Source organism: Anabrus simplex, chromosome 1, assembly GCF_040414725.1.
Source record: "Anabrus simplex isolate iqAnaSimp1 chromosome 1, ASM4041472v1, whole genome shotgun sequence".
Classification (NCBI taxonomy): Eukaryota; Metazoa; Arthropoda; class Insecta; order Orthoptera; family Tettigoniidae; genus Anabrus; species Anabrus simplex.
In genome coordinates this window covers 469,112,648-469,184,736 of record NC_090265.1, presented here as the reverse complement: position 1 = coordinate 469,184,736, position 72,089 = coordinate 469,112,648, and the positions used below count along the sequence as shown (strand labels likewise).

At 42.3% G+C, this 72,089-nt stretch overlaps 2 non-coding genes across 2 annotated transcripts; both read left to right on the top strand.

Annotated features, from left to right (window-relative positions):
- Positions 1 to 55,901: 55,901 nt before the first annotated feature.
- LOC136859465 (5S ribosomal RNA) lies at positions 55,902 to 56,020 on the top strand. Its single transcript, XR_010859028.2, has one exon. It is a non-coding gene; the product is annotated as a 5S ribosomal RNA (ribosomal RNA).
- A 172-nt stretch (positions 56,021 to 56,192) lies between these two features.
- LOC136859466 (5S ribosomal RNA) lies at positions 56,193 to 56,311 on the top strand. Its single transcript, XR_010859029.2, has one exon. It is a non-coding gene; the product is annotated as a 5S ribosomal RNA (ribosomal RNA).
- Positions 56,312 to 72,089: the final 15,778 nt, after the last annotated feature.

Sequence of the window (72,089 nt, the reverse complement as noted above, 5' to 3'; positions counted from 1 at the left end):
AGTCATAAACATCATATAACACTATCCTTCACCTCAATTACACACAGTTTTCTACACACAGGAGATGCCGCCCACCCTCGTCGGATCGTCTGCCTTATAAGAGCTGTAACAGCCCAGAAATAGCCACATGGAAGTTTTATAGGCAGTTATGATGCCCGACTCGGCCAGCTACGACTCTTCCCTCCTCCGCCACGAAGAAGGCAAGTCTCAAGGAGCTAAACTGTAAAGGTCTACCAGATTAATCTCGCAAACGTGGCATCCGTACCTGTACCTAACACATTAACCTAGTTCTTGGAATTTCATTCACATGTGTAAATCATTGAAAAGTGTAATTCGTGATTGGTTGTATTAATGTGTATATGTTGGTAGATTACACTTGTTATTTAAATATCTTTTACGAAGAACTAATATTTTAAGGTAATTCGACTCATGTATAAATCTTTACCAACGTTGCATTGTTTTCCTGAAGTAGCATAACATTCTTTCGCAACATTCACTTGTTTTCATGCTTGTCTTTAAAGGATTAACATCGCTGAACAGATCTAAAAGGTCAGCATTGTAATAGTTAATTTCCTTCGAACAGATTAATGAAAGATTCAGCAGCCACTTGAACTGAGTATATTAAATGCATCCTTTCTTTCGATTAATCGTTCCATCCACGGACTTGGATACGAGAATTTGTACTAATCGTGAGTTGCGAGCATTTGAATAATGAGAGAAGACTGTTTGAAACTACAGCTTTTGTTCGCAAAAGTACAAATCAAATGTGTTTGTTCGCCTCGGAGCACAGTTATTTAGTCGTCGTCCTTCTGTTTCCAGGTAAGCAGACTCACTTCCGTCCGAGATCAGTGGCTTTCGAATGATGTTAAATGCTATAAGACCATGTCTGGCGTAGAGCCAACCATTCTACCCCATCAAGTGCCGAGGTTGCGGGTAGTGGAAACGTTTACCTTCCACCCCTCCAAGAGCCTTCATTTCCTGTACGGAGATCACTTTGCTTTGCTTTGCGTTTGCTTATAAGACCATGTCACTGATTTCGGACACATTAAGTAACTCCTGCAGAACAATGTTCTGAAACCCAGGCTGCTCTGAAGATCTATAGCAATTGAAAGGACGTCACGGAAATAAAATTATTATTAGAAATACTCTTTTACATATTCAACCAAACGGAACGAAAAACATGTATTTAATACGAAACCTAAAGTACGAGATTTCCCGTGGTGGCTAAAGATATTTAATGTTATTAAGAAAAAACATTGAGATAATTACAGCGAGACTTGGCATGGTCAAAAGGTGTTTATAACGTAACCATACGAAACTTCAAAACTGATCGCAGCCAAATTCTTATAAATTCTATATGATGTGCCTAACAATTTGTAAATTTTAATTACACTCTTTCTCAACAGATCGTAAAGAGATTTATTACACATAATCATGATCATCATCATTGTACATTTCCAGTTTCCCGGACACTTTTAATGAGCCACTTCCACTTCTTCCTGTCCATATACAACTTATCATGGAGAACATCATCCACTGTCCATTCTCTGGCAATCTACAGCAACCTTGATCATGTCCATCCATCGGTTTTAGGTCTTCCTGCAGGTCTTTTCCCCTCCACCTGTCTTTCCAAATTTATTCTGTTTGTTCGTTTAGGCTCCATCCTCATCACATGCCCGTACGGCCGTAGTCTGGATGTGCCTATTCTGTCTAATAGGGATGTCTTTATTCCGGCTTCTTTCTTCACGTCCTCATTACTTAACTCGTCCATCTTGGTCTTCTGGATGGTATATCTAAGAAATTTCATCTCTGATGCTTGCAGTCTTGATGAATCTCTTTTTATGAGGGTGCACACTTCATTACCATAGGTCAATATTGGTATGAAATAGCCGTTATTCATCATCAGTCTGACCGGTTCTGGAAACATGTCATCCCATTAAAGTGTTTTTATTTGTTGGTAGAATTCTGATCCCTTTTTCACTCTGTTCGTAATTCCCTTTCTAACCAAATTATCACTGGAGATTACGCTTCCAAGGTAAGGAAAACTATCCACACACTCTAGCTGACAGTCTCGTAGTTTTACACTTGCTGGACGCCCTTCTCTGTTGACTACCATCACCACTGTCTTGGTCTCGCTGATGTTGAGGTTATATTTCTGGAACTGGGATTTCCATACGTTGAGTCTGGTCTGTACTTCCCCTTCTGCTTCACCCCAAATCATGATATCATCAGCAAAGGCCACTGCATTTAGTTTACCTAACTTTTCCTTGACGTTCTTCATTATATTGTCCATAACAGTGATGAACAGTAGTGGTGACAGTGCACATCCTTGCTGAACTCCACTCTTGGTCTCAAACTATGATGACCGACCTTCCCCAATTTTTACACAGCTAGTGCAGTCTTTGTACAACTGAATTTTCCGTGTCAGTCCTTCAGGCACATTTCTTTTCCTCAGGCACTCCCTGATCTTATCTCTTATAACACTATCATAGGCCTTTCCTTTATCCAGGAATACAATTAACATGTTCCTGCCTTTCTCCCAATACTTTTACATCAGCATGGGGTGCTAAAACATTAGATCCATTGTTGATCTGTTACTTCTTAATCCATATTGCTCCTCCTCTAACTGTGGTTCTCAATCTCCTTTCTATGATCCTGGTTTCGTTGATGCTCAGGTTATATTCCTGGAACTGAGACAGCATGAGACAGCCCATGGGAGAGCAGTGTTATTTCTCTATACTTGATGGGTTTCCGTCTGCTGACTTTCTTAAACAGGGGAATTATAACACCCTTGCTCCAATCTGCAAGTATTTTGGTGTCTTTCCATACGGCATCTAGTACTCTGTGCAGCCACTGTATACCCTGGATGCCTGCTGCCTTAATCATTTCCGCATTCATTTCATCTGCACCCGAAGATTTTCCTTCAGGCAGAGATTTTAAGACTGTCTCAGATTATGTCCAGGTGATGGGAGGTTCCTCATTGTAGGTTTGGATTTCCAGTTCTCTATTTTGTTCTTGAACTGGTCTATTCAGTAGGTGGTCGAAATGGTTCTTCAGGAATTCTCTCATATCACTTTCTGTCCTAACCGGAATTCCATTTTCATCTTCAAGTGCCTTTGTGGAATTCATTGGCTTCCTTTTACCTCTGATAACACTATGCAGTAGTTTCCTATTGCCTCTGCTGTCTTCCTCAAGTTTCTTAGTGAATATATTCCATGCCTTGTCTTTTCTTCTGTAACTGTTCTTTTAACGTCCAGTTTCTTGTTTCGGTGTAATTGCTCGAGGTTTCTGATCTTTGCCTCGTCTCTAGTAAGATCCGGTTTATTTTTCTCCTGATCCCCTTCTTTCCCCAAGAGAGGTCTTTCCCTGATAGCTGCTCTCAATCTTTCATTCCACCAAGGTGTTTCCTTCTCTCTTGGTTTCATACTTGTATTTCCACAAACTACAGTTGCTTCCTTAACCAATGTGTCCCTCAGTCTGGTCCATTCTGCCTCTTTATTTTTCCTTTCATCTCTTGGTAACAGGGTTTTTATGCGGTTTTGATACTCAGTTCTGTTATCTGTTTCCTGGAGTCCCCATACTTTTATTTTTGGCATTTTCCTGTTCTGTAATTTTGGCACATAGAAGTTTTTCAGGTCTGCTACTAGTAGTCGGTGGTCACTGTCAAGACTCTCGCTGGGTGTTACTCTGATATGTTACTAGCCTGCTCCTTTCTTCAACTGAGATGACATAATCAATCACAGTCTTTTGTAGTCCATCCCAACTGTATCATGTTATGGCTCTGTCTCCTCTTGAACCAACTATTTCTCACCACCAACACATTCCTCATACAGAAGTCAAGGAGATGTTCACCTTTTATATTTATCCAGCATATCCATGAGGTCCCATTACGTTCTCATATCCTGTTATATCTATCCAAATCTGTGCATTCAGATCTCCTATAATGACTACTCTCTCTTTACTAATGATTTTTTTCCAAATCATCAAGGAACTGGTCCTTATCCTCTTGACAACATCCAGTTTGAGGCGCATACAAAAGTTAGTTTTCTTTCCCTATATGCACAGTCCCATTTAGTAATCTCTCACTAACACACTGAATGTCAGCTACTGCTTCTAGAACTTTACTCATGATGAAACCAACACCGTTCCTCATCTCTTTGTTATTTCCATGCCAATACAGTGTATACTGTTTCCTTAATTTCTTTATTCCTTTTCCTCTCCATTTGGTTTCACTCAGCCCCAGTATCATTAATTTCCTCCTTTCCATGAGGTCCACTAGTTCTTCACATTTTCTTGTGAGACTGAGTAAGTTGATGTTCCCAATCCGTGTTAGTCTCCTCCGGGATTTTTGCATTGTTTCAAGACTCTGCCTCTCATCAGGCCATAAACCATCATCCCTGAAATGAGTCTGGTCATGCTGGCGTCTTAATTTAATTGATAAATGCAATCTGAGGCTCTTATGTGTTTTGAAAGCAACTAAAAATAAGCTCACTTACTGGCTTGTTAGGCATAAAGTAATTGAGGATATGCTTTCGCGGTTTACTCCCTTAGCCTTTGAGGATCCATCCTCATCCCACAAGGCAATGGGTTGCCTCCTCCGCCAGCTCCATCGTATCGAATCATTATTCTCCGCTTTTGTTGCCGTTGAGGTCTTCACCCGTTATCCTGAGCTGGGACCCGTTACCAGGTGTTACACACCGGGTCAGTGTGCTCTGGGACTCACATAGGCAGGGGCTCCAATCCCTGGGCAGGGCTGCCTCTAGGAGGGTTCCTACCTGTTACCTAAACACATAATGATAAGTTAAAATACTAGCCTATATATGGGTAGTTTTTATGTATTTAATAATACCTCGATTATGCTATCAGAATGGCACGCAATATTCACTAACAATAACGTACACGAAAATGTTTACTTCACTGCCCTTAGCGTCTAACATAAGGTAAAAATATATACCTCCACTTTATATTTGATATCTACCACATTTATTTACATTCACCTTTTCAATTAAGTGGTATTATGTGGCACATGGAAAACGGACATCACCCTTGGTAGTTTTAATTTAGTAATCCTACTTAAAATCATGCCTTTGCTGGCAGGATGTAGTGTTTATACTGCACTATGTCTCCTGGTATGGGCTAGAATAAATTTATTACTTTCATTGACCTGTCTCACTAGCCCGCCTGGTGGCCATGATCGTTAAGGCGCTGAAGTCTAAAACGGTCTAACACCGAGGTTAGCCGGTTCGAGTCCCGTTGGTCGAAAAAATTTTCACCATCAGAATGTTGGCCGGCAGGGTAGGGGAGGTGGTGGTATACAATTTCTAATCACTAGATTGCGTGCCAAAAGCCTGGATTAAATTCCAAACCTCTCCGCAGTGCTCATATGGAGTGAGGGCATATGACGCTGTTGATGGTGATTCGTCCGTCGGATGGGGACGTTAAGCCTTGAGCAGACCCCTTGGTGCTATTCGACAGGAGTAGGCTATGTGCCGGCACCGGGTTTCACCCTCTCCCTACTATCATATATCACGTCATTCATTTCATCTCTCATTAACTCCTCTGATGAGGTTGACGTCAGGAAGGGCATCCGGTCATAAAAAACCGCCACGACAAATTCATCTCACCTCATACCCGACCCCGTAGGGAAACGGGACAAGGGTTGGACAAACAACAACATTGACCTGTCTCACTCTCTTCCTTGACTTTGACAATATGAAAGTGACTGAGGTATGAGCGATTCTAGTAATACCGTTCCTTATGCAGCCAGTCCCTGTTATGAATGGTGTGAAAATATCACTCATAGGGTCGGTTGGTGCATGCATTTCAGTGGGCTTGGCAGACTGATATGTAATAGCAACTTCTGGCTCATTGAAGAAAGCAACGGGAAACTACCTCACTCCTCATTTCCCTAGTATGCCTCTTCAGTGACACCTAGACTATCTATGACAGCTGTTGGTGGAGCTGTAGAAGAGCAAACCAGCCTTTGGGCTGAATACCCAACATACATGCATACTTAAAATCACAAAACGTACAGAAGTGAGAGTTCTGCTATCTGAATCCTCTTCACATCACGGTGTACGATCCCGGCTGGTGTCGGGAGCAAAACAGATCTGTAATGATGTACTCTATATCTACCCTGCAAATTTAACTCAGACTTAGGAACTGCCCAATAGAGTTCCTTTTCGCTGATGGATGCCAAATATTGGAACGTCGAAACTGGTGCACTTCCTTACAGAAAAGATGTGCAGACTCAGTGGTGAAGAATCTGTGCATACTTCGACCCGCGCTCAGGCCGTCAGTAATACAATATTTCCTGTCTTACTCTTTAGCGAAGTTTGCATTAATGTTTAGTCGCTCAAAAATGAGCGCATTGTGTTGTATGTTGCTCTTATTTAATATTTAATAGAATTCGTTTTAATTATTAAGAAAATATACTTCACCTCCCATGTAGATACAAAGCCTGTAGATACTAACAACAAACATTATATCTATAGGTTCAATTGTGTCTGAGAAATGTGTACCACGAGGAACTTAAACAAGACCATACAATGTTCTTTTTTTAATTTGAGTTACTGAACATTATACACTTTGCAAATAACCTTGTGAGGTTCAATTGCATTAAGGGCAATTCGTAGCAAATGTTATCTTATTCTATAAACTCCTTCTAAAAGCATAGATATGTACTCAAACTTGTATAGGTTTATAGGTTTTATACGTTTTTTACAGGAGTTATTTTACGTGCCGGAAAATCTACGGACGGGAGGCTTAAGTTTTTGAGTATCTTCAAATACCACTGGGCCGAACCGATATTCAATCTCCGCATATTAAAGAGCAAAATAATATCTATAATATGCCCCCCTTCCCTTAGGTTATGCTTGTACTCTGGGTCTTATTCGGGTTCTATCCCGGTCCGGTAGTATTTGAAGATGTTCAGATACGTCAGTCTCGTGTCGATAGATTACTGGCACACTTTAAATAAATCGTATGGGACAAAATGCCGTCACTTCGATGTCTTCAAAATCCGTAAAAGTAGTTAGGAGGATGTAGAACAAGTAAATTATTATTATTATTATTATTATTATTATTATTATTATTATTATTATTATTATTATTATTATTATTATTATTATTATTATCACCATTTTCGGTCGATCACTCTTTTGTGTCGAGAAGTTTACACAGCTCACCCAAATAGCATAAGTTCAGAAGGTCTGCAACCCAATTGCTGCAACCATGTAAAGATTATTATTGCGCAGCAGACGTCAGTTGAACCGTCTCTCAGATCAGCAGGGCTTAACTTATCCGCTCCAGCAAGCCAGACAGAAGAGAAAGCGGACTGGTTTCAAAAGGACCGACCTCGATAGCTGCAGTCGCTTAAGTGCGGCCAGTATCCAGTAATCGGGAGATAGTGGGTTCGAGCCCCACTGTCGGCAGCCCTGAGGATGGTTTTCCGTGGTTTCCCATTTTCACACCAGGCAAATGCCAGGGCTGTACCTTAATTAAGGCCACGGCCGCTTCCTTCCAGTCCCTAGGCCTTTTCTATCTCATCGTCGCCATAAGACCTTTCTGTGTCGGTGCGACATACAGTAAAAGCAGGTTTCAAAAGGGCTATTTTTCTGATCTCCGCTTCCTACCGCAACGATCGAGTAACGTGTAAAATCTGTACGTCGGAATTCACTTTGAAGACAGAAAAAAACATTTGTGACATAAGAGTTGAAGACAAGAGTGCGCTTCGTTCGCGCACAATCCTGACGCTGTGTGTGTGTTGTGGGCTGCGGCCACCCAGTCCCTGGAGAAACCCCGGGGTTACCGCATACTCTAACCGCTTAAAGCTGTCCAGCCCGGAGCTTTTGTTATAACAGTTTCATCACATTGCTGTTGGACAGTGTCTAATAACGAAACTGTCTTCTCATCTTTAACTGAATTAAAGAAGAGCGTGTATCAGTATTCAGGAGAATAATAACCATTATTTAAAGGTAATAAATTGTTGGTATTGAGCCCCACAAACTACGTTTAAGACTTTCGGAAACGCCGAGATGTCAGAACGTTATTTTCCACAGGAAATCTTTTACGTGCCGGAATACATACAGACGCGAGGTCGAAGGTTTTCGGTACCTTCAAATACCACTGAACTCAGCCAATATCAAACCCGCCAACTGGGACTCAGAAGAGCAGTACTTCTATCATCTGAGTCACTCAATCCGACCTTTATTATTATTATTATTATTATTATTATTATTATTATTATTATTATTATTATTATTATTGTTGTTGTTGTTACGGGGTATCTGTGGAACGCAGAGGTGAAAGAAGGTGCCGGGATGAATGGGTCTAACTACAAAGTCAAAGTTAATTTAAAATTTTAACAAAGGTTATATTTTCAGAAGAAACAACAAAATTATAACAACTTTTCACTTGATGAAATAACAATTTGGAAACAAGACTTAGAAGGATCCAAGATTTCAGAATTTTAACACTCTTGGGCTACAAACCCCTAGTTTTAAAAATTTTTGAGCTCCTAGCTCAACATTACAACACACTAATTTGTTCAAAGGGCAGAAATCCCCTAAAATATGGAGCACTTGGTCCTAATTACAATATCAAGCCTCCTAGAGGCACTTTTACAACACTAGAAAAGAGCTGACCCGCTCTTAGTTTTTCAAGCTAATTCAAGGCAATATCAGAACTTTACAATTACTTGCCATCAAGGCATAACTTACAGAAATGAAACAGGGGTATCTTGTACCCAACCTACTGGGCCTTAGCAGAAAAAGAACAGGTTAAGTAAATGGCCCGAAACATCAGATTGAATGGAGGCGAGTACTTGCACTCCTAGATATGCATTCTAAAACCTAAAAGACACTAGGCCGATGATACAGGGGCTATTCCCAGACTATGGAGGTGACTCGTATCAGAATAATTTAAGACATTACGGAAAGGAAAAAAAAACAGTTACAAAACGTAGTCACCTCAAACCAACATGAAGGGGGGCTCGAGAGGGTAAATCACTCTCTATCCCCGAGTTACAATTGCAGATTTTAGGAAATTTTCACATTAGCCGGCAGAAACTTACATTTCAGAGAAGTAGGTTACATATTAAAGTTTCGGATCTATTCCCCGGGTTAAACTGCGGAGCGAGCAAGAAATAAAGTTAAACGGCCATTACCTTGCTGAAGGACTGCTGCCTGGTGAAAGAGGCACCTCCCGTCTCCTGCTTCACATACGCACACTTAGTTAGATGTTGATCAAGTGGCCAAGAGCCGTGAAAATCCGCAGTTTATAAACTCTCGGCGAAAGTTCGAGACCTTTCATGAATAATCAAGCCACATCCTCTTACTATTATTGGCTAGCGTAAGGTTACACACCAAATCGAAGAAGAAGCCTGTGATAAGCCGAAAATTAATTACAGAAATTAGGGATTGGCTGAATTCAAAAGTGGCGGAAAGAAAAGATCAATATTGCCAACCCAAAAATGAATGAACATAATTTAGTAAAGAACAAACTTATGAATACAAAATTTCTTCGAATAAAGTTCCTTCACTTCGCACCAGGGTGCATGATCATAGTTTTTGTAGTGACATCTGTTGCAGAAAGTCCAAACTTCCTGATAAATGGTAAACAAAACACGTAGAATTTCATACAGTACTGGAAACTTCACAATCACAAAATTAAGGTGGTGACATCTTCTGAGTAAAAGTTTAAGTAGGTCTAGTTTCAAGTTCAGTGCTTCTCCTGTAGAGGAGGTTTTATTGGCGCAAGATATAAATGTGCGGCGTAGAGGTGTACCTCCCGGTACAATTATTATTATTATTATTATTATTATTATTATTATTATTATTATTATTATTATTATTATTATTATTATTATTTTTATTATTATTATTACCGAACAAGTGACCGTGTGGTTAGGGTCGCACAGCTGTGAGCTTGCATTTGGGAGATAGTGGGTTCGAACTCCACAGTCGGCAGTCCTCAAGATTGTTTTCCGCGGTTTCCTATTTTCACACCAGGCAAATGCTGGGACTGTACCTTAATCAAGACCACGGCAACTTCATTCCCACTCCTAGCCCTTTTTCGTCCCATCGTTGCCAAAACTTGGTACACTTACAACTTAGTATCAGGAGACAACCGCGCGGGGTAAGACACTCCAAGTACCGTTACGGCTGGGGGGGGGGGGGTGGCTAGGGGGTGACATACAAAAATATTAGAAAATAGTGTCGAATCCATATTTTTCGTGGTCGCTGTGATGAATAGTGACACTCCGGAATTTCTTGAAGTCGAAGTTCAGCCCCCTTTGGTGTGGGGGCAAGTGGGAGTGATATATAAAAAATAATCCAAAATAGTGTCGAATCCATAGATTTCGGTGTCGCTGAGATGAATTGTGCCACTCCAGAAATTTCTAAAGTCCAACTTCGGCCCCCTTTGGGGTGGGGGCGAGGGGTGAGTGATTTATAAAAATAATCGAAAATATCGAATGCATAATTTTCGGGGTTGGTGAGATGAATAGTGAAAATCCGGATTTTTTTTTTAAGTACAAGTTCTGCTCCCATTGCGGGGAGGGGGGGGGCGTACAAATATTACCTACCATCTGGAAAAAATACTTTTGGGGCAAGTTGCCCCTAGAACCCCTCGGGAAGGGGGTGAAATATAATCTATGTTAATAAATGGAAATCGGTTTGAAACGATCTATATATACTGTACTGTGTATATATATAAATTAAGGTATAAAAATGAAAATACATGTGAATGAATGAGGCAATTCCAGGCATCTTAGAAACTTAAAACTTGATACCGAAGCGGACTTCACTATCCGTAGAATAATAGAAAATTCTCAAAATACCCTGAAGGGGCCAAGCTGGGAGTCTCAAATTCTGGGCTCAGCATAAGATAACCTAAAGGTTTCAGGGCCTTAAAAGTTTCCTGAAAATCCTAATTTTTAACCCCTCCCCTAAATCGAGATGGCGGCACAATGTGCCAGACTAGGTAGAAAATTGAAATTTAGAAAAATTATAGCTTTTAGCCTGTAACCGACGGAAAAATTACGTGATGTTTAAATTTTTCATTTTTATCCCCGAAAAATATCGAAATATGGAGGCAATTTTAATGACGGTTCAGACCTTCCTTTCGAGATATTTGGTGGCTAATCGGTAAGTCGTATTAAAAAAAAAACGGATGGCACAATCAATTTGGAGTGATCTACAACTTTGGTCCTATGATATTTTGTCGTATCTCTATCCCTTAAACCTTAAATTTCGCTCTATTTGTGGATTGTACATAAATTTTGCACATTTACACGTATATTTTATGGTTTGAATCACTTATAGGAAAGGCAGGATCACCAAATTCTGCACGAACATTGGCCCAGCCAGTAGCTATATGCGAGCCAAATTCTATGTGTGTGGCTGTCACATATGTATCCGAAACGTAATGCACTGTGAAGAAACTTTACCCATACTTCACCCTATTCAATGTTTCTAACTCAATCTTACCCATAAATAAATGAGATACGAGAAAATTTAGGCTCAGCCATTTCGATCGCTAAATGTGGCGCCTTATCGTACAGTCCGGTTGTCGATATGATGTACCGTTTACCAGCAATTAAATTTAAATGGAGGTAAATATGCACATACTTTCTTACGTCGAATCATCTTTATTCACTGAAGTCTTTTTGTAGCGGTCTACAAGGGGTGTGTGTGCCATTGTAATTAAAACCTTACACATCGTTAATGACTGATCAGGAGGGCGTCTGCTATTATAATCAGTACTCACCACGTCGACTTTGACTGGCAGGAGGAATGGGGTCCTTCTCCAACTGCTGCATACCATTGTAATTATTATCTCCTTCTCGATTTGACTGGCACGAGGTTAGGGAGCATGGATTTGTTCTCAAAACTCCTTCACGTACTTGTGTTTGTCAGTAGGCAAGGGTACCCACAATTATAAAGAAATTCACCCGTCTAAAATGTGACTGACGTTAGGCATAGTGGCCTGCTATTATAATGGAAACTCACCAACTCGGTGTGACTGGCAGTAAGCTGACTGGCATTAGGAAAACGAGCCTGTGATTATAATGATAAACAACTCAATTTTGAATAGCAGTAGAGTAGATGCCTCCCATTATAATAAAAAATCCTCAACTGTTATCTGTCCGGAAGTAGGAAATGGGGCCTGCCATTGCAACGAAAATTCCCAAATCGATTGTGACCGTGCAGTAGGTAATGGGGCCTGTCATTATGGCGAAAATTCCCATCTCGATTGTGAATGGCAGTAGACAAGTTGACCTGCCGTTATCATCACAACTCCACAACTCGCATTTTATATTGGAAACAATGTATGTGGACCTCCCTATGCTTTCTCAAATAACGCTAAGAGACATGGAATTTTAAAAAATCCTATTCACTGCATGTACAATAATTTACATCGATATCCCTATAAAATGTAGAGTACCGTAGCGAAGCACGGGTTCTACAGCTAGTACTATTTAAAGGGGACTGTATTGCGGAACGTTGACTAATAGACTTTTTTCTTTCCTACAATTGGCTTAAGTCGCACCGAGACAGATAGATCTTTCGGCGACGATGGGATAGGAACGGCCTATGAGTGGGAAGCAAGCGGCCCTGGCCTTAATTAAGGTACAGCCCCGGCATTTCCTTGGTGTGAAAATGGGTAAACAACGGAAGGAACTAATAGACTCTCACGACAGAATAATAATAATATTATTGATGAGTTCTTAATGCTTTAGATACCTCGATACCATCAGTACTCAAGAGATATTGATATTGAACGATAGTAGGCCAACTACAAATGAGCTCGATTCTTTTTCGATACTTTGTAAATAGAATACTAAATTTTTAATTTTGACAGAAGAAGCAGATTTTAAAATGGTTGAAAAGAACTTAATATTTTAACTCAAAAGTTTCAAAATAGCAGGTACAACAAGAAATTGGGTTCATTTATAGCACTAGTTATCCCACAACAAAAGGGACCTTCCTCCGAATTTCTGTAGATGTTCTGGTGCCAGAATGTCTGAAGCACAAATTGCTTTAAAAGTCATGTATCTGGGAACTAAAACTTGACGAATTGTTACTCGTGGAATATATCTTCGAGCGTGATGTTGCATCCTTTTGTAGCATTGTTTATTTTCAATTCGGTCGGCTATGGATAATAATCCACGCTCCGCCTACAAAATGACGTACTTCTGAGTGTAACTAATAACACAGACTTTCAGTAAACATATCTGTGATCTATTTAAACTATCAAATCACAAACGAGAAAGCAACTTATTGTAAAAATATATCGGCACCTTTAATATGAAACCTGATTTTGATTTTAGCTTACTATTTAAACATTTAAGGTCATTTTTTGTTTAAAAGTGTTAGAAGTGTGTGCGATTCGTAATATACAACCTTGGGATAACATGAGTGAAGTGTGGAACTATTCCCAATTGGATCTTGCCGGTGACAACCATGCCATGTGCCGCATTTGTGAACAAGATTTTATCGCGAGGAGGACAACCTCAGAACATTAGCAGCCTAAGAATGTGACGATAGGGCAGGGTATTTTCGGTGATTATTTCGGTAAGTGTACGCGCACTGAAACACGTAATGACCGGGCTACCAAAACAACAACAATGCAGTGGAAAGTTTTCAGCGTAATCGAAGGGCATTCGACCTTTCAGAGGATAAGGTAACGGATGGATCATACATGAAAACAATATGTGCTAATACAATTTGGGAGAAGAATATTAAAGGAATTCTAAAATAAAATTGTACATCCATACAGGCTTACAATTGTTACGTAATTCCCAGTTGAAATCGGATAGGTGGGGTAGAAGTGGGGGGGGGGGGGAGGGGCGAAGCTGCTTTGTCTAAGTCACAAGTATACGTGAAGTCAACTCATATTAATAAGAGCGTCACCGGGCGAGTTGGCCGTGCGCGTAGAGGCGCGCGGCTGTGAGCTTGCATCCGGGAGATAGTAGGTTCGAATCACACTATCGGCAGCCCTGAAAATGGTTTTCCGTGGTTTCTCATTTTCACACCAGGCAAATGCTGGGGCTGTACCTTAATTAAGGGCACGGCCGCTTCCTTTCAACTCCTAAGCCTTTCCTATCCCACCGTCGCCATAAGACCTATCTGTGTCGGTGCGATGTAAAACCACTAGCAAAAAAAAAAAAAAAAAGAGCGTCAACGTCAATCACCCAATAGAACCATGGGCACGCAACTAGCATTAGTCTATTGTTGTGACGTGCCCAGAACTTCGATTTAACATTAATTCGTCTGTCTGTGGTGAATGGACGCCAGTCCAGAGCAAGAGGCTCTGAGACAGAAAAAAGTACAAAGACAGATTCTTGAATTTCCCAGGGGTGGGGTGACGGGACACTGATCATCAAGTATTTTCTTGAGAGAAAACAAGGAGAATTAAGAGAATTAACGCGATATGATTAGATTTAAAAGCAAAATAACAATTTATTGAACTTAAAAACAGAATGATAAAATTGTACCAGGAACTGAAATTTTACGTAAATTAAAGATTTGAAGTTAACCATTAAAAAGGCATAGACCACGCAGTGACTTGTATCAATTTACTGAAATGCTCATCAATTGTACATTCACTCACCTGGGATCCTTCTGTGGTTCTGGATTCCCCGTGGACGTCTGCAGTAGAGTACCAACATGGTACCAACCCTGCCTCATGAGTGAATCAACCTCTTATCTAACCTTCTCACTCCCTGTTACACCAATACTCATAGCTCGAATTTCAGCCCTGATAAAATATAAATCACCATGGATTCGGTATAATGGAGAGAATCCAAGACAGGAATTCTTCCAACTGATCGAAATCACATTAACATAATTATATACAAAATCTAATCACTGTTATATATAGAGAAAGTAAATGTCTTGTAGTAGTGAATGATGTTTCGAGCTTGAAGATTGTTTTGATTGTAGAGACCTCATTGTGTTGGCTGTCATTCTACAACGCTGTTGGGCTATACGCACCTGCCACATATATCATGGGGAGCATTCATCTCACTGTTCATCCGCTCTACCACCCACACACACATGTGTGACGCGCTTCATTAGCATTTCATCAGCATTTCTGTTCTGCAGAGTGCCTAACTTAATCGACCTACAAGCGAAGTACCAATTAGCGTCATTAATAGTACCATTATTACTATACGAGGTAAGGGAATGGAATAACCCTGTGACTCTCCAGTGGAAACCTCCCTTCTTACTTTATGAAGAAGTTTCAATCAGTCATCAATGATCTGCATTTAGGCCTGACACCCAGGTGGCAGATTTCCGATCAGTTGTTTACTAGAGCTTTTGCTTAAACGTTTTCAATTTATTGAATTTAGTTTTCAATTTATTGAACATTCCCCTTTACTTCAGTCCCATACTCCTTGACCTTTAAATACATATTTGCCCCAGTCTGTCCAACTAATATCTTCATATTATGATCTTTCCTAATTTTAAAAACTCCGCTCGTCTACTAATGTCATTCTACACCATATTTCCACTGACAGCTCGAAACATACCACATAATCGAGCATCTCGTCTCTTTACTTCCAAGTCTTCCCAGCCCAAAGTTTGCAACATTTTCGTAATACTACCCATTTGTCGGAAATCACCCAGAACAAATCGTGCCTCTTCCCCTTTAATCTTTTCCAGTTCTCGTATCAAGTATTCCTGGCGAGGGACCTATACACTAGGGCCATTATGTAACTGCGGTCTTACCAGCGACTTATATGACCAGGCGAGTCGGCCGTGCGGTCAAGGGCACGCGGCTTTGAGCTTGCATCCGGGTGATAGTGGGTTCGAATCCCATTGTCGGCAGCCCTGAAGATGGTTTTCCGTGGTTTCCCATGTTTACACCAGGCAAATGCTGGGGCTGTACCTTAATTAAGGCCACGGCCGCTTCCTTCCAATTCCTAGGCTTCTCCTATCCCATCGTCTCCATAAGACCTATCTGTGTCGGTGCGACGTAAAGCAACTAGCAAAAAAAAAAAAAAAAGACTTATATGCCCTCTCCTTTACATCCTTACTACAGCCCCTAAATACCCCCATAACTATATGACGAGATATGTAACCTTTCTTAACAACTTCGTTAATATGCATACCCCCGATGAAGATCATTGCTTATATTAACACCTAGGTATTTAAAGTGTCCCCCATTAGGTACTATCACCCCATCACCAGGTAATTAAAACAGAAAATACTTTTCCTCTTGGTGAAAATCATACCATTGTTCGCTGTCCATCTTACAACAATTTTTTTTTTTTTGCTAGGGGCTTTACGTCGCACCGACGCAGATAGGTCTTATGGCGACGATGGGATAGGAAAGGCCTAGGAGTTGGAAGGAAGCGGCCGTGGCCTTAATTAAGATACAGCCCCAGCATTTGCCTGGTGTGAAAATGGGAAACCACGGAAAACCATTTTCAGGGCTGCCGATAGTGGGATTCGAACCTACTATCTCCCGGATGCAAGCTTACAGCCGCGCGCCTCTACGCGCACGGCCAACTCGCCTGGTACAACATTTTCTAGTTCTCCCCGCAGTCGCTCATAGTCCTCAGAATGAGACCTCCGACGAAGCCCGGTGTCGGAACCCCATCTCCCTTGCTAGACTAATACGGCGCTAGCTAAGTCAATAGAACATACGGGTCGTAGACTGTCCTTACTGGGCAATAATATAATAATCTACAGTAGGGGGATCTTAATAATAATGAGAGGAATACTATCAAACTAAGCAATGAGGAGGATGAATTATATTTTTTACAATGACAGTAGCCTTATCTGTGATTCCAGATCTTTACTCATATAATTTATATATAGGCCTATAAGAAAACTTAAAGTTCCAATAATAATACTGCTCTGCAGGACTCCCTTCCCCCTAATCAGTATAGAATCAGATAACACTTCACCCACCCTAATTCTCTGAGTTCTAATTTCTAAAAATTGAGCCACCTATTCAATCACACTTTGGTCTAGTCCAACAACCCTCATTTTCGTCAGTAATATCCCATGATCTACCCCACCAAAGCCTTGGACAGGTCAGTAACGATACAGTCCAACTGATTTCCAGAATCTAAAATATGTGCTATATCTTGCTGGAATCCTGGAAGATGACCTTCACTGGAATAACCTGTCCTAAACTCGAGCAACTTTCTATCAAACCAGTTAGTAAGTTTGCAAAAGTGTGTAATGTAATCAGAAAGGCTGATTTCACAGAAATTACAAACAAGTCACGTCAAGTTGACTGGCTCCCGCTTTATTTTGTCACCCTTTTCCTTGTACACTGGGGCTACTATTTCAACTCTTCGTTCATTTTGCATCGCTCGTTCATCCAAACAGTAACCAAACAGGTATTTCAAATGGCACTATATCCCAACCCATAGCCTTTATTTTATCCCCAGAAATGTTTTCAATCCCAGCTGGCTTTCTAGCTTTCAAGTTTTGTTTCTTTCCGTAAATGTCTTTATTATCATATGTAAAGTAAATGCTGAAGTTATAGTTTAAAACGTCTCTGAATGTCACAGTTATCAGAGTAGAATGAACTGTTGTTGTACAAATACAACAATGAATGGGTGTGGGCTTGGTAGGATGACCGCTTCAGTCAGATGATGTTCTAACACATTTATAGTGAGTTGGAAAGGTTCAGGAACCACTCTTATACAGTGATAGGGTAAGTATCTCCCAATAGTGAACGTTTTCGTTGATATCGTTATGATAGCCACAGAACCTCCAGATCGGATCATTTCAAAATATCCTACATTTCGTTGCTAAGTATTCGAACCGCAGCAGGATTGGTCAGAAGCCAGTGACTATGTCTCTTGGCCTTCACGTATCCCTGCCTCGAAATTCATACAAGGGTACTAATACTGATCTGAGGGCTGGAAAGTATTTCACCCAGATTTTAAAGTTGACTGAGGAGCTGTCTGATTTTAGGATCAGCGAACTCGATCAGAAAAGCCGAGCAATACGCCCGAGGAATCCCCCATGTGGGTGGGGGTAGTAAAATACATCCCGGTATCCCCTGCCTGTCGTAAAAGGTGACTATGTGGGTTGGAAACGACGAATTCCCTAGCTGAATTTGTCATTGTTGCCATTTACATGTGTCAGGCTCCTCACTTTGATCTATCCTATCCGACCAGGTCACAGCAGTCGATATTTGAACGGTATAACATAAACTTCGTACTCTACATACGTTATTCTTATTTGCATGTTAAACATCTTACATGGCGCAAACAGCGTTACCCGACAGCATTAACTCAGCTGTGCCACGGCCGACTGGATCCCTCGCTGCGCTCCGTGGCTGTGCGAAGTGTTTACAAGACTCCCATTTTCGCTGCTAGATAACACCACAACAGGAGCGTCAAAATTGATATTCAAGAGTTCGTAAATGAATGATAGTGGTCATGGTTTTACGTAGTTCTGAAGACCACTATTATAAGGACGGAGTATTTTGTGAAACAAATACAGCAGTGAAGGGATATGGGTCTACCAAGATTACATGCTGCCCAGTCACATGAAATATATAATTACGATGAGTATCATATTAATAATAATAATAATAATTTATTATTATTATTATTATTATTATTATTATTATTATTATTATCATTATTATTATTATTATTATTATTATGTCCGCTCTGTGGTGTAATGATTAACGTCATTAGCTGCTAACCACGGAGGCCACGGTTCGATTCCCGGCTCTGCCACAAAATTTCAAATGAAAAGGGGTACGAGGACTGGAACGGCGTCCTCTCAGCCTCGGGAAGTCTACCAAGTAAAGGGTTTTCGATTCCCATCTCAGCCACCCCCGAAGTGGTTTTCCGTTGTTTCCCACTTGTTCTCCAGGCAAATGCCGGGATGGTACCTAACTTAAGGCCATGGCTGCTTCCTTCCCTCTTCCTTGTATATCCCTTACAATCTTCCCCTTCCCCCCACAAATACCCAGTTCAGCATATCAGGCGAGGTCGCCTGGGCGAGGTACTGGTCCTCTTCTCCTTTTAATCCTCGATCCAAAGTCTCACGCTCCAGGACACTGTCCTTGAGACAGCAGAGGTGGGGTACCTTACTGTGTCCAACGGGTGAACCAACCCTAGAAGGTAAACTGATTAAGAAAGAAAGGAAGAAAGATAATAATAATATATTTTGGGAGGCTAAGAAGTCGAAAATTATCAAGCTAACGAACAAGTTCAAACATGCTCATTGAATAGGCATGCCGAAGAAAGGAAAAATTGTTATCATCATCAGCAGCAGGATATAATCTGTAGGCTATTTGACTAGACAACAGTGTCTTGACAAGCCCAACAACGTGAACGAGCTGTATGGGCTACAGGTTTATTTGATAAGTTTTAAAATATGGACTAAACATTATTCCGCACCAACTCTGTGGTGATAAAGTAGTCTGACTCTAACTTCGAATCCTCGCGACACCCCTCGATGGGATTTTATTTCTAGATTGAGCACTGTAACGGTGTTCACTTAGACTCATACCAGATTCAGCGGACGTGGTTGAGAATGTTGCCACAAGGCACTCTAATATATGCAGACCATCTGGATGGGCAGAGTCGTCTTGGTAGTCTCATGCCCTTGTAGTTGTTATATACGTCACCACAAATTTTGGTTTAGTTTAAACATAAAGGGGAATCTATCCACGCTTGAACACTCTGAGGTGCTGGAAAACGAATCTAAAGTTGCTATAATTGTCTTATACATAGGACATCGTGAAACCAGCTCTGTGTATGTACTAAATTCTTCATCTTCTTGTGGTGCTGTCTCTCTAAAATAGACTGACGACCATAATGGAGTAATTTTTCGTATTTTGTGTTTCCTGTATGAGAGTTGCCGTGCGCGGATGTCGCACCACTGTCGGAGGTTCCGTATCCGCATCTTCTCCGCCCTCGTCTGTTTCCTACATTTGTCATTTCGGAAGATTTGACTTACTACAGTGAAATACTGCATTGTGTTGTTGTGACGTCCACAGAGGTGGCTAATTCCCTTTTGGCCTTTGACAGAGAGTTCCATCGGTTTTACGTCGCACCGACACAGACAAGCTCTATAGTAACCCTACGTGCGATAGGACAGGGCTAAGACAGGGAAGGAAGCGACCGTGGCCTTAATTAAGCTACAGCCTTCGTGTGAAAATGAGAAAACACTCTTCGGAGCTGTTAACGGTGGGATTTGGACCTCCCATCTCCAAGCTCACACTTACGTGACAAGAGCCGCGCACCTAACTCGGTTGGTAGATCGGGAAGGAACCAACCTATATCTGTAATGTAACATCTCAGCATTCACCTGAAAATGAAGTGTAAAACTGTGAAACGCTTTTCTCGGATGATTTTTATATATTTTTACTATTTGCTTAACGCCGCACCGACACGGATAGATCTTATGGCGACGATGGGACAGGAAAGGCCTAGGGGTGGGTAGGAAGCAGCCGTAGCCTTATTTAATGTACAGCCCCCCAGCATTTACCTGGTTTGAAAATGGAAAACCATTTCAGGGCTACCGACAATGGGGTTCGAACCCACTATCTCCCGATATGAATATGTCAGACACACATTATATAACATTTCTCGATGCGAATCTTGTTCCTAGCATGAATTATATAGTTTGGCTTTGCTGTGTAAACAACAACAGTAAGAGTACTTAAAGTGTACGCCAGATGTCGCACAGCGATGCATAAGCGATTCTTAGTTTGTGTTTCAAAGGTTGCCAGTACGAATCTCAAATATAACCGAGGTCGACCGATTCAGCACATGGGTGTAAATCTATCAGTAAAAGGTGCGCGTACAATACTGCTGCTGTCACAAAAGAAGATATGCTCCTTTGCAATATATTAAATGTATCACTAGCTACGTGTCGATCACTGTTCAGGATAGATGTCCAAGCTGACCTCTACGATAGGCAATATAATTAATCATCATTAACAGCTCCACTATGTGCCAAGTTTGCACACGGTCAATAGCGAGGGTTGGTAGCCAAATAGTCCAGTGATTAAGAATTCAGTACGTGCTAATTCAGATCTTGATATTCTATTAGTATTACAGTACTTGAATACCTACCAAATTAAATACGACCGGGCAAGTTGGCCGTGCGGTTAGGGGCGCGCAACTGTAAGCTCGCATCTGGGAGATAGTGGGTTCGAACCCCACTGTCGGCAGCCCTAAGGTTGGTTTTCCATTTTCAAACCAGGAAAATGCTGAGGCTGTAACCAAATTAAGGCTACGGCCGCTTCCTTCCCACTCCATGAGGCCTTTCCTATCCCATTGTCGCCATGAGACCTATCTGTGTGAGTGCGACGTAAAGCAAAATTGTAAAAAAAAAAAAATAATAAATACATTAAGATACGGTAGGCCCTAACGCAATTCAAGTCCTTTTCACTGAGAACTAACTCAGTCCATATGCTCCTCTCACTACCCTATCCCCCTGTGTATAGGGGCGGTAAAATCATCCACGGTATACCCTGGCTGTCGTAAGAGGTCACTGAAAGGAGGGCAAGGGCTCTATGAGCATGGCACTTCTTCAACTTGTGCTTTTTTCTTTGCTATTTGCTTTACGTCGCACCGACACAGATAGGTCTTATGGCGACGATGGGACAGGAAAGGCCTAGGAACGGGAAGGAAGCAAGCGTGGCCTTAATTAAGGTACAGCCCCAGCATTTGCCTGATGTGAAAATGGGAAACCATGGAAAACCATCTTCAGGGCTGCCGACAGTGGGGTTCGAACCCACTGTCTCCCGGATGCGAGCTCACAGCTGCGCGCCCCTAACCGCGCGGCCAACTCGCCTGATGAACAACCCACTTGTACTAAGCTCCTCACTTTCCTCTCTTTCCTATCCGAAGTCCCTTGGTCAGCTCTTGTTTTCTTCTGACCCCGACGGTATTAGGTTTATGAGACCTAGGTCCCTTTGAGGTCCTTCATTTTCTTTTGCGGATACCTGTCAGACCTTTTCCATTTTCTTTCTGATTAGTGTACTCCCTCTTAACACAAAAACCGCCACTACCTCTCACAACCATACGTACCTTTGAACGATGATGAGGAGGTATTTGATATAATCCCTGATGAAGTGTACGGTCTGGCTACTTACTCCACACTGAGGTTATATTCCTACGGGAATGACCCACAAGACTGGGCGAGTTGGCTGTGAGGTTAGGGGCGCGCAGCTGTGAGCTTGCATCTGGGGGATAGTAGGTTCGAATCCCACTGGCTGCGGCCCTGAAGATGGATTTCCGTTGTTTCCCATTTTTACACCAGGCAAATGCTGGGGCTGTGCATTAATTACGGCTACGGCAGCTTCCTTCCAACTCCTAGGCCTTTCTTATCCCAATCCCAACGTCGCCATAAGACCTATCTGTGTCGGTGCGACGTAAAGCCACTAGAAAAAAAAGAAGAAGACCCGCAAGAGAGTGCCGCGCCGTCGAGCACTGCTATTCCAAATTTCACTCGAAGTGTGGAACGTGAACGAACGCGTACTCTCTGGTCAACAGCGCAGCAACAACGTAGTCGAAAGGTGGGAAGCAACGTTTCAAAAATGAATCAATATGCACTATGTGAAATGTGGGTGACATACGAAAAGATGAAGGGAAAATCAGGCCAACATTTTGAAAGTGAAAGAAGAGCATACACACTTTAATAATTATGTTAAATCGAAACCAAATTGACATCATAATTCTAAATTATTAAAACTGACGAACGAAGGTGAGTCACATTTCGAAGACGAAGTTCATCATCATCATCATCTGTTTACCCTCCAGGTAAGGATTTCCCTCGGACTTAGCGAGGGATCCCACCTCTACCGCCTCAAGGGCAGTGTCCTGGAGCTTCAGACTCTTGGTCGGGGGATACAACTGGGGAGTATGACCAGTACCTCGCCCAGGCGGCCTGACCTGCTATGGTGAACAGGGGCCTTGTGGAGGGATGGGAAGTTTGGAAGGGATAGGCAAGGAAGAGGGAAGGAAGCGGCCGTGGCCTTAAGTTACGTACCATCCCGGCATTCGCCTGGAGGAGAAGTGGGAAACCACGGAAAACCACTTCCAGGATGGCTGAGGTAGGAATCGAACCCACCTCTACTCAGTTGACCTCCCGAGGCTGAGTGGACCCCGTTCCAGCCCTCGTACCACTTTTCAAATTTCGTGGCAGAGCCGGGAATCGAACCCGGGCCTCCGGGGGTGGCAGCTAATCACGCTAATCACTACACCACGGAGGCGGACGAAGACCAAGTTACAGTTTAAATTTATTTTCCACTCACTGTAAAACCAATTTGTTTAGTTACTAATTTTTCAGAGTTCTGTGTCACGTTTCAGTTTAGTTTTATATGACGTTAGTTTTCTCCTGAAGAGCATTTTAAGTGATAATGCAAAACTTCAGAATTAGCTTTAAAATATTTTTTAGTTCATTATTGTTATTGGATGTAATTTAGTTCGAAATGTGCTAAGTGCCGATATGGACAAACAGTTTTATGGCCAAAAGTCCATGATTCAGAAGACTGATAATCGCCTCGGAGCGTGGTTTATCATGGCAGTCAATGAGATGAAGCCATGCGCTTATGAATACATAAGATTTAATTAAATATTAGAGAAAACAATTTCTGAAGACCAAGTTACAGTTGAAATTCATTTTCCACTCACTGTAAAACCAATTTGTTTAGTTACTAATTCTTCAGTCCGCCTCTGTGGTGTAGTGGTTAGTGTGATTAGCTGCCACCCCCGGAGGCCCGGGTTCGATTCCCGGCTCTGCCACGAAATTTGAAAAGTGGTACGAGGGCTGGAACGGGGTCCACTCAGCCTCGGGAGGTCAGCTGAGTACAGGTGGGTTCGATTCCCACCTTAGCCATTCTGGAAGTGGTTTTCCGTGGTTTCCCACTTCTCCTCCATGCAAATGCCGGGAAGGTACCTAAGGCCACGGTCGCTTCCTTCCGTCTTCCTTAGCTATCCCTTCCAATCTTCCCATCCCCCACCAAGGCCCCTGTTCAGCATAGCAGGTGATATCGCCTGGGCGAGGTACTGGTCATCTTCCCCAGTTGTATCCTTCGACCCAGACTCTGAAGCTCCAGGACACTGCCCTTGAGGTGATAGAGGTGGGATCCCTCGCTGAGTCTGAGGGAAAAATCGACCCTGGAGTGTAAACATATTACGATACGATACGATACTAATTCTTCAGAGTTCTGTGACACGTTTCAGTTTAATTTTATATGACGTTAGTTTTCTCCAGAAGAGCATTTTTAAGTGATAATGCAAAACTTCAGAATTAGCTTTAAAATATTTTTTAGGTGACCTCGGCCCTCTAGAAGGAATAGTCGCTGTTTCTATACTTTGGCCTTTTGTGATGTGTAACAGCATCTCAAAAGCAAAGTAGTTTAAATCTACAAGTATATAATTTATTTCTTAGTTGCAGCGTAACTGCTACATGAACTGGGCGCCATGTGACATTGTCTGCGTTTTTAGAGCTATATAAATTTCTTTTGAACTCCGTGAGGTGCAGAAGAGGGCTGAGGCAGGAGAGAAAACGCTAAGATGAACGAGGCTGGCGAGAATTAACGACTTCCCAACGGAGCGCTAGTAACACCACGCTTGAACGTGAGACATGCTTCCTCAGGTAACTCCAATATTTATTATACATTAATGATAGATAATACTTGTGTCACCCTGAAACTAGATACTTCTCTATATTCTAGGCTTCATCTCATCAATTTGAGAATATTATTAACATCCTTCAAGCTTCTGGTTTTGGGTTCCTTCCAATTTATTGCGTTTTCCGGAAACTTCTGAGCGTTGTATTACATTAACATGAAGCAAACTAGAGACTTAAGAGGAGCTGGACTAGCTTTCAATGTCATCAGCTTAGAGGCTGGAAAGATCCTCATATAGCACGGTCAAATGTTAGGCTTCTACAGGGAAACCACAGATGCCGATGAAGGCACTATAATGAGGCGTAAAAGGCATGATGAGGAGCGAGGTAGTTAGTCATTCCTCATTGAGCCAGAAAGTACTATTGCAGCACGACCGGCCTTGTAAGCAGCGCCTTTCATAACACGCAGACGCACTAGTCGTGCTCCGAATGTTAATTACTCAACACCTCAGTAGCTTCCATAAACGAGATGGGGACTTCAGTAGACGCAACATTTTGCTTTTGTCTGTGCCAAGGGTCAGATGTAAAAATACTTCTTGCATAAAAAAATACAGCAACGGGCTACATTATCACTGTTAAAATACTGAATGTATATCCCTACTTCTGCTTCTCCTTCTTCTAACGCTTTCCACGCTGTGGGGTTTATGGTGCTAAGTCGCACAAGTGGATTTGGTCATGTTTTACAGCCGGATGCCCTTCATGACGCCAACATTATATGGAGGGATGTATGAGTAATCACTATTGTGCGTTTCTGCGGTGGTTGGTAGTGTGGTGTGTTGTCTGTATATGGAGACGAGAGTGTTGGAACAAACACAAACACCCCGTCCCCGAGCCAGTAGAATTAATCATACCAAATCAAACCAAACCCCATGGCACTACGGCTCCTGAAGGGCCTTGGCCTACCAAGCGACCGCTGCTCACCCCGATGGCATACAGATTGTGAGGTGCCGTGTGGTGAGCACGATGAAACTTCTCGGCCGTTATTCTTGGCTTTCTAGACCGGGGTCGCTATCTCACCGTCAGATAGCTCCTCAATTCTAATCACGTAGGCTGAGTGGAGCTCGAACCAGCCTCAGGTCGAGGTAAAAATCCCTGACCTGGCCAGGAATCGAACCCGGGGCCTCCGGGTAAGAGGCAGGCACGCTACCCCTACACCATAAGCGATTAAAATCCCAGCCGGCCGGAAACCCTCTGAACCGAAGGCCTCAACTCTGACCACTGTCTGGACAGAGAATGACCCAAAAGGTACACATGATCCTTTGGGGACAGAGGTAATATAATACTCCACAACAAATCTTTTCCCATAAGGCAAACAGCGTTGTAAGGGACAATGAGCGCTGAGGTTTTGGGGGTATGTGACAATGTAATCGAGACCAGTGGCAAACAAAATAATGTCCCCGGTGAATTGTTGATTGAACTCCTTCGAAAATGCTGGAAGCTGTCTAACAATAAATAGATGCCCGGAATGATCCGGAGGTGGAAACCACGAAATTCCTTATCTAGATTCTTTCGTTGGGCTATAAGAAGGGCGAAGTCGGGGAGCGCCAATATTAGTCTTGAGTTAGTTGTGAGGGAGCACAAGGCAGTCAAGAGACACTGCGCGAGTTATGAGCTAGTGAATCGGAAGTGGTCAGCGAGGAGTAAGACAGTCGGGCAAATACGTGGATTTCAATGGTGTGTAAAGTTTTAGTTATGGAGTGAACTGTTCTGTGAGTGACCCTGTTAGAGAGCAGGAGTTCGATGAGGGATGAGCTGTATGGTGTGCCAAGTCTTTTTTGTTTCGGTTTTTAGCTAGTGGCTTTACGTCGCACCGACACAGATAAGTCTTATGGCGACGACGGGATAGGAAAGGCCTAGGAGTTGGAAGGAAGCGGCCGTGGTCTGAATTAAGGTACAGTCCCAGAATTTGTCTGGTGTGAGAATGGGAGATCACGGGAAACCATCTTCAGGGCTGCCGACAGTGGGATTCGAACCCACTATCTCACAGATGCAACCTCTCAGCTGCGCGCCCCTAACCGCACAGCCAACTCGCCCGGTCCAAGTTTGTTAGTAGAAGCTGTGTGAAGTGGAATATCCGAACTCGAGTGCACTTGTAAATATTAAAGAAATTCAGTCGAGAGTAGGGCACAATACCCCTCTTAGCAGTAATTATCTTTCTTAATCCGTTTACCCTCCAGGGTAGGTTTTTTCCCGAGACTCAGCGAAGGATCCCATCCCATCTCTACCACTTCAAGGGCAATGTCCTGGGGCATGAAACTTTGGGTCGAGGATACAACTAGGAAGGAGAACCTGTACCTCACCCAGGTGGTCTCACCTGCTATGCTAAACAGGGGCCTTGTGGGGGGATGGGGAGATTGGAAGAGATAAACAAGGAAGAGGGAAGGAAGCGGCCGTGGCCTTAAAATAGGTACCATCGCGGCATTTGCCTGGAGGAGAAGTCGGAAACCAAGGGAAACCACTTTGAGGATGGCTGAGGTGGGAATCGAACCCCCTCTACTCAGTTTACCTCCCGAGAGTGAGTGCACCCCGTTCCAGCCCTCGTAGCACTTTTCAAATTTCGTGGCAGAGCCGGTGGGTGGCAGCTAATCACACTGACCACTACACCACAGAGGCGGACAGCAATCATTTTACTGTAGTTTAAAGACGCTGACAGTCTACCAAAATGCAGTGTATTAAGGAGTCAAGATAACATACTTACATTTTTAAAGTAAATATCGTACAACAACATGAAAATTACCGCGACTAATCTAAGGTGACATGCCATCGTGAACCGGGAGATATATTATTATTATTATTATTATTATTATTATTATTATTATTATTATTATTATTATTATTATTATTATTATTATTATTATTATTATTATTATTATTATTATTATTATTATTATTATTATTATAAAAAGCTATGAATTTACTGGGCATTAGTGTTAAGTTACGTAAGTCGTGTCGTAACTTACGCTATATTACATACATTTCTAAGGAGAGACATTTTTCTTTTCGTGATTTACCAAACGACCTACATAGTAGAATGCGCCGTACCTGAAGATAGTTTAGATGGAATCTGAACACAGGCATATGACTTTTCATTTTCATTGGTCGTTGTCTTCTACGATGGATTTCAGTGACAATGTTTAGCACTGCTTAGCATTAATTTGATTTCCTGAAGCATAAATTTGGATATTGAATGTAATGGGATAGACATCATCCCACAGCAGTCTGAGAGAAATCGAAAACTTGATCACCTAGCATATTACTTTCAACATCGATTGATATTTTCTGGTTGAGATCTGCAGCAACAACATATAACCTTCTTCTTCGTCTTCTTCTTCTTAATCTGTTTATCCTCCAGGGTCGGTTTTTCCCTCGGACTCAGCGAGGGATCCCACCTCTACCGCCTCAAGGGCAGTGTCCTGGAGCTTCAGACTTTGGATCGAGGGATACAACTTGGGAGGATTATCAGTACCTCGCCCAGGCGGCCTCATCTGCTATGCTGTACAGGGGCCTTGTGGAGGGATGGTAAGATTGGATGTGACAGACAAGGAAAAGGGAAGGGAACGGCCGTGGTCTTAAGTTAGGTAGCATCCCGGCATTTGCCTGGAGGAGAAGTGAAAAACCACGGGAAACCACTTCGAGGATGACTGTGGTGGGAATCGAACCCACCTGTACTCAGTTTACCTCCCGAGAGTGAGTGCACCCCGTTCCAGCCCTCGTAGCACTTTTCAAATTTCGTGGCAAAAAAAAAAAAAAAACCAGTAGTGGAAGCCCTTACCTTCCACCACTCCCAGGGCCTTCATGGCTTGTACGGAGATGACTTTGCTTTTATTTTTTAAGAATTTGCTTTACGTCGCAGCGACACAGATAGGCGTTATGGCGACGATGGGATAGGAAACGCCTAGGAGTGGGAAGGAAGCGGCCGTGGCCTTGATTAAGGTAGAGCCCCAGCATTTGACTGGTGTGAAAATGGAAAAACCATGGAAAAAATTAATTAAATTATCACCACATAAGGTCATTAACACCACTACGCGTATGTTTTGAAATTGTATATGGTAAACTAAGTTAAACCCGTTACTCGTATGACACCTTCATTCAGCATTTCTTACAAGGCAGCTCCTCATTTCACCTCACGATCCTGAATGATTTCCACTCTAACCACCTGTCCAGTGCTGAAATCCTTGGGCGGGCCGTTCGGATAGGGGCGCGCAGCTGTAAACTTGTACCCAGGAAATAGTGGGTTCGAACCTCACTGTCGGCAGCCCTGAAGATGGTTTTCCATGTTTTCCCCATTTTCGCACCAGGAAAATGCTGGGGTTGTACCTTGATTAAGAAAAAACCAAACCAAAACTCATGGCACTACAACCCTTGAAAGGCCTTGGGCTACCAAGCGACCGCTGCTCAGTCCGAAGGCCTGCAGATTACGAGGTGTCGTGTGGTCAGCACGACGAATTCTCTCGGGCGTTATTCTTGGCTTTCTAGATCGGGTAAAGGGGACTGAGCCACGGCACGTGGTGTTCCCAAGCGGCCACCCATCCAATTACTGCTTAACTGCGGTGATCGGACGAGAACCGGTGTATTCTACATGGTATGGCCGTTGGCACCTTAATTGAAGCCACGGACAATTCCTTCCCACTTCTAGGCCTGTCCTATACCTTCGCAAAAAGACCTATCTGCGACGGTGCGGCGTAAATCCAACTGTAAATAATAATAATAATAATAATAATAATAATAATAATAATAATAATAAAACAAATAATAATTTCGTGTGGCTATTGCTAGCGTGGCGCAGCCCATGTAAGATAGGACCACCGGGCCCCGCGAGTGGCGCCTCCCATGTGTAGGGAAACTGCGTGGTAATTTTGAGTGGTGTGTTGGGGAAAGCACAAACACCCAGACCCGGAGCCAAAGGAATTAATCATTTAATATTAAAATCCCACAACCTGGCCGGGAATCGAGCCCAGGTTCAGAGGACGAAAAGCCAAGACGCTGACCACTTAGCCACACCACTTTATCAAACTCCAATGTCAACATAGTGCCCGTGGCTCAGGATCACCCACCCTTAATTGGCTTCTCATTCTTGTCGTCAGTATAAAGAGACAGGTTAATACCTCATGCTAATCGACGTTGTCAAAGTTCATTGACTCGGTGTGCCACCAACTTCTAAATTTTCCTCGCATTCTAGACGTTTTTTATTGATGCTATCGTCATAATGTTCTCTTCTCCGGAAGAAACTTCATTAAGGGAAGAAACACGGTTTCTTTGTGTCGTTCAAAGTTGATTTATGACCATAGTTCTTTGTACAGTCTCTTCGAAGAATTTTCTTAATTATTCCTTGTTACGTTCTCTTCAACGTAATGAACCTGATATGAAAATTGTTACAGGAAACTTATAAGGCTGCTTCTTAATCACTATTCCTTCGATAGTAGTACCCGTCAAATATCTGATTGCTAGTAACAATCAACTGGCAAACCATAAAATGCGTGTGCTCTGACAGTGTAATAAAAGCTACCCTATGACTCCGGTTTAATTATTCAATTAAACTATTTTATTTTATCCTTGTTGCGTAACAACCTTGATTCTTTTTTTTTTTGCTAGTTGTTTTACGTCGCACCGACACAGATAGGTATTACGGCGACGATGGGACAGGAAAGGGCTAGGAGTGGGAAGGAAGCGACCGTGGCCTGAATTAAAGTACAGCCCCAGCATTTGCCTGGTGTGAAAATGGGAAACCACGGAAAACCATTTTCAGGGCTGCCGACAGTGGGGTTCGAACCTACTATCTCCCGAATACTGGATACTGGCCGCACTTAAGCGACTGCAGCTATCGAGCTCGGTCAACCTTGATTCAAACTGCATAAGCAGTTAAGATACATATAAGATCTATCCATTTGCGTGTGTGTATTTATTTTAAGACTATTCTGTGTATGTATTTTAACACCATTCAGATCGTTCAAATGGTACACAAGCATCAGTATGTTATCGGAAATGTTTATAAATAGTAATGAATATGAAAACAATACAGTACTTGTAACTACTCCTTGTCCGCCTCCGTAGCGTAACGGTTAGCATTATTAGCTGCCGTCCTCGGTGGTCCGAGCTCGATTTCCGTTACTGTCAGAAATTTCAGAATGGCAGGAGAGCTGGTATGTGGTTGAAATGGTACATGCAGCTCACTTCCATTGGGGGGAGGGGGTGTGCCTGAAGAGAGCTGCACCACCTCAAGATGAGGACAAGTGTTTAGTTTGTCTACCTCCGTAACGTAACAACAAGTGTTATACTTATTAGCCTGGGTTCGATTCCCGCTACTGCCAGAAATTTTAGAATGGCAGAAAGGCTGGTATGCGGTTAAAATGGTACATGAAACTCACCTTCATCGGGAGTGTGCCAGAAAAGGGCTGCACCACCTCGGGACGAGGACACGAGTTTTCTTACTACGCCTTACACAGTCTCAAACCTATGTAGACTGAGAACATAATTATTGTATTTCCTAGACCTTTTTAGTCTGACCAAGCGAAGTGGCCGCGCGTGTTAACGCGCTATAGCTATGGAGCTAAGCTCTGCTTTCGGAAGATGAGTGTTCCAGTCCCACCTTCGGCTGCCTGAGAATATTTTTCTGTGTTTTCCCCATTTCCAGTTCCAGGCAAATTCCGGGACAGTTCCTATTCATAGGCCACAGATGGTTCCTTCTACTTCCTTACAAATTTTTACTCACTATCGTTCTTTTCATCTTCATTAGCTGGGGCTCAAAAAAAAAAAAAATACAAGACTAAACATGCCGTATCATTTTATCTCACCTCATCACTGACCCCGTACCAGGAAACGGGTAGACATACACTCATTCTGAGTCCGAACGGACTATTGAAACCGAAATGGGTTTGGACGAAGCAATGTTGGAAACGAACTAAGTTTTTACTCTCCGGGTGATAATCAGTCAAGTACGAGATCAGCCCTGCTTATGTCCGGCTCCACGGCTTGGTCTTCAGTGTCTTGGTCTTCAGACCTCGGGACCCTGTGTCTGATTTCCGGATGGGTCACTGGATTTTGAGATGCTTTCTGCAACTCACTGCAATACACAACACCAACACGCAGTTTCCCATACACGACGTATGTTCCCACCGTTATTGGAAAGTACCATACAGGGGCTGCATCTGGCTATAATAGCCACACGATAGGAAAAAGCCCAGCTTGTAGCAATACATATAGTCGGATACTGGGGCTCAAATTGCAAGTGAATATTTGTTATTTTGAAATAGGAGGTCTCAAGAAAAACAATTACTCACCTTCTTTGCTTTCTTAAAAAAATTATATTTGTTCATGGCATAGATCTGTAGATGGTCTGTAGATCTTTTGCCACTATTTTCACCATATGATAGGAACCTGCGTGTAAGTGGAATTGCGGAAGTGTACAGTGTTGAATGTGAGGAAAGGAACGTTAAGGACGACACAAACACCCAGTCCCCAGGCCAGGGATATTAATAATTTAGTGATGCCAAGGCTATTTATGACAGCTGTTGGTGGAGCTGCAGAGGATCGAACCAGCCTTCGGGCTGAATACCCAACATACATACAATTAAAAACCCATGACCCGGCCGGAATCGAACCCGGGGCCACCGGGTGACAGACGGACGCGTAGCCCCCTATACCGCGGGACCAGACCATCCTTTGCTTAAAACAACATCTCCGTGCAAACATCTAGACCTGGGATGAAATGATGAAGGAATATCAAAACATTCCGACTCACGAGAGAGTCGAGTCCGCCTCTGTGGTGTAGTGGTTAGTGTGATTAGCTGCCACCCCCGAAGGCCCTTGTTCGATTCCAGGCTCTGTCACGAAATTTGAAAAGTGGTACGAGGGCTGGAATGGGGTTCACTCAACCTCGGGAGGTCAACTGAGTAGAGGTTGGTTCGATTCCCATCTCAGCCAATTTGGAAGTGGTTTTCCGTGGTTTCCCACTTCTCCTCCAGACAAATGTCGGGATGGTACCTAATTTAAGGCCACGGCCGCTTCCATCCCTCTTCCGTCTATCCCTTCCAATCTTCGCACCCCCCGCAAGGCCCCTGTTCAGCATAGCAGGTGAGGCCGCCTGGGCGAGGTACTGGACATCCTCCCCAGTTGTATCCCCGACCAGAGTCTGAAGCTCCAGGACACTGCCTTTGAGGTGGAATAGGTGGGATCCCTCGCTGAGTCTGAGGGAAAAGCCGACCCTGGAGGGTAAACAGAAGAAGAAACAAAAGGCGCATACGTACAGGATTTAGAATTACATTCCTATACAAATGGTCTTACTTTTTCTTCGTAACTTTAATGATTTACCTGAAAATTGCGTCAAATGAGCATTTCGAGAATGGGACTGAGGGTGATCACTCGTCCAGCACGCTGTTAGAAAATCTGCAGGTAAAATGCATAGAATACTTTTTCGGAAAGCTTCATGATGTTCTGAAAATTAACTACACAGTAAGTAACAGAATCTAATAACCATCAGTAATGTTTGCTACGTCCTGCTCCTTGGCTTAATGGTCATTGCTCTAGTCTTCAGTTCGAGAGTTCCTGGTTCGATTCTCGGCCCGTCGATTATTTTAACTGCGTGCAGTTAGTTCCTCTTCAGTGTCTGGATGTTTATGTTCGTTGTAATGCCCTTCTATTCGTCTCCATACAACACAGCACATTACTAAACACCACGGAAATGCGCAGTAGTGAATGCATCCCTCCACATACGGTTGGCGCCAGGAAGAGCCGTAAATCTAAGCCAAATCCATGTTATTTGCTGTTCCAAATAGCTTGGGAAAAGGACCTCTAAAAATAGCATTGTTTCCTACAATGTATATTTCCGATCAGTAGTATCAATAGTATGGTGTTTCTTCTACGGTCGATCCACCTCACTGGTGTACGAGCAAGGAGGCGAGTCCAGACGGGAGCAAAGCCCCCTCCTAGCTGCGCGGTCACGAAGGCAAACCGTGAGGAAAGGTACCTTTCTACCTCATGGTCCGGACTTCTTAGAATTTATTTGAATCTGGTCGATGGATTGTCATACGTACCCCTTTCACCATCTGCGCCATACTGACAAGTTACTGGCTTTATCTCACGGAAAAGCAAGCACGAATAATTATTGTTTGCAATTCATATCAAACCGGAAGAAGAACACGCAGTTGAACGGTAGCAGGATATACTATAGGTCAGGGGCGGTGCGTGGTATTTTTGCAGTGTTTCACAACTCCTAATAATTTCACACTTCATTTGTCGTCTTTTCTTCTAATGTTTTATTTTATTAAACCTAACATATATTCGAAAACATGTTAAAATCAATCATATACCGTTGTTCGCTGTACTAATGCTTCGTAATGGACAAATAAACGCTGCTGGCTTCGAATCAAACTCAGGGGGGTTCGCTTTCCTGCGGCAACTCCCTGGCGGACAGCGGGGTGCAATGTACCTCAGAAGGGAAGAGCATAAGGGTACGAACATACCGAAGATGCATCGCAGCTCGCGGTCGTGGTCGAAGTTTACGTCGCAGTTACGGTTTACGTCGCGGTCGATGGAGGGTGAACATACCGGGGAGGTTTACCTTTCAGTGTTCTGAGATATGTTTACAGTGAGTGGACGTAATGTTTAGATCTCCGCGTTCAAGTTAAAGATAATTTGTCCTCTACTGCTGAGCTTTTGCAAGTGTAGAGTATGTATTCAAGTGACAGTGCAGACAGTGATTCATTGTGCATAAGCACACGATGGTGTCTACTTTCAAATCAATCAGCCCGCCAGTGGAATGCTCATCCTATAAATCAAAGAAGGTAGGCGATGGGGGAATATCACAACTTATTTGAAGAACTGAAACCACCCGGACAGATTCCATTCATACATGAGAATGTCTCTTGAGACGTTCCAATACATATACAACAATGTAGAATCAAAAATTGACACTACAATAACTACCACACGAATACACACGCGGGCTCTGTGAACACCAGGATCAAGGGCACAGTAGAACGGGGCGATATATCACGTGATCTCAATCCGGATAAGCCAATCAGGAGCAAGCTATATCGATGCCTCCCGTTCTACAGCGATGGGAACACAAACTTTCTTGTCATCGCGCTAGACCTCCTGGTAAATCGCGATGGTGAATGGAAGCTAGCATCCTTGACATGAACTGTTCCATTTAAAACTGTGTGTTTGTGTTACCAGGAGGTGACATCGAGGCATCGACCGCGATGTAAACCGCGACCGCGAGCTGCGATGCATCTTCGGTATGTTCGTACCCTTTAAGCCTGCATAGCATCAGGTAGCATGCTCGCCACTGTCGGTCTCAGGAGATGCGCGAGACTATACTGCTAATAATAAGAGTTGGTGTGACATTTCTTAGAGGGAGGTCCGTTTACTGCCTGCCGAGGCGGGTTAAAGGGAGTGGCTGTGTGGTTGCCATGGAAACGAGGGTGGGGCAACTGCGGTTGCCATGGAGATAAAACTTCAGGGCAGCTCGTCTTGCTGGGAGTTGCCAAACCTGTCACTGTCACTGATAAGAACCTGATTGTTTGTATAAGAGTGATCGCACATGGGACGACACCGCCTGGCCAGGTAGTCTACAACAGATCACAGGGGCCAGAATGAAGGAGGGAACAAGTGAGCCGGAAGCGAGGGGTAAGAGCATGTAGGAAAGAATGCTGGAATGTGGCAACATCGTGAAATGGCACGTGCAGTGCTCCTCCCTCCAACCTTACCTGTCAGACGCCAACTTTAGTTAAGTCTAGTATAGCAAGTCCCCTACCGAGAAACAATTTCAAATGTCCCCGTTAGATTGCACCACTCTGCGGAGATTCCCTCATTCCTGCTTTCTCTCCTCTCGCAAAGGTAAGTCCATTTCCATTTTGTTTAATTTAAATTTTTGCTTCAATTTGCAACGACACGGATAGGCCTTACAGCGACGTTGGGATAGGAAAGAGCAGGGAGCTGTAAGGAAGCGACCGTTGCTTTAATTAAGGTACAGCCACAGCATTGGCCTGGTGTGAAAACGGGAAACCGTGGAGAACCATCTTCAGGGCTTTCGACAGTGGTGTTCGGACCCACTATCCCCCGAATGCAAGCACATAGCTACGCGACGCTAACCGTGCGAGAAACTTACTGGGTAATTTCTTTTCCACGCCATACCAGACCACCCACAATATTACCAACATCTTGCTTTAATGAAAATCAGGAGGGTAAATTTTCAATTCAGTTTACGCAAAAGTAACTGTGCCAGGCTAAGTGGCTCAGACGGTTGAGGTGCTGTCCTTCTGACTCCAACGTGGCAGGTTCGATCCTGGCCCAGTCCGGTGATATTTGAAGGTGGTATGTCAGCCTCGTGTCAGTAGATTTACTGGCATGTAATATGTACGAAATGGCATGTACGAATAATATATGGAATAACATAGTTACACCTGAAATTTCATTAAGAATGTGGTCAGATAAACCTCCATTATTGCTACATACGTTGATATACTGTTAGTTTTTCAGTGAGGTTCGAAAAAGTCGTGTCTAACTATTGAAGCTTGTAGCAAAGATTGGTCTCACATACTTCTGCATTACTTGTTTTGTTTTTTAGATATAAAATTTACACCACTTCAACTATAATAAGCAGGCTTTTGGAGGATTATGCATCGTGCATATTGATAATGCAATTGCATGTTTGAAGTTGTTTTATCTTAAGAGTGCATATTTTGTGCTTTCCTCCTATTAAGGCATGTTTTGAAAGCATTCTGCATCTTGAGTGTATGCATCAGCTTCTACAGGACAATATTAAAAAATCTGGCATGTATTCCAGGTAATTTAAGTGTTGGAAACCTTTGCATGATTCATGCCATATTGATGAAGTTGAGCTGAGTAATGTTTGACAGGTGGGTAGCGAGTTTAAAATTAACGCCATATCTACATCCGGGCATGACTTTGTTTACCCGCAACACAATTAGCTATTAGTTGTTAGGTCCATTTAAACAATGATAATAATAATCATCATCACGTAGACTCTCGATTTCTGGAATTTTACGTACGACAGGAAGACTTTTACCCACTTCGCAAACAGTTAATACAATTTTCTGTCATGCACAAATAGTTCTTATCAGTCCTGCTTTGATTGTGTTGAAACAGGTTGTAGTTTATAGTACTTTAAAGGAATGTATTGTTGCTAAGTACCGGTCAAGAGAGCCAAGAATAACGGCCGTGAGGATTCGTCGTGCTGACCACACGACACCTCGTAATCTGCAGGCCTTCGTGCTGAGCAGCGGTCGCTTGGTAGGCCATGGCCCTTCGGGACTGTAGCGCCATGGGGTTTGTTTTTCTTGGTTGTTGCTAAGTAATTTACATTGCCTAAGGAGAAGAAAACTGTTAGTGATGTACTGAAAGCATATATACGCGAGTTTAAAGACTGTTCAACTGACGGAAGTATTGTACAATTTTGAAAATATTGCAGCACAGCCTTAACGGTAACTAAAATGTATCAAGTTCAACAACATCTTCAAACGTCGAAACACAATACATTGAAAATGGCAAACTTGAAAGAAAAACACCAGCCTGTTGTAACCATAGCTTTAGTTAAACTTGGAGCAACACGAAGTAAATCCAATGAAGACATGTGTAAAGCTTTTGTCTCGGCAAACATACAATTGGCTAAACAAAACAATAAGAATTTAGTTCAGTAACTGCGGGAGTATATGAGATGAATCAACAATTAGGAAAAAATATGTCCCTGAGCTTTAGAAAATCCCCCTGTGGGTGGGGGTGGTAGAATAACACCCACGGTATCCCCCGCCTGTCGTAAGAGACGACTAAAAGGGGCCTCAGAGGCTCTGAACTTTGGAGCGTGGGTTGGCGTCCACGGGGCCCTCAGCTGAGTCCTGGCATTGCTTCCACTTACTTGTGTCAGGCTCCTCACTTTCATATATCCTATCCGACCTCTCTTGGTCAAATCTTGTTCTTTTCCGACCCCAACGCTATTAGGTTTGCGAGGGCTAGGGAGTTTTTCATTTTCACGCCCTTCGTGGCCCTTTGGCCGATATCTTCATTTTTCGAAGTGTCGGATCCCTTCCATTTCTTCCCTCTGATTAGTGTTATATAGAGGATGGTTGCCTAGTTGTACTTCCTCTTAAAACAATAATCACCACCACCACCACCTGAGCTTTAGAAAGTGGCGTTATATAAACTAAGAGGAAAAATGATGAGAAATATATTTAGGTGTCGCTAGACGAAACAGAGGACGTGGATCAAAGATCTGCAATTAACTTTGTGTTTGGAATTTTAGGAGAGGAAGTAGAGAGAGACAAATCACATCTACTAATCATGGACGTGTTTCCAAACAATAAGGTGAATCACTCAACAGTTGCTGCATTTTTCAATGATGCACTTGGTTTCTTGGTTCCTTACGATCATGTTCTCCAGGCCTGTACTGATGCTACACCTTACATGTGCTAAGCCATGGGAGGTCTAGAGATATCATATTCCAAGTTGATACACGTCGCGTGTGTAGCACATGGACTTCATCGAGTCACTGAAGCAGTCCAGGCTTTCTTTACTGAAGTAAACGTTTTGATCTCTACAGTGAAAAGAGTATTTCTGAAGGCTCCACGTTGCAAGAATTAATTTTTCGATACAGTTCGTAATGTACAGCTCCCGCCTTTATCAGTTCGTGGCTCGAAGTTTCTGCATATTATGTCGATTATTTTGAAGTAGTAAAAGCGGTTGTTGGAGGCCTCGATTCTGAAGAAACTTCTTCTATTTAACAAGCACAAGAAGTCTTCAACAATTATGATATTCGTGAACAACTTATATTCATTCGTTCCAATTTCATGCGCATACCTTTAGGTATCAAGAACTTTCAAGAAAAAGAACTTTGTCTTCGCGTTAGTAACGGAACTGTTGAAGAAGTTGGATGATCCATAATGAACCTAACAAACGAAGTTTCCTCGGAAAATATGCCGAATGCAGTCTTACAAAACTCCGGGCCCTGCAAACGTATATAAAATTCAAGTGTTCCCCAAGGCAAAGAAAAAATTGATGGTGCATCGGTAATGGAAGTCTCTGATTTCATTTTGTCAGAGTATGCTCCAGTGGTGCCATGACCGAGCAAGTTGGTCATGTGGTTAGGGGCACACAGCTGTGAGCTGGCATTCGGCAGATAGTGGGTTTGAACTCCACTGTCGGTAGCCCTCCAGATGGTTTTCGGTGGTTTCCCAAGATTACACCAGGCAAATATTGGAGCTGTACCTTAATTAAGGACACGCCTGCTTTCTTCCCATTCCTAACCCTTTCTTATCCCATCTTCGCCATATGATCTATCTGTGATAGTGAGGCGTGAAGAAAATTGTAAGAAAAATATGATGTAGAGAGAAAGTTTTCTGAAAGCAAAACATTTTACACAAAAATGCGCCCAAATTTGCGTTTGAATACTTGTTGCATCATGCTGTGATTGAATGTAACCAGGACTTGTGAATTTCAGTGAGAAATTGGAGCATTTTATTGTGGTACGGTATTGAGCCCTTATTGAATTGCTCATTTAATTGATCATTCATTTATTGAGGGTACGGTGAACATTTTCATTTTATTGAGTCTTGGTAACTTGCAGTGCCCAAGCCTTAGGTTTTCAGGGTTGCTACACGACGCACTCGAACTTCACGTGCTTGCTTTAGAACAAGGAAATGATGGAAGACAATGGCGTGGACCAACGGACCATATTTCGAAAGCCCGGCGTGAGACTAGGATATCATACGACATGAGTTTGAAGCGACCGTCGGTGACGCGATGATTTTAACCAATGAAAAGGTAGCATCATTCCGATATTGGCTATGCATTGGTTAAAGCGAGAGATGGCCCAAAACGAGCGTAGGATAGCGTCTGTGGAGGCGAATTAATAAAAGTGACCAGGGCAATGGTTAGCCACACTTATTCGGCCGGAGTCTTCGAAGTAGTGACGTTGTGAAAAGAAGTCTACTTACGGCAAGTGCGGAGTCAGGTATTATGTGTCGTGATCGTGTGGGGACTTTCTAACATTTACCTCAATACGCTCAGACTTCACTTAACTGCTCATGATTTAGGAGCAAGCTAAGAATAATTGTAGGCATGGGGGGCTGTAAGAACAGAGACAAGATAATAACTTCACCTTTGCGCACTTACATTCTGGGCGGAATTGAACTTTGATAAGTTTGCATTTAGTATCTTCAAATTTCAGACGGAAAGAACAGTTTCGATATGTACTTTACGCGCTTTGTTGCCTGCCTCTTTAACGTAGATATTCCGAGGACACGAACGCCACAGTTTCTAGTCCAGCACTGTGTACTGTTTTCCATATCTTGAGCTGTGACACAATACAGTTTAAGTCCGGAGTGGGTGGGAAATTGACATAGTTACGGTGTTAGATAACCGAAGAGTTGTCGCGCGGCTGAAAGGGAACTGGTTTTCACGGTCACGCGAAATTATCCCGACTATTGTAAATAGTAATGGTACGTTGTATTGACTCAGTTGTAATACCGTGAAAGAACGGAATGTTACAGTCAAGAGTAGTATAATTGGACAGTTCGGCCGCCACCTCCACCTCAGGCTCCCAGAGGCCAACTCCACCTCCACCTCAGCCAGAGGCCTCCCAGTGGCCACCTCCACCTCCACCTCAGCCAGAGGCCTCCCAGATGCCTCCTCCACCTCCACCTCAGCCAGAGGCCTCCCAGAGGTCTCCTCCACCTCCCGCGGGAAATTTGAATTTGTAAACAAAGCCACGTGCTTTTTGACAGCTGTCATCGACAACAACGCATCGCTAACCTCAGTACTGCTATCTTGACGGGCCTAAACCTCAGTAGTACCAACTTAACCTAACTAGCGCGAGGTAAACAAAGCCACGTGCTTTTTGACAGCCACGTGCTTTTTGACAGATTTGTAAACAAAGCCACGTGCTTTTTGACAGCTCTCATCAACAACAACGCATCGCAAACCTCAGTACTACCATCTTGACGGGCCTAAACCTCAGTAGTGCCAACTTAACCTAACTAGCATGAGGTAAACAAAGCCACGTGTTTTTTGACAGCCACGTGCTTTTTGACAGATTTGTAAACAAAGCCACGTGCTTTTTGACAGACAACAACGCATCGCTAACCTCAGTACTACCATCTTGACGGGCCTAAACCTCAGTAGTACCAACTTAACCTAAATAGCGCGAGATAAACAAAGCCACGTGCTTTTTGACAGCTACGTGCTTTTTTGACAGCTGTCATCCGCCATCTTTAAACTACAGAGCACCGTGCTGCCCTCTTTCGTCACCTGTCATCGGCAGGGCTGCCATCTTGACGGGCCTAAACCTTAGTGCTACCAACTTAACCTCACTAGCTCGAGATAAACAAATCCACGTGCTTTTTGACAGCTACGTGCTTTTTTGATAGCTGTCATCCGCCATCTTTAATCTATAGAGTACAGTGCTGCCCTCTTTAGCTACTTACCTTTGAAATGTGGTGGCGGATAATTTGAAAAATGCTTTTCGACAAGCAGCCATCTTTAATACAGAGAGAACAGTGCTGCCCTCTATGTGGTGGCGGCAAATTGAAAAATTCCACATGCTCTTGTTTGAAAACAAACTCACGTGCTTTTTTGACAGCTGTCATCTGCCATCTTTAATCTATAGAGCACAGTGCTGCCCTCTTTAGTTTGAAATGTGGTGGTGGTAAATTCCACGTGCTCTTGTTTGGAAACAAAGCCACGTGCAGCTGTCATCCGCCATCTTTAATCAACAGAGCACTGTGCTACTATCATGCGGGCAATTTCATCACCTGTCATCCGCCATCTTTAATCCACAGAACACCGTGCTGCCCTCTTTATGGCTACTACCTTAAGCACGTAGTAGCGGACAATTTGAAAAGTTCTGTTAGCTATCATCCGCCATCTTTAATCAAGAGAGCACCGTGCTGCCATCTTTAGCTAGATACCTTTGAAATGTGGTGGCGGCAAATTGAAAAATTCCACGTGCTCTTGTTTGGAAACAAACTCACGTGCTTTTTCGACAGCTACCATCCGCCATCTTTAATCAACAGAGCATAGTGCTGCCCTCTTTAGTTTGAAATGTGATGGCGGCAAATTCCACGTGCTCTTGTTTGGTAAACATAGCCATGTGTTTTTTTGACAGCTGTCATCCGCCATCTTTAATACAGAGAGCACCGTGCTGCCCTCTTTATCGTAGTAGATGTAAATTCGTCACCTGTCATCCGCAGTGCTGCCATCTTTAGCTAGATACCTTTGAAATGTGGTGGCGGATAATTTAAAAAGAAAAATTCTACAGCAGCCCTCTCTCGACGCTAATTGCATAAGATGGCGGCTATACATGACTCCTTAAGGGTGCTTACGCAAGATGGCTGCTATACACAGGTTCTTATGAGACGCCCTTGGGATGCTTGCGCAAGATGGCAGTTATACATGGCTCCTTATGAGATACCCTAGGGATGCTTGCGCAAGATAGCGGCTGATCTTATGGGACGGCTCAAGGGTCCTTGGACAAGATGGCTTGAGACGCCCTAAGGATGCTTGCGCAAGATGGCGGACACAAGATGGCAGCTATACATAACTCCTTATGAGACGCTTTAAGGGTGCTTGCGCAAGATGGCTGCTGCTCTTAGCTTAGAGGCTAACGTGTCGTGCTAGTTCGATTCATTAAATTTGGGGCTTAAATGCATAATGTTAAATATCTCGAAAACGGTGCATCGTAGAGCAAAACGGACAAAATTTTTCTGCCCTATACCTCGGTTCGCACTACGAGGAACATGATAGCATAAGTCTAATGATCAGATCGACGGTTCGGTTCCTACTTAGGCCCTTTGGCATTCACTCTGTTTTAGCTTGTATTGAAGCAAGTCTTCGTAACATGATCAGGTCTAGCTATGGTAGAGAGTATAACGTGCCGTGCAGGTTCGATTCATTAAATTTTGGGCTTAAATGCAAAATGTTAAATATCTCGAAAACGGTGCATCGTGGAGCAAAACGGATAAAATGTTTCCACCTGATACCTAGGTTTTCAGTATCAGCAACAAGAAAAAAACATAGTCTAATGATGAGATCGACGGTTCGATCCCTACTTAGGCCCTTTGGCATTGGCAGCTATCTAATTCTACAAGATGGCGGCTATACATAGCTTCTTATGAGACAGCTTAAGAGCGCTTGCACAAGATGGCTGCTGCTCTTATGAGACGCACTAGGGGTGCTTGCGCAAGGTAGCAGCGACAAGACGGTGACTATACACAGCTGCTTATGATACGACCTAGAGGTGCTCACACAAGATGGTGGCTGCTCTGATGAAGAAAGCTAGCTTTGCATCGTGCAGGTATCTTTACAGCACTAAACCTCATACCTTTGAAATGTGGTGGCGGGTAATTTGAAAAATTCGACGTGCTTTTTCATAAGCTGTTAAGGCCTCCTCTTATGTCAAGGCATAGCTCTATCGAACAAGTTTAAACCTGCATCGGGATAGCTAGAGTAAGCGCGTGCTGCAGTGATGACGTCATTATGCATGTTTAGACTTGCAAATCACAGAAGAAACGTAACAAGGCTGGAATCGTGACAGCTATCATCTTTAAACAAAGGCGACTATACATAGGCTGTTAAGGCCTTATCATTCTCCTCCCCCTCCTCCTCCTCCTCCTCCTCCTTCTCTACCTCCTCCTCCGCCTCTTATGTCAAGGCATAGCTTTATATCGAACAAGTTTAAACCTGCATCGCGAAGGCAAGCGTGTGCAGCGATAACATTATTGTGCATGTTTAGACTTTCGAAACATAAGAAGAGTAGAATCAAACGCTGTACTCGATACGACATGTGATCAGAACATTGATTGATGCGTTCAGAAAACAAAATAAGTGATCAAGACTAGAATCGAACGATGTACTCAATACATCATGTGTTTAGAATATGTCAGGGGATACGCTTGTTCTAAGAAGATCAGATTGAAACATAACAAGACTAGAATAGAACACTGTAATCGATGTTGTTAACTTCAACATGTGATCAGAACATTGATTGATGTGTTCAGAACACAAAATAAGTGATCATGACTAGAATCGAACACTGTACTCGATACAACATGTGATCAGAACATTGATCGATGTGTTCAGAACACGAAATAAGTGATCAAGGCTAGAATCGAACACTGTACTCAATACAACATGTGTTTAGAACATGTTAGGGGGTACCCTTGTTCTAAGAAGATCAGAATGAAACATAACAAGACTAGAATCGAACACTGTAATCGATGTTGTTAACCTCAACATATGATCAGAACATTGTTTGATGTGTTCAGAGCAAAAGTACAATTTTGATGATTTGCTTAGTGTAAAATCAAAAACTATGGAAACACACTGTGCACATATCGCGTAGCTAACTCGCTCAGTAAGCAATATTGCAAAACTACAACTTCAATGATTTGCATAGTGTAAAAATCAAAAACACACTGTACCCATACTGCGCAGCTAACTCGCTCGGTAAACGATGTGGCCAAAGTATAACTTCAAATTATTTACCTTCCATCATTCGTCTTGTGTGTAAAAATCAGTCGAACAAGTTATCGCATAAACATAGCTGAAAAAAAATCGTGATAGGGTATGGAACCCAGGGGTTACATCTTGTCAGAAGAGCAAAAAGGATGAAAGGACTCTTCCTCCTCCTTACCGCACATTCCTTGGCTAAAGGGCTAATGGGCTAAAGGGCTAATGGGCTAAAGGGCAAAAGGGCTAAAGGGCTAATGGGCAGAAGGGCTAAAGGGCTAAAGGAGCAACAACCTCATTGATCGCTATCAGCAAGAACGCTTGTACTTTGTAGAAAATTAATCTTTATTTGTAAATGGTTTCATGTTCAGAACAAGGAATGGAACCTAGGGGTTATGTCTTACCTAATAAAATCCCTGAGGTGCGATGAGTTACGTTTTTTCGAACTCGTGTTTGGAACACTGAACTTTTCAAGATGGCAAGAGTGAGGTTAGCAATGTTCTGTTGTTGGATTTTAAATTCCGCGCTATAACATGGATAAGGTGGCAGCCTTGAGGTTTACCGCCGTAAAGATGGCAAGAGTGAGGTTAGCAATGTTCCGTTGTAGGATTTTAAATTCCGCGCTATAACATGCATAAGGTGGCAGCCTTGAGGTTTACCGCCGTAAAGATGGCAGCAGTGCGGTTAGCGACGCTCTATTGTCCTTCAATGTGAGGTTAGGGTTCGTCAAGAAGACAGCTGTCAAAAAAGCACGTGGCTTGGTTTACTAAACAAGAGCACGTGGCTGTGACGTCACGGTCACGTAATATGCTGCTTCAGCAGGTAAAGTTCAATGTCTACACCTACGTAGTTAACACTCTGCTATGTTCACAAGATTTTATTTCACATAGTTATTATTTATGTTTTAAGTTCGCGCACATAGGTTATGTTAAGATAGGACGCTTCTGATGATGCTTGTTGTTTAAAGGGGCCTAACATCGAAGGTCATCGGCCCATGTTAAGATAGCAGCACACGTACTAGCTATGGTCGAACGCTCGCGTAGAAGTTGTTTAGTACGATAGTTGATGTATGCATTATCAAAAGGTGATATGTACACGCTTTTAAACCTTGCTATTCTTACTGCTACTATGTTCTCAAGATTTATAAACATCGCTATTCTTTGTGCTTTAAGTTCGTGCGCATAAGTCATGCTAAAGTAGCAGTGCAAACACATGCGAACGTTGTACATTCTAGCGGAATGTGTTTGGTATAATAGCTGATGCATGCAAAATCGATAGGTGATGTGTACACTCTTTGAAACTTAACTATTCTTCGTGCTTTATGATCGTGCACATAGGTTATGCTAAGATTGCAGCACACTCTAGCGGGAGAATTTTAGTACTCTAGTTGATGCATGTATAATTGATAGGCAATGCGTACACGCTTTAAAAACATTGCTATTCTTACTGCTGCTATGTTCACAAGATTTTTATACATCGCTATTCTTTATGCTTTAAGTTCATGCGTATAAGTTATACTAAGTTAGTAGCATAGTTATAAGGTTGACGCATGCTCTAGTGGAAGAAGTTTAATACGAAATTCGATGCATGCAAAATCGATAGGTGATGTGTGCACGCTTTGAACTTGGCTATTCTTTGTGCTTTAAATTCGTGCACATAGGTTATGTTAAGATTGCAGCACACACAAGCGATGATTGCACGCTGTTGTAGAAGAAGTTTAGTACGATAGTCGATGCATACATCATCGATAGGTGATGTGTACACGCTTTAGAACATAGCTCTTCCTTGTGCTTTAAGTTCGTGCACATGGGTAAGGGATACACAAAAGCGATTGCTACATGCTCTAGCGGAAGAAGCCTAGTACGATAGTCGGCGCATGCATCATCGACACGTGATGTGTACACGCTATTCTTTATGCTTTAAATTCATTCACATAGGTAGCAGCACACAATTGTGATCGTTGTACACTCTAGCGGGAGAAGTTTAACTTTATACACATACGTTAGCAATACACATATGCGATCGTTATACGAAAGTCGATGCATGCAAAATCGATAGGTGATGTGTACACGCTTTGAACTTAGCTATTCTTTGTAGTTTAAGTTCATGCGTATAGGTTATGCCAAGATAGCAGTACAATCTAGCGGAAGAAGTTTAGTATGAGAGTCGATGCATGCAAAATCGATAGGTAATGTGTGCACGCTGTGAAACATAGCTATTCCTTGTACTTTAAGTTAATACGTATAGGTTATGCTAAGATAGCAGCACAATCTAGTGGAAGAAGTTTAGTATGATATTCGATGACCTAGCGGAAGAAGTTTAGTACGATATTTGTTGCATGCAAAATCAATAAGTAATGTGTACACGCTTTGAAACATGGCTACTCCTTGTACTGTAAGTTCATGTGTATAAAATTATGCTAAGATAGCAGCACAATCTAGCGGAAGAAGTTTAGTATGAGAGTCGATGCATGTAAAATCGATAGGTAATGTGTACACGCTTTGAAACATGGCTATTCTTTGTACTGTAAGTTCATGTGTATAAAATTATGCTAAGATAGCAGCACAATCTATCGGAAGTAGTTTAGTACGAGTGTCGATGCATGTAAAATCGGTAGGTGATGTGTACACGCTTTGAAACATGGCTATTCTTTGTACTGTAAGTTCATACGTATAGGTTATGCTAAGATAGCAGCACGATCTAGCGGAAGAAGTTTAGTACGAGGGTCGATGCATGTAAAATCGATAGGTGATGTGTACACGCTTTGAAACATGGCTATTCTTTGTACTGTAAGTTCATACGTATAGGTTATACTAAGATAGCAGTACAATCTAGCGGAAGAAGTTTGATACGAGAGTCGGTGTATGCAAAATCGATAGGTAATGTGTACACGCTTTGAAACATGGCTATTCTTTGTACTGTAAGTTCATACGTATAGGTTATGCTAAGATAGCAGCACGATCTAGCGGAAGAAGTTTAGTACGATGGTCGTTGCATGTAAAATCGATAGGTGATGTGTACACGCTTTGAAACATGGCAATTCATACTGCTGCTCTGCTCCCAAGACATTTAAGCATAGCTCATCCTAATGCTGCTCTTAACGACGTAGAGCTAAGGATTGATTACGTGACCGTGACGTCACAGCCACGTGCTCTTGTTTGGTAAACATAGCCACGTGCTTTTTTGACAGCTGTCTTCTTGACGAACCCTAACCTCACTTTGGAGGACAATAGAGCGTCGCTAACCTCACTGCTGCCATCTTTACGGCGGTAAACCTCAAGGCTGCCACCTTATGCATGTTATAGCGAGGAATTTAAAATCCAACAACGGAACATTGCTAACCTCACTCTTGCCATCTTTACGGCGGTAAACCTCAAGGCTGCCACCTTATGCATGTTATAGCGCGGAATTTATAATCCAACAACAGAACATTGCTAACCTCACTCTTGCCATCTTGAAAAAGTCCAGTGTTCCAAACACTAGTTCGAAAAACGTTACTCATCGCACCTCAGGGATTTTATTAGGTAAGACATAACCCCTAGATTCCATTTCTCGTTCTGAACATAAAACCATTTACAAATAAAGATTAATTTTCTACAAAGTACAAGCGTTCTTGCTGATAGCGATCAATGAGGTTGTTGCTCCTTTAGCCCTTTAGCCCTTTAGCCCTTCTGCCCATTAGCCCTTTAGCCCTTTTGCCCTTTAGCCCCTTAGCCCTTCAGCCAATTAGCCCTACAAGGAATGTGCGGTAAGGAGGAGGAAGAGTCCTTTCATCCTTTTTGCCCTTCTGATAAGGTGTAACCCCTGGGTTCCATACCCTATCACGATTTTTTTTCGGCTTAGAATTTTGCATTGTAGCCCTCGCCTGCATAAGCTACATGCTTGTAATCTATGACAACAGATTGAAACAATATGTTTCCGAACCGATATTTCATGTTACATATTTATGTAATAACTTGTTCAACAGCTAGGGACTTAAATGTAAGCAGAGTATTTCTTATAGCACTAGCGTTCTGTTTAATTTTACTTCCCGCATAAGCTACATGCCTGTAACCCATGCCAACAGATTGACTGATATTTCATGTTACATGTTTATGCGATAACTTGTTCGACTGATTTTCACACAAGACGAATGATGGAAGGTAAATAATTTGAAGTTATACTTTGGCTATATCGTTTACCGAGCGAGTTAGCTGCGCAGTATGGGTACAGTGTGTTTTTGATGTTTTACACTAGGCAAATCATTAAAGTTGTAGTTTTGCAATATTGCTTACTGAGCGAGTTAGCTACGCGATATGTGCACAGTGTGTTTCCATAGTTTTTGATTTTACACTAAGCAGATCATCAAAATTGTACTTTTGCTCTGAACACATCAAACAATGTTCTGATCATATGTTGAGGTTAACAACATCGATTACAGTGTTCGATTCTAGTCTTGTTATGTTTCATTCTGATCTTCTTAGAACAAGGGTACCACCTAATATGTTCTAAACACATGTTGTATTGAGTACAGTGTTCGATTCTAGTCTTGATCACTTATTTTGTGTTCTGAACACATCGATCAATGTTCTGATCACATGTTGTATCGAGTACAGTGTTCGATTCTAGTCATGATCACTTATTTTGTGTTCTGAACACATCAATCAATGTTCTGATCACATGTTGAAGTTAGCAACATCGATTACAGTGTTCTATTCTAGTCTTGTTATGTTTCAATCTGATCTTCTTAGAACAAGCGTATCCCCTGACATATTCTAAACAATGATGTATTGAGTACAGTGTTCGATTCTAGTCTTGATCACTTATTTTGTTTTCTGAACGCATCAATCAATGTTCTGATCACATGTCATATGGAGTACAGCGTTTGATTCTACTCTTCTTACGTTTCGAAAGTCTAAACATGCATAATAATGTTATCGCTGCACACGCTTACCTTCGCGATGCATGTTTAAACTTGTTCGATATAAAGCTATGCCTTGACATAAGAGGCGGAGGAGGAGGTAGAGAAGGAGGAGAAGGAGGAAGAGGAGAATGATAAGGCCTTAACAGCCTATGTATAGTCACCATTGTTTTTAAAGATGACAGCTTTCAAAAGAATTTTTCAAATTATCCGCCACCACATTTCAGCTAAAGAGGGCAGCAGGGTGCTCTGTTGATTAAGCACATAGAATTTCAAATTGCCCTCCACTGCATGCATAACAGCAGCTGTTATCTTGCGCAGTAGCCTCTAAGCTAGCTTTCTTCATAAGAGTAGCCGCCATCTTGTGCGAGCACCTCTAGGCTGTCTCATAAGGAGCTATGTATAGTCACCATTTTGTGTCCGCCATCTTGCGTAAGCATCCCTAGGACGTCTCAAGCCATCTTGTGTCTCATAAGAGCAGCCACCATCTTGTAGAAATAGATAGCTGCCAATGCCAAAGGGCTTAAGTAGGAATCGAACGGTTGATCTCATCATTAGACTATGTTTTTTCTTGTTCCTGATACTACGAACCTACGTATTAGGTAGAAAAAATTTGTCCGTTTTGCTCTACGATGCATCGTTTTCGAGATATTTAACATTTTGCATTTAAGCCTCCAAATTTAATGAATCGAACCAGCGCGGTACGTTATACTCTCTACCATAGCTAGACCTGATCATGTTACGAAGACTCGCTTCAATACAAGGTAAAACAGAGCAAATGCCAAAGGGCCTAAGTAGGAACCGAACCGTTGATCCCATCATTAGACTGTGGTTTTCTTGTTCCTCATACTGCGAATCTGGGTATTAGGCAGAAAAATTTTGTCCGTTTTGCTGTACGGTGCACCGTTTTCGATATATTTAACATTTTGCATTTAAGCCCTAAATTTAATGAATCGAACTAGCACGACACGTTAGCCTCTAAGCTAGCATTCTTCATAAGAGTAGCAACCATCTTGCGCAAGCACCCTTACAGCGTCTCATAAGGAGTTGTGTATAGCCGCCATCTTGTGTCCGCCATCTTGCGCAAGCATCCTTAGGGCGTCTCAAGCCATCTTGTGCAAGGACCCTTAAGCCATCCCATAAGAGCAGCTGCTATCTTGTGCAAGCATCCCTAGGGCATCTCATAAGGAGCCATGTATACCTGCCATCTTGCGCAAACATCCCAAGGGCGTCTCATAAGAACCTGTGTATAGCAGCCATCTTGCGTAAGCACCCTTAAGGAGTCATGTATAGCCGCCATCTTATGCAATTAGCGTCGAGAGAGGGCTGCTGTAGAATTTTTCTTTTTTAAATTATCCACCACCACATTTCAAAGGTATCTAGCTAAAGATGGCAGCACTGCGGATGACAGGTGACGAATTTACATCTACTACGATAAAGAGGGCAGCACGGTGCTCTCTGGATTAAAGATGGCGGATGACAGCTGTCAAAAAAGCACGTAGCTATGTTTACCAAACAAGAGCACGTGGAATTTGCCGCCACCACATTTCAAACGAAAGAGGGCAGCACTATGCTCTGTTGATTAAAGATGGCGGATGGTAGCTGTCAAAAAAGCACGTGAGTTTGTTTCCAAACAAGAGCACGTGGAATTTTTCAATTTGCCGCCACCACATTTCAAAGGTATCTAGCTAAAGATGGCAGCACGGTGCTCTCTTGATTAAAGATGGCGGATGATAGCTAACAGAACTTTTCAAATTGCCCGCTACTACGTGCTTAAGGTAGTAGCCATAAAGAGGGCAGCATGGTGTTCTGTGGATTAAAGATGGCGGATGACAGGTGATGAAATTGCCCGCATGATAGCAGCACGGTGCTCTGTTGATTAAGGATGGCGGATGGCAGCTGTCAAAAAAAGCACATAGCTTTGTTTCCAAACAAGAGCACGTGGAATTTGCCGCCACCACATTTCAAAGGTATCTAGCTAAAGATGGCAGCACGGTGCTCTGTTGATTAAAGATGGCGGATAACGGCTGTCAAAAAAGCGCGTGAGTTTGTTTCCAAATAAAGCATGTAGAATTTGCCGCCACCACATAGAGGGCAGCACGGTGCTCTCTTGATTAAGATGGCTGCTGTCACGTGGAATTGTCTGCCACCACATTTCAAAGGTAAGTAGCTAAGGAGGGCAGCACGGTGCTCAAAGATGGCTGCTGTCAAAAAGCATTTTTCAAATTATCCGCCACCACATTTCAAAGGTAAGTAGCTAAAGAGGGCAGCACTGTGCTCTATAGATTAAAGATGGCGGATGACAGCTGTCAAAAAAGCACGTGGATTTGTTTATCTCGAGCTATTGAGGTTAAGTTGGTAGCACTAAGGTTTAGACCCGCCAAGAGGACAGCACTGCCGATGACAGGTGACGAAAGAGGGCAGCACAGTGCTCTGTGGTTTAAAGATGGCGGATGACAGCTGTCAAAAAAGCACGTGGCTGTCAAAAAGCACGTGGCTTTGTTTACCACACGCTAGTTAGGTTAAGTTGGTACCACTAAGGTTTAGGCCCGTCAAGATGGCAGTACTGAGGTTAGCGGTGCGTTGTTGTCTGTCAAAAAGCACGTGGCTGTCAAAAAAGACGTGGCTTTGTTTACCTCGCACTAGTTAGGTTAAGTTGGCACTACTGAGGTTTAGGCCCGTCAAGATGGCAGTACTGAGGTTAGCGATGCGTTGTTGTCGATGACAGCTGTCAAAAAGCACGTGGCTTTGTTTACAAATTCAAATTTCCCGCGGGAGGTGGAGGAGACCTCTGGGAGGCCTCTGGCTGAGGTGGAGGTGGAGGAGGCATCTGGGGGGCCTCTGGCTGAGGTGGAGGTGGAGGTGGCCTCTGGGAGCCTGAGGTGGAGGTGGCGGCCGAACCATCCAATTATACTACTGTCAAGGCCCGAAACAGCAGTAGGAGAAGACGACGGGAACCAGATTTCTATGCCAGGATGGTGAACCACGGACTGAATGAGTTCCAATTTGAAGGCATCACAGTCAATATGGCTGGCTAGAAGGATCGAGAGCGGGATGACCGCAAGCGGGCGGCCGAATCAAGAAAAGATGAGTGTTAGATTTGTAATGCCATAATGTATTTGTGCACGTGTTTTAATGTAGACAAGGGGATAGGCTAGTTTCTCTTCGTATTATTTAATTTCAGTAGGTTTAGCTGTTTGTTGGAAGAACTACGTGCAATTTTAGTAAATGTAAGGAAGCTAGTATATTTAAATATAAATAACTGTAAAGTACACGCAGACCGATTGCATCAGGTCACAGATAGCCTTTTCTCTTATTGAGATTTTGTAGCTGAGTGGTTAACGTCATTCTTCTTACTAGTCAGTTTCTTGCTTTAAGCCTTGTTTATTATTGATTTGCCTTCCTTTCCTGTTTGAGACACAGGGAGCCTCCCGGGGCTTAAATGTAAATGAAAACGGGATTTAAAGTAAAGTCATGAAGGACTAGATTCGTTAGATAATGGGATTTCAAAGTTTAAGAGAGCATGCCGTCCCGTTATCTCTGATTTATTGCATGAAGTGTGGATGAGAATGAGTGGGACGGTGGAGCTTCGATTCACAACCTTTGTTAGCGTCATCATCATGATTGTTTGAATGTGCGAATTTGTGATTGGATCACGATTTCCTTGATGGCAGTCTCTTATTCCAAGTTCCGAATATTAGAATCAGTTTTCTTTAAATCTTGTTATATAGCCGGTGTGAGTGGCTCAGACGGTTGAGGCGCTGGCCTTCTGACCCCAACGCGGCAGGTTAGGTCCTAGCTCAGTCCGGTGGTATTTGAAGGTGCTCAAATACGCCAGCCTCGTGTCGGTAGGTCACTGACACGTAAGAGATCTCCTGCGGGACTAAATTCCGGCACTTCGGCGTCTCTGAAAACCATAAAGGTATTTAGTGGGACTAAAAGCAAATAGCATTATTATTATTATTATTATTATTATTAAATCTTGCTATGATTATTCTTATTATTAATGCGATTTTCTCGAGTTGAATGGGTAAGATATTTCAGTAAATTTCAGATTTTCAGACATGATCTGTCTATGTGGTAATTTATCAGTTTCTAGTTATTGTATTTTTAAAGAGTGGGTCATTTTATTTTAAGGTTTAACGTTACGAGCGCGACTGCTCTGGTACAGTGCCTCTCAAACGCCCAAAATTTCACGCATGCAAATTGAGGCCCGGAGTTCCTGTGCACAGTGCATCGGTCCCATTCGGCTCAACTTGGACCAACGCTTCGTCTCTGGGCTACTCGGCTAAGCCCGGCTCAACTCGGCTCGGATTTGGAGCACTATGGAGCAAGTGAAGAAGAGGGAGACAGGCGGAAGGAGCGACACAGGCGTAGGGAAAGAGAGAGACAGCGCTATTGCTCCAACCAAGCGAAGTCGTCTTTTGCTCCGTGCACAGGTGCATGCACTCTGAAGGGCCCTGCTCTGGTATGTGACCAGCGAGATATTGTTGTTTTCTCGAGTGTTAAAGTTAGACGACGTCATTTATAATTGTATTTATTTTGGCAAATTTAGGACATGTGATATTTTCGTGTGATGATGAGTAAAGGGATGCGTTCGTCGTTATGAAAGGCCTACATTTTCATGATTGAGTAACTTGCTTCGGGTAGACTTGTGAGCAGCGTGTGTTAAGGGTTTGAACCCGGATATTTTTGGTATTTGCTGCAAAGTTTGGAAGACTGAATCTCCGGTTTTGCTTCATCCCGCCGTGTGGTTGGCGAGGATGATGTGTGTTTCTACCGAGGAGAGTCTTATCTTAGTGGCCTTATTTGTGTTGATTTTATTGGTGTTTGTCCATCACTACTGTTGATGCAGTAGACGAGACTTTTATATCGCGACGCTTAGCTTTGACTTGTCTTTTATGATATGACCGCGCTGAGGATTATTTGTGCCATGTAGTATTTTTTAGGGACCAACGTTGAGTTATGTGTTGAACGTAAAAGCCTACTCTGTTATTTTATGGAATTTTGTGTCGTGTAATTTATTTCAGGAAACCACGTTGATTTGTGTATGACGTTGTAAGGTCTACCAAAAGATTGGTTTTGTGTCATGTGATCTATTTCAGGAACATACGTGAAATAGGAAGTGATTGCTCAAAGTATATATATATATATATATATCATTAATATTTACAACCGAGACTGTGTGTGACTGAGACTTGCATAAATGTGGCATGCTTTTTTTTGGTGATGCCTGGAAGATATGACGATATTGTTGCAATACACACAAAGCACAGCGATTTTTTGATTGCATTGTTCTTTAATGTGTGTATATTGCGTCATTTGTGTAATTTTTGTATGTGTGTAGTTCCAACCGACAGTTTCTTTGTGTTCATAAGTATACTCATGATCGAGGTGTATATATTGGTAGGATGTTTTATCACTCAGCGTTGTTTTATTGTGTACAGTTAGATTAGTTATTTCCACCCCAAAGCGCATTAAAGCGCGTCTTTTCTTAAAGGTTAGGGACCTCACTGCAATTCAAAGTGTGCAGGAATGGAGAAATTACTCATCTGAAGAGGAAAGAATTAACAAACCATCCGGAAGCGTGGTGCGAGCACGCAGGCCACAGTGTTAAAGTGCAAACGTTTAGGAATTTTCTTGCTAAGTGTTACGCATGTCCGTCGGCTTACACTTCTTAAAATGTAATATATTTTTGATCTTCAACATGAACTCTACAAGCATTGAGAAAGATCTGAGTCATATATTTTTTCACATTTGATGATTTTGGCTGTACTTTTCGTATTTCCTGTTTTATCTTAATAAACATGTTTTTCCTCTAAACTGACGTCATGCATTACCTTGTATCATTTACAGCTAATAGTTGACCTCCTCTTGTCTATATCAGATATATATTTCCCATCAAATCCAGGGTGTAATTTCTTAAAGTTCTTTTTCATAGTTCGAACTGAGCATGCTTGGGAGCGGCTGACTAGTCTGGGGCAGATTACTTTGATGGTAGAAAAGAGGACAGTATTTCGCAATAGATGAACAGACACACTGCAGTTGTTGCAATACACAGAAAGCACAGCGATGTTTGGATTGCATTGTTTGAGAAAGTCACTGAGTCATTTACTCACAACGTTCGGAATGAATTGGCTGCCTCTCGTAGGAAAGTATCGCGTGTAGACAAATACAAAAAGCATTTACAGCGTTCGAATAGTATAAGAACATCACAGTTCTTACATCAGGTGCAGAATGTTACCAAATAGTATCTCAAAACATCCATAAAATTAATTTCCGAAAACTTCCAGTCGTTCAAGGACACAATCTTTACTGTAGTGCATGAGGATATGCGATGTTATAATGCAAGGTTCGGTCCACACACAAGAACAACGACTGCTTCAAGGGAAGATAGTACTGAACAAGGTTGAATGTTTGGAAGAACCTGGCCTGCTGTGGTTTCTTCCGATGAAAAATTTTCTACCAGGATCAAAAGATGAACAGCACAAATAGCAGGCACTTATGTGTGGATCCTTCTGATATCCTCCGTTGTATCCACACCAAGTTTCCAGCTGCTGCGACCTTTAGAGGAGGTTAGAAGTGAAGGACGGAGCATGCTGCCCCATTCTTTCCACGGGACGTTCGAGTAAATGCTTCTATATGACGGAGACAGTTGTGAAGCCCAAAATAGACAGTGTACACAGTTCAAACAAGTAGGTCTATGTGTTTTACCACGACTCGGTAGCTGTATATAAAGCTGTGACAACAAAGACCAGGTGGCGGCCAATCTGCGCAAGCGCATCGCACAAAACATCTGGCCACATAACCCATTAGACCTAAACGTGTGGAACGTTGTTTAACGGAAGACTAAGGCAACATATCCTCAATACGAATGATCCTCTAGAAGCCACCATTATCGAGCTGTCAACGGCCATACCATGTTGAATACACCGGTTCTCGTCCGAGCACCGCAGTTAAGCAACATTGGGCGTGGTCAGTACTTGGATGGGTGACCGCTTGGGAACACCACGTGCCGTTGGCTCCATTTTTATTGCCAACGGCCATACCATGTTGAATACACATGCACAAGCGCATCGCACAAATCCTCTGGCCACATAACCCATTAGACCTAAACGCGTGGAGCGTTGTTCAACGGAAGACTAAACAACATTTCCTCAATACGAATGATTCTCTAAAACCGCCATTATCGAGTCGCTAACGGCCATATAATGTTGAATACACCGGTTCTCGTCCGAGCACCGCAGTTAAGCAACATTGGGCGTGGTCAGTACTTGGATGGGTGACCGCTTGGGAACACCACGTGCCGATGGCTCCATTTTTATTGCCAACGGCCGTACCATGTTGAATACACCTGCGCAAGCACGTCGCACAAAACCTCTGGCCACATAACCCATTAGATCTAAACGTGTGGAGCGTTGTTCAACGGAAGACTGATCAACATATCCTCAATACGAATGATCCTCTAAAAGCCGCCATTATCGAGTAATGTATAGGAAAGGTAAGGATCACACGATTTGTGCATATTAAGGGCTCTAGTCACGCATTTAAGGCATTATTGAGACTTTCTGTACTCCACACCATGCCAAGTTCTGCGGCAATACATTTCGTTATTTATTACATATACTTGTTTTTCGTGCTGATTGTGATGTGTCCTTAAGTACCTTACACACCCTGTGTAAAATAGCTCTCTATATTTGATATACCGACTGAATCATCCCGTATCTCCAAGTTTGTTTGAGTTTTGCAGACTTGTGACATGTCTTGTAAGTGTCAATATTTGAAAAGGAGCGATTAAGCCCGTATGATAAATGTATTACACACGTTTGGTGTATAGAAATTCCCTCAGGTCGAAGGCGGGCGAGATACCAAACAGATGGGATAAGGAAGTGCTGAAAAGGCCAAGAACAGCTCTGAAGGCTTGCCAACTTATAATGACTCGTCACCTCATTTGTCAACGTCACATAATCCCGCCGTCCCCATGTGTGAGAGAGACAGACAGATAAACAAGGAGAGAAGGGATTCTTATATCTGAAACTGTCAACTTATATAAAGCTTCAGCTTTTTCTCTGACAATTGCAGAGTTACGAAAATTACTGCAGTGTAGATTTTTCTCACGAAGTGTTCACCGGACATTCCAGACATGTATCTGCGTATTTATTTATTTATTTATTTATTTATTTATTTATTTATTTATTTATTTATTTATTTATTTATTTATTTATTTATTTATTTATTTATTTATTTATTCCACCTGATAAGTAGCGTAACGGACCGAATACTTGCATCCTGAATTCTAGAATTTTGAATCGAAACTCGACTAATCCTTGATATTTAAATATGTTTAAACACTAGGAATTCGTGTCAGATTTACCGGTACGCTTGGACACTCCCGGTCTGTAGGAGTCCCTTAAGATGGCCCCTAGTTAGAGAGAACGTATGATATCGGCTATCCATAGATAGGCTGATGACCTGGACGGGGTTCTCTTGGCTCAGTGAGACGACCTGAAGAGCTGTTTATTTGGAAGACAGTGGGTTATGTCAACAAAGTCATACAATAGGTCTGGCAATTTGTCACGTTGACGAATACTTGCAGTCACTTGCTGGGTAGCAGTCACCTTTGACGGTTATGGTTTATTACAGGCTGTCTTGGTCCGAGTGGCTCAGATTGTAGAGTATTCATTTTCTATGTACAAGTATGTAGGCTCGATTCTCACTCATTCTACAGGTTCTTGAAGGTGCTCAAATATGCCAGTCTCATGTCGGTATTTTTACCAACACATGAAATAATTTTTACGAGACAAAATTTCAAGCACTTCAGCAGTAGTTAGTTTGGCGTAAAAGCAATTGTATTATTATGATTGTTATTGTATAGGTTGCACATGTTCAAGGTTCTGTTTTATTTCTCATATTATATATACTGATATTATAAACACCGAGAAAGAAGACCGGCCTAGATTTCTCTTGAAGCGATCTTGATATGATATGTCAAGAACAACAACATAAGAGTAGCGCCTTTTAGCGGATCTCTGAAACATGCAAAACTACAAAGTAAACCGGTGCATTACTTTTGCATAATTTTCATCTTTGAACCACAAATACATATATTTAATACTTATTTTAATTAGAAGATGGTTGCTTAGTTGTAGCAACCACCACTACAGCCACCACCGCCGCCACCACTCTTTTAAATAATATTTCATTTTATTTTTTCTAATTCTGCATCACACATTACACGCTATATTACATCTCTAAAATTGTGATTTTCTGGAATGAATCTGAAGTTTATAACATCTACAACACATAGCTTACCTCAATGAAATTTGGTGAAAGATAAAAGATAAAATATTTGAGGATATTTGATTATGTATTCGAATATGAACTTCAACTTTTGATCGGTAGATGCAATTTAAACACTGTCACGAACTTCTAGTGTGTTCAGCACTCGCAAATAGAACAGTGCCTTGCTAATATTTATTGACTATATGATAGGATGCAACCGTGGTCGGCGGATGCAGAGTGAGTCTCGGCGCACAAGTGGCCACTGCTGGTCCGTGATCCGACAGCTGTGCCCTCCGACCGGCCAACCGAGCAGAGAAGGGGTGGCAACGGCTCTACCGTGGCTCTGAGCCTCTATATTCGGAGACGGAGAGCGGCTGGTCCTCACCCGTCGGCTGTCCTGAGAATGGTTTTCCGTGGTTTTCCATTCTCCTGCACTAAGGCGAATGCCAGGACAGTTCCTTGTATAGGCTACGGCCGCAACCCTCTCACCTTCTCCGCACTTCTCCTTCTCCGATACAAATCTCCTGGCCTGAGAGACGGAGACACCGTCTAGGAGGCCCGCCTCCCCCTTCAGGGGAGGAATAAAAACAGTTTAGTAGTAGTAATACTAAAGTAATATCTTGTGTAAACCATTTTAAAATTGTACACAGATCTTTAGACTAGACTCGAATACCGTGTGAATTCCTGTGGTGACCGCGATATTGCATTCAGTGTCGTGAATACGAATTTGACTTCTACTCTGAGGGCCTTCATGGCACTTCTCTATTATTATTATTTATAAAATTTGTATTGTACCGAGAGGCAAATTCCCACGGTAATAGCTATTTATGTAACAAGTACCGCTCTTTACGGATTTCAGCAAAGAAAAATTTATATAAATTTTTGTTCGGAAGTTATTAAATTAACGACGTGTCTAATAAACATGGTTTGTCATGGACTTGTTTTGAGTATATTGTTACGTTCGACGCCATTATTATAAACCAAGAAGTTTAAACTTAATTTGTTGAAAAGAGAAAAATTTAAAGATTCTGCTGAAAACGTAGCGAAGGAAATGAAGAGTGCTATGTTACATCTCCAAATATTCAACTGTAGAGCTTTATTTTATTTTTTGTTAATGAAGAGATTGAAAGTATTTTGAATATTTCCAGTTTTAAACTAGTGTGCAAATAGATCATTTCGAAACTAAAATTATAGTAGAGATATCATTATTAGACTGTAATTCAGCCGTCTGAAAACTACGTCACGCTTTCACCCTAGTGACATTGGTACTTTGTCTCATGGCAAATACAGTTATTAGAGGGACGTAGGAATGTGCTGTTAAAAAATAAAGACACAGCCAACTACGCGATCAATTACTTTTCTTGTCGGCAATTGCATTCCTTTGTCGACTACAAGTATTCCAGCTCTGCCTTCTTCTATTACGACATGTCTAAGGCAGCTCTACGGAATTTTCCGTTATACCGTCAAGAAAAATACAGCTCTATCGATCTGGATTCTTTCGTTGGAAGCGCCTGAAATATTATTAGTTTTTCTTAATTGATTGCTGTAAGATGTTTTGGCATATTCCAGAAGTTCAAATTGTTCTGCTGAGTACAGTTCTACAGGAATTATTTCGGTTTATATCGAGAAGTAGGCCTAAGTATAAGATCTGAACTATTTCAAGTTAGCATCATCCACCCATACCCTCATTAGCCACTCACCAATTGGGCCTTTCTTGCATCGCACAAGATAGTAATTGAAACAGTGAGTGGTGTGCACCACTAAGAAGGTCTTCGCACTTCTCGGGAAATATCACATCAATACAAAGTACGTCCGTCTCCACGGTCGCGTGGTCAGTGTCTTGGTCTTCGACCACCGGATCCTAGGTCTGATTCTCGGCAGTATTTGTGTTGTCCCCAACATTCCTACAATTCACGCACCACATACAACATTATTCTCCACCTATTTAACATGTAGATTCCAAAACTCGGCAGAAGTCGCCCGTCCTCTTCGGAGGGTCAACGTCTGTGCCTCAAGAAATTCCTGGAATCCACGTTGGCAGTTAAATAACTTAGGTAATTATATATCCCATATCTCTCCCATTTCATTTCAATATCCCGCCAATCAGCGTACGTGCATGGTTGATTGATAAGACAGCCATGGTTTTTTATGTTCGGTGAAAATGGTAAATAAAAATGAAAACATGTGTTTAAAGCAGTTGTTGAGGAGTGTACAAGCAGGTATGAACCTATAAAGGTGGTAAGGAATGGGAAATATGCATTATTTTATAACAGAGCATGAAGGAAGTGATGGTTAGAAAATAATAGGGTTAGGAATGATTGTGAAAATACGAAGAAATTTTAGGAACTTGCGAGAAAATTGAATTTAGAAAAACATTGAGGTAATATCATGATGTCAAACATAATCGGCAGTCACGTGAATGTGAGGGAAAATTGGAATTGTATAGCTCCTTCTTCTTTTTCTACCGCTTTTCCCACATGTGTGTGGTTGTGGGTGCTAATTGTGTAGCACATGTGGATTTGACCCTGTTTTACGGCCAGATGCCCTTCCTGACGCCAACCCTATATGGAGGCATGTAATCACTATTGCGTGTTTCTGTGGTGGTTGGTAGTGTAGTGAGTTGTCTGAATATGAATGTGAAAGTGTTGAGACAAACACAAACACCCAGTCCCCGAGTCAGAAGAATTAAGCACGCGTGATTAAATCCCCGATCCGGCCGGGAATCGAACTCGGGACCCTCTGAACCGAAGGTCCCAATCCTGACCATTCAGCCAATGAGTCGGACAAAATTGGAATTGTATACAGGTACTTTCAGGCAGAAGGAAGGACTTCGAGGGATCGTTAATGAAGAAAGGAAGTGCGTATGTGAGGACTTGCTGAAGGCAAAAGTAACGCTATAAAGAATTTGTTAAAGAATTTGGATATGAGGATAATGTCCTGGCAGAAGAATTTACACATACTGGTGTGTCGCGTCCGGAGAGGCCTGGTGCAGGTCTTTCTTGATTTGATGTCCGTAGGCGAGCTGCGCGTCGTGATGAGGATGAAATGATGATGAAGACGGCACATTCACGCAGTTCCCGTGTCAGGGGAATTAACAAATTATGGTTAAACTTTCCGATCCCGTCAGGAATCGAACCCGAGACCCTGTGACCAAAGGCCAGCACACTAACCATTTATCCATGGAGCCGGACACAAATACTTGTGAAGTACTGGAATTTAGCTATGATAATAAGTATATTTACAGAAAAGGTACAAACTGAAAACTAGAAAACCAGCTGGGATTGATAAAATTTCTGTGTTTACTAAGGTAATGTATTGTAATATACTGCCATATCGGTATCTGAAATATTTATTTAAATACTGTTTGCTTGAAGGAACTATACCAAATGAATGGCGAGTTGCTATAGTAGCACCAGTGTACGTGGGAAAGGGTGAGAAACATAGAGCGCATAATTACAGGTCAGTCAGGTTGACACGCGTTGCATGTAAACTCTGGGAAAACGTTCTTTCTGATTATTAGACTCGTTTGCGATATTGCTTTTTTTTTTTTTTTTTTTTTTTTGCAAGTTGTTTACGTCGCACCGACACAGATTTGTCTTATGGCGATGATGGGACTGTAAAGGGCTAGGTATAGGAAGGAAGCGGCCGTGGCCTTAATTAGGGTACAGCCCCAGCTTTTGCCTGGTGTGTAAATGGGAAACCACGTAAAATCATCTTTAGGGTTGCCGACAGTGGGGTTCGAACCCAGTATCTCCTGAATACTGGATACAGGCCGCACTTGAGTGACTGCAGCTATCGAGCTCGGTGCGAAATTACTAACTGGTTTGATAGATGGCAGTTCGGGTTTTCGAAAGGTTAATCCGGAGAGGCTCAACTTGTAGATTCCAACAAGATTGACAGTTATTTTAGATCCAGGAGGACCGAGCACGTTGGCCGTGTGATTAGGGTCGCGTAGCTATGAGCTTGCATTCGGTAGATGGTGGGTTCGGATCCCAACGTCGGCAGTCCTGAAGATGGTTTTACACGGTTTCTCATTTTTAGACCAGGCACATGCTGCGTCTGTACTTTAATTAAGACCACTTTCCCAATCCTAGCTCTTTCCCATCCATGCGTCGCTCGAAAACCTTCGATGTGTTAGTGCGGCATGTTAAAATAATGGACTGTATTCCTATTGACCTATCCAAGGCTTCTGAAAGGGTAGGTCATGTGAGTCTGCTGATGGAATTGCGCGATACTGGATTGGACAAATGAGTGGTTGAATGGGTGACTACATTTCTAGAAAACAAAACTCAGAGAATTAGAGTAAAGATGTATTATTGGACTTTTATGTCCTCTTATATGTATAAATGATATGGGTAAAAGATTGGAATCACAGACAAAGCTTTTTGCAGATGATGTTATACAGTGCATAAGTTACAGGATTGTAAGCGGCTGCAAAAAAGGAGCTCGATAGTGTTTTAAGACGGGTAGCAGACAATGGTATGGTGGTAAACGAGATGAAGTCAGTTATTTCATCACAAGGGAGAGTCCTCTCAGTTTTAATTACTGTGTTAATGGGGTGAAAGTACCTCATAGGGTCATTGCAAGTATTTAGGTCTTAATATAAGAAGAAATTTTTGTTTGGATAATAACATTAACGAGGTTTCAACATATTCAGATAACATACCACACTACCAACCACCACAAAAACACGCAATAGTGCTTACATCCCTCCATATAGGGTTATGTCAGGAAGGGCATCCGGCCATAAAACAGGGCCAACTCCACATGTGCGACGCAGTTCGCACTCGCGACCCCACAAGTGTGGGAAAAAGCGGTAGTAAAAGAAGAATAGCATTAACGAGGTTTTAAATAAAGGTAACAGATCTCTTGGTATGAGTATTAGGATATTTAGGGGTTGTAGTAAGGATGTAAAGGAGATGGCGTATACGTCTGTGGTAAGACCCCAATTAAAGCATTGTTCCGATGTATGGGAGCCACACCAGAATTACTTGATACGAGAACTCGAATGATCCAAAATAGAGCAGCACGATCTGTTCTGGGTGATTTCTGAAAAAGGAGCAGTTTTACGAAAATGACCTTCAGTGAAAATTTTACTGTTTACTTTGCCAACAAACATTATCCAGCTTTCAATTACTCCTCTTTACATGTGAAGCCTACTAACAAAATATGGCCGAGAGTGGTAGGGAATCCCAAAGTAGACCAACGGCCAGGAAGAGAACGAGGAGAAGAAGGATAAAAGAAGAAGAAGGATTGTATTTATTATTAAAATATAATTAATCTCTCAAATCCGACGAGCATCCACAACAAACATTATGTAAAGGTCCGATTTGCAACTTGGCTCGCCTACTGTAGGACTCTGGTAGAGAGGGTTACCGAAGGTTTAGTTAAATAGGGTTCCCTTACAAAAGAATGGAAAGCGTTGGTCTAATGTAACCTACTGCATAAAATGGTTGCATTAATATCTAGAGCACCGGGCTGAGTGGCTCAGACGGTTGAGACGCTGGCCTTCTGACCCCAACTTGGCAGGTTGTATCCTGGCTCAGTCCGGTGGTATTTGAAGGTGCTCAAAAATGTCAGCCTCGTGTCAGTAGATTTACTGGCACGTAAAAGAACACCTGTGGGACTAAATCCCGGCACCTCGGCGTCTCCGAAAACCGTTAAAAGTAGTTAGTGGGACGTAAAGCAAATAACATTAAATTATTAACATCTAGAGCAATGCCTACTAAAACCTACTGGCTACTGTGTCGGTCCGACGTAAAGCCACTAGCAAAAAAAAAAAAAAAAAAAAAAAAAAAAAAACCCTACTGGATAAAACGGCCTGGTAACTCAGAACCTACAGCACTCCTAACCCATGGGTTATAGACAATTGTAACTACTGCATAACATGACTAAGCTAACCGCTAGAAAACCCTTAGGCCTAGAAGACTAAGTTCGCCACGAAAATGTAATATCCGGTTGATAAACAAATTGGTCAATCATATTCTACCCATGTATTTAAATTAATATGGTATGAAGATCGTAGAGGTTGGTTGCCCATTTGTACTGCCTCTTAAAAACAATAATCACTACTATCATATGAAGATCGTAACGTTAAACGGCCGTCTGTCATAATTCTCTGAAATTTGATGAAATGTGACTTTCTGAAGACGTAATCTCAATTAGGTACCAGAATAAACTAATATATAAATAATAGGAATACATTATTAACGTTTTTCAACTACATTTATCAGACAGGAGTCATTATAAAACGATATGAATCCTACCGAAAACAAAATCGATATAATGTTTCGGCCTCTAGTTTGCTGCAGGGGAATGGGACTCCAATCACCAGTCGCTTCACCCTCCTCAAATCCTATTAACATCATCCGGATATTGAAGCGCGCCATTCTCTCAGTTCTAAAACACTGTGGATTTAATAATAAAATCTTCAGCATGTTACACTTCCCATCTGCTCTCTTATATCAGCGAAAGAAATGTTTACTTATCAAATAAAAGCACTGTTAAAAAAATCTCTTTTTTCTCTCTGCGACAGCACAACCGCCAGATGGACGCAGAGCGATATGTGGAATATATTACTATTTGACTAGTTATGGACTGGGATTATTTTATTCGCTGATCAGTTACGCTTCCTGTGAAATTCATATTAAAAAAGTAATTCATATTTCAAGGCTTAATACAATTAAAACTTTTCCACAGTGTCAGTGACGTTTAATGTCTGCATTGAAACAGTTATGGGTATACGGGTCCGCCTCTGTGGTGTAGTGGTTAGCGTGATTAGCTGCCACCCTCGGAGGCCCGGGTTCGATTCGCGGCTCTGCCATGAAATTTGAAAAGTGGTACGGGGGCTGGAACGGGGTCCGCTCAGCCTCGGGAGGTCAACTGAGTAGAGGTGGGTTCGATTCCCGCCTCAGCCATCCTGGAAGTGGTTTTCCGTGGTTTCCCACTTCTCCTCCAGGCAAATGCCCGGATGGTACCTAACTTAAGGCCACGGCCGCTTCCTTCCCTCTTCCTTGTCTATCCCTTCCAATCTTCCCATCCCCCACCAAGGCCCCTGTTCAGAATAGCAGGTGAGGCCGCCTGGGCGAGGTACTGGTCATTCTCCCCAGTTGTATCCACCGATCCAATATCTCATGCTCCAGGACACTGTCCTTGAGGCGGTAGAGGTGGGATCCCTCGCTGAGTCCGAGGGAAAAACCAACTCTGGAGGGTAAGAAGATTAATAAAGAAAGAAGGGGTATACGGTAGTGGTCTTAACAGACGCCAGAGTGTCAGAATTTAATCCTGCAGGAGTTATTCAACGTGCGAAGGATAACAACACGGAGTTTGAGCGCAATAAATAAATAAATACTAGCTGTTTGCCTAGAAGTTTGGTGAACCACGCCAAGGCTTTTGTAGCATATTTGACAGTTCTCCGTTCATAAATATCTAACATAGTTTGTAAATGTATGTTGTATTTCCATGCTATTTGTTTTATCCACTTAAGGGAGCAGTTGAATTAGCATTTTGGCAAACTGGCGCTGTGGTCGGCCCGGTGACAGCGATGTCAGATCTTGTGCTGGCCATGTGAGTAACAGCTGTCCACAAGCTGAATATGACACAAGATCTCTTTTCATATGATTGCGGCCAGATTATAGTTGCCAGACGTATGGGTAATTCCATATCCGAAGCCGTGCAGTCACTGTCCCCGTCGGCTATCTCTTAATGGTAAGAGGTCATAGACGGGCCTATACTAGACTTAACTAAAGTTGGCGTCTGACAGGTAAGGTTGGAGGGAGGAGCATTGCACGTGCCATTTCACGATGTTGCCACATTCCAGCATTCTTTTCTACATGCTCTTACCCCTCGCTTCCGGCTCACTTGTTCCCTCTTTCATTCTGACTGCTGTGATCTGCTGTAGACTACCTGGCCAGGTGGTGTCGTCCCATTTGCGATCACTCTTATACAAACAATCAGGTTCTTATCAGTGACAATGACAGGTTTGGCAACTCCCAGAAAGACGAGCTGCCCTGGAGTTTTATCTCCATGGCAACCGCAGTCGCCCCTCCCTCATTTCCATGGCAATCACACAGCCACTCCCTTTATCCCGCCCCGGCAGGCAGTAAAGGGACCTCCCTCTAAGAAATGTCACACGCCAACTCTTATTATTAGCAGTATAGAGCGAAGCAGATCACTAATGAATTCTATGCTGGACAACGAGAGGGGAGCAGCTATACAATCCAGAACCATCTGCTCGCAATAGGATACAGGATTCATCATCCCTCTACTCAACGCACAACACTGCATTTGGACTATCGAGGTATAAAAAAACGTTTGGCTGGTTAGATGAGTCGAGGTACCAGTTGATTCACGACGATGGCTGGGTAAGAGTGCGTCATTTACTTTAATCCATAGAAGATGTTTTTAGCTCGCTTAGTAAGATGCGAATTTGAAAGGTATTCCGGTAGCTTCAATTCGATGCGGAAAGGGCCAAGAAGGACATGAAAATGAAAGACTCTCTAGACCCCCAAGTTTAATACCGTCGGTGTCGGGATGGAACAAGCGTCTGCTAAGGGCGGTCAGTTAAGAGAGATAAAAGAGCTTGCCTGGCAGAATGAAAAGGGAGCAATGCCAGACTCAGCTAGGGACCCCTTGATCATTAACCAACTATTCCAATTCAAGTCCCCTTTTTTCGTCAGGCACAAGATACGGTGGACGTGTTCTACCACTGACATTTAGCGATGATGGTGGTTTTATCTGGTGATTGTTTTTTAAGGAAGTGAATTAAGATCACTGTCGAAATAAGGCCTCAGCCAAGGACTGTGAGAGAAACGGAGGGTGACCTAAGTACCAACGATTAGACTAAGCTTTTGACGATTGCAATGTAAAATGTAAAATGTTTATAACCAGACTAGGCCACATTCAAAGAGAGGATTGTGGTCACACACAGTTCATTCACTTCAAAAATTAGGTGAAAGGATATCGTAAATGGGAGCAAGGTAGCAAGGAAAGACTCCCTAGGATGCCATGATATCGCCGAATGGGAAGAATGAAAAATGATCAATAATAACATATAACTAACTAACCCACTAACAACAGAAACATCAATATTTTGAAATTTTACTAATAACGATAGGTCAGAAGGAAATGAAATAATTTGTAAATTCATAAGTATTTGCATTACGAATTTAAAAAGTAAACTGATGTACTGTAGGTTGTTAATCAAACTCATCATGACCTTCAACGAAACTTTTACCGTGTACTTTGCCAGCAAATATTCTCCAGGCTTCAGTTACTCCTCTTTACATGTGAAGCCTGCTACATAGCAAACTACTACCGAGAGTGGCAAGGAATCCCAAAGTTGACCAACGATTAGTTGGAATTATATACAGTAGCTTTGCTTTGACTAACTTGAGTTACGTTTGAGTGCTGAACCTTTGTGGCTTCCAATGGGTCAACTCACAGACAGAGCTTTGTACCAGTTACAGGTGTATTACAACTACAACTGGCAAATAACTCTGATATGAAAATCAAATATGGAAAACAAATACATTATATTAGCACATGCAATTATACTTCAGTATTTATCTTTATTTGAGAATGGAATGAAATAAATAATTGAAGAATAATGATAATGCACATATGTTTTTGTATCAATGTTATTATTTGATTTAGTTTAGTTCAAATACAATCTGTTTATTTTTGTGAATATGAAGCTCAATGTGGAATGGATCAATCCTATTCTGAGGATGACATTTGCAGTGCCAACCTAAATGTGAAATGTACAGTCACAAAAAAATCATATGGTACTGGAATTGTATAAGTTTCTCACAGGTTGACTTCTCTCAGAAACAATTCAACCTGGATATAATTTTTGTTGTGGGTAACCATAAGTTTTGGGAGGCGAATGATATTTTGATAATAATTAACATACATTTTTCTTCTCCTTCCCCTCCGTTCATCCAATTTATTGGGGTCGGCACTTGAGGAGGATTTCGTCCAGGTTTATGGCCTGGTTCCCTTCCTGACGCCAACCCTAGGTTGAGGGATACATTCACTATTGTGTGTTTCAGTGGTGGTTGATAGAGGGGTGTATTGTGTGTAGATGATGAGAAGTGTATTAAGAAGAAGACAAACATCCAGTCCCCGAGCCAGAGGAATTACCTACACGCATTTAAAATCTTCAGCCAGGTCGGTAATCGAATTCGGGGCCGTCTGAACTGAAGGCCTGTACGCGGACCACTCAGTCACGGAACAGATCATAATAATTCTGATAAAATGTTAAGTCTAGAATGTACAATGTTATGAGCTCATTCTACTATTTTTGATGGACTCTATTGCATTCCACAGACTCCGTCCTATCAAGTGTAATTATTATTCTTCACTTTTATGTGACTATATAATAGCCTACCAACTTTCTACTTATTACTGTTATGCATGCAGTAATGATGAATGGGATATCTAATAACTGATTTTCACAGGGGTTTTACTGCCAGCAGGTTATTTACGTCAGAATATGAAGAGATTACAACCGGACGGCCACTCGCTGAATGTTTAGCATCGCTAACCGTCAAATGCACCCCCTTCCGTTAGTAAGCCTCGTTTTCGAGCATATTGTAGCAGGCTAGTATTTGGTACACTAGCACTATAGTTGCTGTCAACATGTCGCCAATGGGTGCTGTGTTCAGCAACGGCGAATCTCATCTCATCAATCGGTTTACGCATTGGTGACCTCATTTCTTCACTTCATTAGTAACTGCATCCTTAATGAGATTTTTCCATCCTGAGCGGTCTGCATCTCTTCTTAAGATATTGTGAAGAGATAGACCAGTGATCTTCTTTGGTAGGTCTAACCATCTACTTGTTGTTTTGCCTTTTGGTCTGGTGCCTTCAATTTTGCCTTGCAGAATGGTCTTTTCTAAATTGGCTCCTTCTCTCCTCAAAATATATCCCAGGAACTGGAGGTAACTTTCACTAACGCGGAAAGATACACGTTTTGTGATGCTCAGTTTTTCTATAATTGAGGCATAATTTTAATCTATGGAGAATCTGGTCGAACGCAGCCGAAGCTCGCAGACGATTTGCGCAGGAGTTTCCAAATAGCCTTCTACGAGCATACCTATTCTGGATAGATTTACACCCCAGTGCTGAATCGATAGACCTCGGCAATCTTCGAGATTCGTACTGGCACCTTTTGAAACACAAACAATGAATCGCGTATGAATTGCGTATGCTTCGCGTATGCATCGCTGTGCGACATCTGGCGTACACTTTAAATACTAGTACTGTTGTTGTTTACACAGCAAAGCCAAACTACAGAATTCATGCTAGGAATAAGATTCGCATCGAGAAATGTTATATAATGTGTGTGTGACAAAGTTGTTGGCTTAAGATAATAACGGTTTAGGAACTTCATATCGATCGATCATATTATCGATTCAATTCAGATTTCCTTTCCATTCAGTTGGCAGCACTACCGGAACCGAGAGAGTTTCCTCCTTACTCCTCACCCCCGTACACAAATCTATCCAGAAAGAGTATGCCGATAATACACGTATTTCACCGAACAGAGTTGCAAGCGAGAACTAGTGTTCAGAGCGAACTGTCTTCTAGTATGTGCTAGGAAAAATCTGTTGGTTTCATTGATCTGTCTGAGTGTCAACCTTGGCTTTGACAATACAGCCAGTCCCTGTTATGAATGGTGTGAAAATGTTGCTTAGAGAGTCCGTTGGTGCGGGCATTTCAGTGGGATTCGTAGACGTGTGTAATAACAAATTACGGCTGGATGAGGAAAGCAATGGGAAATTACTTCATTCTTCATTTCCCTAGTACACCCCTTCGGAGCTATTGAGGACCCAATCAGCCTCCAGGCTGAGTCATCGTCTTACTATTCTACTGCTTCTTCCACACCATTGTGGAGTCACGACACGTTAACGTTGTCCTATTTTATGGCTACTGTAGATGCCCTTCCTGGCGCCAAATTTATGTGGAGGGATGTATTCACCAATACGCGTTTCTGTGGTATTTGGTAGTCTTATATGTTGTACGTGTGTCAAGATGGGAGTGTCGGAACAATCGCAAACACAAATAAGAGAAATGAACCAAAAGCACACACACACACACACACACACACACACACACACACACACACACACACACACACACACACACACAATCTGCCTGTACTTTTTGAATATTAATTTAAAACTTGGTTATTATACTACGCAGGACAAATAATGGCTTACGTCAGAAGTTCGGTTTCTCTTTCGTCTGATTTTTCTCTGTTTCTTACAGCATCACGGGAAAACGGATCAACAAATTTTCACGAAACACTGTATTTAATTTTCGGATAAGGATGAGTAAGAACTTAGCTGTATGTTGCCCAAAATATTCAGTTGAGGCTGCTTTCAAATGGAACCTAAAATATAATGCATAGGCAAGTATCCTTCCCACGCCATGTGATTTTTCAATTGAAAGTCCTAACCCTAATCGGCCTATAATCAAATCTTGGTCGTCCCGGTGGAAATCCAGCTGCTAAGTCACTGAACTAATCACGTCTTGTCCTCGAGGGTACCAAATACACAAATATTCTACCGCTAATCAGCGAAAAATTAGCGTGGAGTGTACTTCACCGTACGTAACAAGTCATCCTCACATCCGAATTATTCTATTGTAAATTAGTATACAGTTATAATCCTAGCTTATTGCCATTGCGTCTTGAGAGAGAAACCCGTTTCTAAAACTGTCTTTGGCATAGTTTGATAGGAAGTGGCTTCCAACCGAAAGGTGGAAAAGAAGGATCCCTTTCTGAGGTAGGAATATAATTTGTGACAAACTTGAGAGCGGATTGGCAAGTTAGGAATGAGTCGCTGTCGTTGATATTGTTACAGCATTATTTACGAACCATGGCGTTGGCGTTAGGGAGTGGGGGGGGGGGGGGGTTGCTTCGCTTGTAATCTTATTACCGAGCCGGAGCCGTCGGTCGGAGAAGTTAATACGATGTTCAAGATGAGGTTTTGTTATGGTCGTTTTGCAGGAAGTTATTGCACATAAAGTACTGTATTTGAAATACTTGAAGAATTCTTTTGCATATGGAGAGCACTCTGCCTTTACTAAATGATCCAATAGCTGATAGCGACAAAAAAAAAAAAAAAGGGACGAATCAGATGTTGTTAATGGAACCACGAATTATGGAAATATTTGAGTAATAATATTCAAAAGCTGGAAAAACCGACAATATTTAACAAAATATTTGATGGTAGGAAAATACCAAAATTTGGTAAGAACAAATAATTTGTCCCATATACAGAAGAAATGGATGTCTAATAACAATAATTATAGGAGCATTACTCTGTTGGACACGTTTAGCAAGATTTATGCTGGGATATTAGCAATGAGACTCATAAAATGGGCTCAGGATTACTCTGTACTACAGTGACTATATTAATACAGTGTGGTCGAGTCCGTGCGACCACCATATTCCACCCAGCCACTCCAACAGCTGTTTATCTCACTGCAAGGTTAGAGGCAAAAGCGAAGAACTTATGAATTAAAAAGAAACACACTGAACCTCGTAATTATAAAGCAATAACATCCAAGTTCCCTAATAGGATGACAGCATATTCTTTACACAGATTGCCTGAGCTTATAACTGATTTTACTGTAGGCTACATACCGTATACCAGGTGTATACGTAAGTTTTTGCCAGTTTTGTGGTAAAGGAAACACGCAATTTTCAAGGGAAATTCATTTTTTGTTTATTCAGAATATTGGCAATCGGCTTTTACATACTTCGCTCATCTTTCAGGCAAGTTATGAATACATTGTCAGAA